The sequence below is a fragment of the Clupea harengus genome, chromosome 12, assembly GCF_900700415.2.
Source record: "Clupea harengus chromosome 12, Ch_v2.0.2, whole genome shotgun sequence".
In the NCBI taxonomy this organism is placed as follows: Eukaryota; Metazoa; Chordata; class Actinopteri; order Clupeiformes; family Clupeidae; genus Clupea; species Clupea harengus.
In genome coordinates, this window is record NC_045163.1 from 26,800,143 (window position 1) to 26,872,231 (window position 72,089).

A 72,089-nucleotide genomic window follows, 5' to 3' on the forward strand; every position below is an offset into this window, starting at 1 on the left:
CTAAGATAATCACTAATGTAGGCATTAGCAACAGATTATTCTCCAGTTATTTGGTCCTGCCCCATTAGATTTCTTAACGACTAAACAAGCAGCAGTGCTTTGAAGTCAATTCTGTGACTTACTGGGAGCCAGTGTAAGGACTTAAGTATGGGAGGAATATGGCTACTTCTTCTGGTTTTCGTAAGAACTCTTAGCAGCTGCATTTTTGTACAAGCTGGAGCCAGGGGGCGTCCACCAGCTCTGACGTTAGTCTCTCTTCCCCTGCCTAGGGCCCTGCTGTGAGCTGCCGTGCCGTGGATGAGTACAGTCTTTTCGTCGACTCTAAATTTAGACAGCGTTTAGAGCCTTCCCAGAATCAGACCTCTGTTTTGCTCTCCGCTGCAGCCCATGAAGTGACAATTGTAGCTTATAAAAATGAAAGCATGCTGCTGAATGAGTCAGCGCTGATTCATCACGTGGCTGACGGTAAGTCTGTAGGGTTTTCAGTTCTTAGTTTTCAGTTTCAGTTTCAGATTTGATTTTGAAAATGATCGTTGTAAATCAACTGTGGGTAGCCATTCGTGTATAGATATATCATGTCGGATGTGCGTTAATAATAATTGTAAATCAAATGTAGGTAGCCATTTGTGTATACACGTAGATATCATATAGGATGTGCAGTGAAAGCTTTCGTCTTGTGTTTAGATATCATATAGGATGTGCACTGAAAGCTTTCGTCTTGTGTTAGATATGTGTTAGAAAGCTTACGTCTTGTGTTAGATATCAAATAGGATGTGCAGTGATGGCTTCCTGCTTCATTTTGTCCTATTCTGATTGGTTGGAGCAGGGACAGGTTGTCCTCCGGTCGAGTCGGCCCAGGCGACCGGCGTTGATGGGCGAGTCTTGGTGTCGTGGTCTGCCCCTCTCTGTCCCGTCGCCAGCTACATGGTCGTGTGGCACACGGAGGAAAACGTTTACGCGTGGAAGCAGACTCAGGAGACAAACATCTCTTTTCTCGGTGAGCCAGGTTCCAGTCTCACTGGAAATTCCCAGTTTCCTGATGGGGTCTGTGGGCTCTGGTCCAAGACAGACAGCCAAGATGCCAAGAAGCACCAGACTGAACACATGGAGATCACTGCTGTTGGTTACATGTGACTATAATCAGATGTATAATAGTGGATTGATTCAGGGAAGTTCATATGTTTGTTTTGTATTGTTAAAACCACAAGGCAAATGCAGCAAGACAAAGTTCCTGACGTTTTTCTGTAGAATGTGAAGACATCATTACAGTTAAGTTTGTTTCTTTCTGTGGTGAAGGTTGAGTTGTGTAGGGTTGTGGTAAGCCATTTCAATGCTGATGCTCTCATCTGTCGAGTTGTGGTAAGCCATATTAACGCTGATGCTTATTTTGGCAGGTAGGCCACGTGCACTTTACACTGTCACTGTTACTCCACTTAACGGCACCGTCCCAGGAAACGACAGAATCCTCCATGTTTATGCAGAGGAGGGGGGTAAGTGTTTCCAGGAGCGGACTGAGATGTCAAGGGATTAGGGTGTAACATGTACCATTATGGTGTAACATTTCCTGTTACTTAAATCCGGAATAGAACCGCTTCTCTTCTTCTCTCTGTGGCTCTGCCTGTGCCCATGCTTGCATGTATGTGACTCATGAAATCACATGATTACACAACGTCTTACAGAATCAGATGACACAGATGTCTACAGATGTCAATTCCAGGAAAGCCATTCTAACCATTTTTAGCACTATAAACCTTACGACGCTAAACAATAACCAACATCTAGCTCTGCTGTCTTGTGTTTACTTTTGCGTAAAACACTTGTTTGGCTGCTACAGTATATACTCAACGTCTGAACATCTGATTGTAATCCTCTGTAATCCTCTGGATGATTTTACCATAGAGCCTGCAAAGGTCACTCAAGTAGAGGTGACTAATGTAGATGATACATCGGCGAGGGTAGAGTGGGATGCTGTGCGTCTAGACCAGTGCTGTGGCTTCGTACTCAACTACACCGTGTTCTATGTGGCCGGACAGCAGCCAGAGTTTAGTAAGTCCGATTGGAAGGTGTTTCACACATTACTCACACAGTCTATATGTGAAAGCTATTCCAAAAAGTGTGTTTTAGTTTGGGGTAAGAGAACACAAAAGCAACGTCCAATGATTTAAAAAATATATATTTGTACATAGAAATGCTTTTATGTCAATATAGCAGCTTTGGGGGGAAAAACTATTTACAATAAATGTTCTGATCTTATGGTCTTCCTCCAGATGTAACCGTGCCGATCAGAAAAGGCCAGCCTGGTGAGAGATACGCTGTCCAACTGGTCGGCCTCCAGCCCAGCACGTCATACAGTGTGCACGTGATGACATCCTCCATCTCTGGATCCAGTACAAGCATTGCCAATTCCTTCAAAACAAATCAATTTGGTAAAACTCTTTCACAGTATTTAAAAAAAAACATTTTAAACAAGGTGTTTTTAACCATGTGGTCTTTCACACTAGTGCCAGGTATTTAATCTAGCTGGACAGTGGAAAGGGAGCTTAAGTGTAGCCGTAGCATTTCACGCTAAATACAAATGCCGCCTTGTGTGCCAAAAAGTATAATGTTCTGCAATAAAATGTGGGTGACTTGGCCCATACCAACATTTACAAAAGATCTCAACCTGGCAAATAGGTAATGAAGTGAAGTAGTAAATTCATCAAGAAAACAAACCATGTATCATTTTATCTACATGTATCATTTGTCTCGTGAAATCATGGGGGTACATGGACCTTGGGGATACTAATGCATTCTAAAGTGGGCATTCACAGGAAGTATTACATAGTTTGTTGTGCATTGGAATACCTTTGATGTTAATATAGTTGATGTGTCTTATTTTATGAATCCTTACAAGTATGAATCCTTACACATCGCAGCAAGGCTAACGTTTTGAATGTCTTCTCTGCTAGTGCAGCCTTGAGGAAATAATGATTGATAATAATCAGTAGTCCAATGAATCTCATGTTCGTTGGTATTTTGCATCTATATACTGTTGTATGTCTTAATTAGACTTAGGTTGGACTGTAAAGGCCTTTGGTTAAGTGTCCCCCTGCCGTCTGGAATACTGTGGCCTAGGGATAGCAGGAGGTGTGATTGAATGGGTGTCTTTTTCACAACCTCTTATCTAAGGTCATGTCAGAGTGTCATTCATGTATTCTTTAAACCCCCACCCCTGTGAGAAACATCTGCATCATAACCAGCATCTTAACATTTTCTCACGGCTGGACCCGGGTGGCTGGATCAACAACCTTCCCATGCGAACCAACATGATGGCAGTTCCTCGTTCAGAGTAGCTGCCTGCCATGACATATTCATGTAGGGTTAGAGCTCTTGGTGGACACCCCCTTCTTCTGTTTAGGACACTTAGGGCTGAAACACACCAAACGCGTTTTTAAAACGGCAGACGCTTTAAAAACGCCTTGGCAAAGTGCGGCGGGCAAAACATTCGGCCTGGGCCGAGTGTGACATTGATGAGCGGTGCGCCTCCGCACCTTGCGCTGGAAAGTTGAGAATAGTTCAACTTTTAAGCGCACCTAAAAAACGCTAGAAAGACGCAACGCGTGGCGGAGAAAAGGCGCACACGCAAGGCGCGCCGTACCATAGGAAACAATGCATTTGCCAGCGTCCCGTTTTTAAAAACGTGTTTGGTGTGTTTTGGCCCTTAGACTGTTTCATTGTCTAATCCGAGATGTGGGTGTGTCCTCACGTGAAACCACACTCTCTCCCTTTGGTGCGAACCATCGTAAAGAATAAACCTGAATACCATCTTCTTGAGTCTCCATGGACTATCTGTGGTATTAGAAAATGACCATCACTCTATGGCCACTCAGAAAGTAATAAAAAAGAAAAATATATGATGTATAACATAATAATAATAATAATAATAATACATTACATTTATATAGCGCTTTTCACAGTTCTAGAAGACGCTTAAACATATACATTTATGTCTTTTCATCTGTCCTGCACAGGGCGTGGCTTTATCATGGTGCTGGTACTGACTGCAATTGGAGCTTTGTTGCTGCTGACCATCGTATTGTCTGTCTTCATGCTGTAAGACGTGACGTTTTCTCATGTGCGCTCTTAGACACTTAGAACTGTGTGTGAACCTGGCATACAGCTAAACATTTCTTTGTGTGTGTGTAGGGGGTGGGGGGGGGGGGTATATATACACATGAGCACACATGGATTTCTGTTACTGTGTTTGTGATTTCAGTTCTTTGTAGTAGTACTAGTAAACATACTGTGTGGTTGATGTACCATGTGTGCCCATGTGTGATGAACCATGTATGCCCATGTGTGATGTACCATGTGTGCCCACGTGTGATGAACCATGTGTGCCCATGTCTGCCCATGTGTGATGTACCATGTGTGCCCATGTGTGATGAACCATGTGTGATGAACCATGTGTGCCCATGTCTGATGAACCATGTGTGCCCATGTCTGATGAACCATGTGTGCCCATGTCTGATGAACCATGTGTGCCCATGTCTGATGAACCATGTGTGCCCATGTGTGCCCATGTGTGCCCATGTCTGATGAACCATGTGTGCCCATGTGTGCCCATGTCTGATGAACCATGTGTGCCCATGTGTGCCCATGTGTGCCCATGTGTGCCCACGTGTGATGAACCATGTGTGCCCACGTGTGATGAACCATGTATGCCCATGTGTGCCCATGTGTGCCCATGTGTGCCCATGTGTGCCCATGTCTGATGAACCATGTGTGCCCATGTGTGATGAACCATGTGTGCCCATGTGTGCCCATGTGTGCCCATGTGTGCCCATGTGTGCCCATGTGTGCCCGTGTCTGATGAACCATGTGTGCCCATGTCCTCTCCACATGTGCTGTCCTGGTCAGACTGAGGAAGATCAGCGTTCAGAAGATGCCAAACCCCGGACTGAGCTCCGTGGGGAAGTGGGCCCAGGAGAAGTCCAAAACGGTGCAGAACTCACTCACTGTTTTCCCCTTATTAACACACTTCCTTGCAGAACTCACTCATTGTTTTCCCCTTATTAACACACTTCCTTTCAGAACTCACTCATTGTTTTCCCCTTATTAACACACTTCCTTTCAGAACTCACTCATTGTTTTCCCCTTATTAACACACTTCCTTTCAGAACTCACTCATTGTTTTCCCCTTATTAACACACTTCCTTTCAGCTTGTCTGTGCCAACCTTGTGTTGCACGCGGACACAAGCTTGATGGCAATGTCCTGCTGCACCGTGGTGTTGTATAGAAGTATAGTCAGTCAAACAGTGGTAATCTCTCTGCAAAATAATTCATCCGAAATTCCTGGAAAGTAACTAAACAGCTCAAAGTAGCTCTAACCCCCCACCACAATCAAAATCCAAGTTGTTAATCTGTAGTGTTATCTGCCTTTCTGTTTTAGTCTTTCATTCTCTGGGGAATCAGTGATCCTGGAGATCAGACCATGGTGTCCATCGTGGAGATCTCACCTGGCCCTTTTGACTCCGGAGAAACACACCTGTCCGACCTCCCGGCGTGCACTGACTGGACAGGTGACTACGAGAGGGTCACACCCACTTTCAGCAGCAGGGCAACCAACTCATGGAATCCTACCGCCACTCCCACCAATGGAGACCAGACCCATGATGAACTCAAGGACGAGTCTGTGTCAGTGTTAGGAAGCCTTTCTAATGAGCCCTGTCTGGAACAGGATCCAGCTTATATCTCTGTGGAGACGGGCCAGATGTTGGCCTGTACTGCAGGGAGCCACGGTTCCTCATTTAAGAACAAAACTGCGGAACTGGAACCTGGGGAGCAAAGCGCTTTGATCTCTGTTCTGAGCTACATCTCAGTGGACCAGTGCAGACCCAGTAGGATGGACTTGTGAAAAACAAATACTATTAAATAAATATTATATATATAAAAAATACTTCAAATATTATATTTAATATATATTATCATGAGAAAATATATTTAAAAAAATGTGTATACAGTGGTTAGCAAAAGTTTTCAAGCCCCCTGAAAATCACCACCATTTTCACAAATACGAAAGATACTTTCCCAATCAGTATTTTTAACGTCTAGTGATTTGTCTGGGAAGGTTAAAAATAAATGAATTAAAAACGTACACTACTTGCATGATTATTGAAACTCCAGCGCGTTTAAGTTTCAGATTAAGGCAGATGATAAATACTTCACTAATGATGGAGGTACCACCTATTTGGCCAGTATTGATCATATTTAGGAGCCATCTATGAGTGATTAAAGCAGAGATCTCCAGTACTGATCATACTTAGGAGCCATCTATGAGTGATTAAAGAAGAGATCTCTAGTACTGATCACAGTAAGAGAGGGAATGAATACCTAAAGAGATGAGGGGATTCAAATGCAATTCAAAAGTGAGGAAAAGACTCCAAGAAAGCATCCAAGTGTTTTGATATTTAAATGAGCTCCCTTGGATCCATATGGATACTGTAGAAGTTCCCTCACACCACCCAGACGTTTTATAGAAAAGCCTGTTTGAGGATATTAACTGGTGGCAGAGGTCTCCTCTGTCCACAAATCACCCCCAAACTGTGGCTGAAATGTGGATGCTGGTGTAGGAGTCCACAACCTTTAGAGCTATTCATAAAACTGGACTCTATTGGAGGGTGGCAAAAAAAAAAAAAACATTATTTCAGAAGATCGACAATTCATAGTTTACAGTCACGTGACTACAATAGGTAGCTGGCGGGCAAAGAACAGCGAAACAGCGAAAATGGCGTTAAACAGTGGACAACTTCGAGCAGTGCCGCCTGTCGCTACACGATGGTAGTCCTTTGGGGGATAGTAGTCCCTCACATTGCGCATGCTCAGACACAAACGGTTTATGGCATAAGGCTCAACATAATCGCGCATGCTCAGACAACAAAACGGTTTACAGCATAAGGCTCAACATCAACATATCTGGCTTGTCTTAACGCATAATGTAGGTTTATTTAACGTAATATTTAATAATGTTGTAAACGGTTTAAACGTCAACATATGGGGCTTGTCTTAACGCATAATGTGGGCATATTTAATGTTATATTTAATTATGTTGTAAACGGCTAACAGCATAAGGCTCTACATCAACATATGAAACGAAACTGGGGAGAGACTTTTTGATCCTCCACCTCATCTGTTTTGTCCACTGTGACAACATCTTCTTTGTTTTTAAATAAATGGTCATTGGTCATGTTTTCAAAAAACTGGCTTTCGTCGCTTTTCTCTATGATTGAAAACGGATCTGTCGTTGTGACGCATGCGCGGCTTCGCTGTCGACAGCAGTCGACAGTGTCGCAAAATGACGCATGCGCATTGTGAGGGACTACTATCCGCCAAAGGACTACTATCGTGTAGCGACACCGCCTACTCAACTACAATCGCCATCAACCACAGACCATACCACTATAGCCAGACAGAGATATTTACACATTTTTTTTTTTATTTCTTTAACCTAGCGAGCTACCTGCTGTTAGCTAGCAGCCTTTAGCCTACCCAACGCTGTTCTTTATCATTTGACACAATTTCCTGGTTTAAACAAGTACGAACACCTGGTCTGGCGAATGACAACTTAAATTATCTTCCCATATATTTTCTACTGGCATTGTAGTATTACCAGTTGGATGACAAAATACACTAGCCTAGCCTACTTGCTTAGGTACTTGTCGCAATCTCAGAGCAGAAACCGGGTAATCCAATTTTTTTTACTTGATCTATTCCCGTTTTAGGTAGTTATTCTGATAAATGAGGTGACCAGAACAGGGTGACTGCTTTTATTGCCAGCTCCAAAAGTAAGGCTACTTTACTGTGTGTCCGAGAAAAGTTGACCCAGAAGACGTCTACATTCAGCTGGCAGCAACGTGGGCGGGTTTTAAATGCGATAAAAACAAAATCCGGGCTTGTCTCCTTGCCGATTTGAACAGCCAACCGAGCAACAACTGTCTAGCATTTTACTACCTAAGTCAGACAATGAGTGGGCGTGTTGTAGCGTGTGGAAATAGCATTTTCAAAATGTCAGAGACGACACCAAACAATCTGATTGGCCGCTGCCGGGAAAAATCGCTCCTCATTTGCATAGGATTCAACCTTTTCCAACTTTTATCGGTCGCGTCGCCCAAAACGGTGGTCTACGTCACAATGGATTGGCTCCCGTTGAAATGCATGGATTTAGAATATCGCGTCGCTCGTAACGGTGTCATGGGTTTGCACCGTTAGCCTCTGGAATCATGAGCTGATCATTCCAAATGACAATACTTGCCCTGTTTTATTAGTCAACCAATTAACATTTAAACACGAAGTTATTGATTAAAAAATGTTTATTTCGCCATTGTTTCTCCGCAACAAAAAAATAGTTCCATTGTCAACGTCTTTTGGAATTATAAGAACTTTGAATTAACGGTTATCGCTTAATTGTGATTTATTATTAGCTGTGAAAAGTCCGAGTTGGGATGTCCTGGGATATTCCAACTCATGGGAACGTCTCTTGTCCAATCAGAAACAGCTAAATAATTCAATAGAACCCAATTGTTTTATAAGTTCTAATAAGTTATGTTCTGTTCTGCGACCTTACAAGTGGAAGGGTACTCAAGCAACCCAAATGAGGTCCATGAAAATAAGCAACAGAGCATCAAGATCTGCAGGAGGAAGAAGCCTTCTTCATAACCAATGAGAGGCCTCTTTGCTACAAGCTCTTCCTCATAACCAATGAGAGGCCTCTTTGCTACAAGCTCTTCCTCATAACCAATGAGAGGCCTCTTTGCTACAAGCTCTTCTTCATAACCAATGAGAGGCCTCTTTGCTACAAGCTCTTCCTCATAACCAATGAGAGGCCTCTTTGCTACAAGCGCTTCTTCATAACCAATGAGAGGCCTCTTTGCTACAAGCTCTTCTAGGCTCCTCCTTGACCGTCACAGGAACTCAGAGTCGTGTTTGTGTGTATTTTGTATTTTTATTTCAGCTGAGCACTGTGAGTGTTTATAATGGATGCCCTGTCAGACGGACACATGGTCCAAGGCCATGCAGAGGGAGAGCAGTGTCTGCTTTCAGTAACTCCATGTTACATGTAGTGTATGATGAAGAAGAAGATGAAGAAGAAGAAGAAGAAAAAAACAGGCACATGTTTGACAACAAACCACAAAAACAAAGGTCACAGTAGAAAAACAGACTTACCTCGCAACAGAGTTGGGAATTGTCCTAAATAGTAACATTCAGGTAATCTGAACAGTTCTGTCCCATAAACAGCACAGTGTTGGCTGGTACACCATCTTTGGTTAGTGAGATCTCTCCTACTGCATACGTATATCACCATTATTCACTTTTGAAGTATAATTCAACAGAAGGTTTTGACCTCTTGTGACTATGTAGGATAAAATAAATGTGCAAACTAAAGCATCGAATTGAACAAATGACCATAATAAGCTGGCTAAAAATGCACTCAAAAAGTTAGGCTAATAAAAAGGCAAAGACAATAAGATACACTTGAAAAATACATCAGAATTAATATGTCAGACCCATTTCACCTCTCAGTTTACATCAAGTGAACTTTGGGCAAAAATACATCATCCTTAATATGTCAGACCCATTTGCGTTGGCATGGTGCCCGCTGGCATGATGCCCGCTGGCACGATGCCCATGATGTGATGTGTTAGTTTCATTCAGCCTAGACATCTGGTATTGTTCATAATATTAGAAAACGCCTCGAAAATAGTGTGCAAAATAAAATGTAAATGCACTCCTTGTGTCAAGTCTCATGCTTTTCTTAGAAATTTCACAAAAGTAAATCCTTTACTTCACCTTTCTACAGTTCCTGGGGGGAAATCTTCACTGAAATCCTAATGAATACTGGTCTACTTTCTCTATCACTGCTGGACAATCACTTGGCTAGGCTCAAGGCATACATATACAACTATACAAGTATACAAGACAAAGACACAACACAACACGTGAATCGTCAGGACATAAGCGCCGACACCGTGGAAAACACTGGAAGACCGCTGCTCTCTCTTGCCCCTTTCTGTTTTGATATGGGGGGGGGGGGGGGACAGGACGTGAGGCCCAGTAACAGAGAGTGAGTTCGGGGGGGGGGTGAAGGAGAGGACCAGGAAATGTCATTTGACTCAGGATAGTCTGTCAGCCCCTAAAAGCTTACACGCTGCTTTCTATTGAAGTGCAAAAATGCAGCTGTCAATGATTGGGTATGAATTACAAACAAATTAAAACGATGGATGTCAGTTCATGGCTGTTGCTGTTGCACTTGCAAAAAAGTCTCTTTGTGGCTGTCAGTAAAACAAAGGCACGTGCATGGGGAATGACGGAGGGGACGGGTCTGATGGGTGGGGGTCAGGTTGGGGTCAGGTTGGGGTCACTGGGGTCTGTAGCCGCTCTGTTGGGGCATATACGACGGGCGGGGGAGGTGGGTGTCGGCCTGCTGTGGCTGCGGCTGCGGCTGCTCGACCGGACAGAACTCCAGGGAGTCCTGCTCGTCCTGCTCCGACGGGTGCAGCTGCGTCGGACTACCGCTGCCGTCGGCATCACCGAATCCGTGGGGCCTCCTGAATAAGGAGCCGCCCCTGCCTGCCCCGCTCTGCCCACTGCCTTCCTGCTGCTCCTCGCAGTCCAGCAGGGGCTGGGTGGACTCCGAGCGGGCAAAGGTGTGCGCCGGGGCTGGGGTGGCGGCGGCGGTAGAGGAGGAGGAGGAGGAGGAGGAGGAGGAGGATGATGAGGAAGAGGAGGCAGCGGTGGAGGAGGAGGCGGCTCCCCCAGGCGTCTGGCCCTTGTAGCCCACCACGGAGGAGTACTGCACGGTGCTGGCCGTGGTCTGGCCCGAGTCGGCCTCGTCGCTGTCGGAGACGCTCTGGCGCGGCGAGGACATGCACGACGAGCCGCCGATGCCGCTGCTGTGCTCCTCCGACAGGTACTTGTCTTTCTTGAGCGCGGGCAGCGACGTCTTGTCCTCGTCACACAGGGACTTCTGGTCGAACACGTCCACCTCCACCACGCTCAGGTCACCCAGCGTCGTCTCTTTGGGCGTACCGGCCTGCCAAGCCACAAACACACAAACAAACAAACAAACAAATAAATAAATAAATAAATAAATAAATAAATAAATAAATAAATAAAACACCAGTGCAGTGTTACTGGTAGACTCTCCATGGTACACGGCGAGCCAGCTAACAAGTAACAGCTCTACTAAGCACTTTTTACACACACACACACACACACACACAAGTATGTGGATACGTCTTTTGGTGACTGTAAACATGGTATGGCCATAGGGTGCCACCTTTAACACCCGTCAGTCATCTGAAGGTTTATTTCTGTTTTTTGCACTTATTTCTGTTAGCATTTTTCATCTATTCTTGCCAGGCCTTCTCGTCCAACATCAGTGCATGACCTCATAAATGCACTTTTGCTGAATGGGCACACACACACACAGAAACACACAGACACACAGACAGACACAGACACAGACACAGACACACCAAAATCTCCAAACTCGTGTGTGAAGCCTTCCAGCAGAGTGGAGGTGCTTACAGCTACAAAAGGGGGCAACTCCATAATAATGCCAATGGTTTTGGAGAGTGTGTGTGTGTGTGTGTGTGTGTGTGTGTGTGTGTGTGTGTGTGTGTGTGTGTACCCCCCACACCCCAGCCAGCTTACCCTGGCTGATAGGTCCGGAGACCATTTAGCCACAGTGCTGTTATAGGGATCAGGAACCTGGGGCCAGAACTTCTTCTTGAGCCTGAAGACACAGTAAACAAAAGACACAGTAAACAAAAGACACAGTAAACAGTAAACAGAAGACACAGAAGACACAGTAAACAGAAGACACAGTAAACCACCTTCTCAGGGCATTAGGGCATTTATGACTCTCTGTGGAATTGCATCTATCCATTCTATCTAATTCCATCTTCAATGCAGAGTCTGCTATATGAAGTCCACATGTGAGATCTGAAGCTGCCCTGATCAGGCCCATATGGTGAATAGTGATATGGCTGAAGTAGGTTGCATGTTTATTTGGTAGCGTAAAGAATGGCCAGCCTGAAGCAGCCATCAGCCTGAAGCAGCCATCAGGCTATTTTAGGCGAGAGGATTGAGAATCTACGGTGTCACCAACACAGAACCAGATGCCATTAAACACAGAAGTGGGAGGACAGAACCCAGTGAGAAGGAGACAATATGCTAAGGTGGTGTGGTGTGGTGTGGTGTGGTGTGCTGTGCTCAGGGAGGTGTGGTGTGGTGTGGTGTGGTGTGCTGTGCTGTGCTGTGCTCAGGGAGGTGTGGTGTGGTGTGGTGTGGTGTTCTCAGGGAGGTGTGGTGTGGTGTGCTCAGGGAGGTGTGGTGTGGTGTGCTCAGGGAGGTGTGGTGTGGTGTGCTCAGGGAGGTGTGGTGTGGGATGTGTGGTGTGGTGTGCTCAGGGAGGTGTGGTGTGGTGTGGTGTGGTGTTCTCAGGGAGGTGTGGTGTGGTGTGGTGTTCTCAGGGAGGTGTGGTTTGGTGTGGTGTGGTGTGGTGTGTTCAGGGAGGTGTGGTGTGGTGTGGTGTGGTGTGCTGTGTTCAGGGAGGTGTGGTGTGGTGTGGTGTGGTGTGCTCAGGGACATGTGAGAGGTGTGGTGAGGGAGGTGTGGTGTGCTCAGGGAGGTGTGGTGTGGTGTGGTGTGGTGAGGTGTGGTGTGCTCAGGGAGGTGTGGTGTGGTCAGGGAGGTGTGGTGTGGTGTGCTCAGGGAGGTGTGGTGTGGTGTGTTTGGTGTGGTGTGGTCAGGGAGGTGTGGTGTGGTCAGGGAGGTGTGGTGTGGTGAGGTGAGGTGTGCTCAGGGAGGTGTGGTGAGGTGAGGTGTGGTGTGGTCAGGGAGGTGTGGTGTGGTGTGCTCAGGGAGGTGTGGTGTGGTGTGCTCAGGGAGGTGTGGTGGTGTGGTGTGGTGTGCTCAGGGAGGTGTGGTGTGGTGTGGTGTGCTCAGGGAGGTGTGGTGTGGTGTGGTGTGGTGTGGTGTGGTGTGGTGTGCTCAGGGAGGTGTGGTGTGGTGTGGTGTGCTCAGGGAGGTGTGGTGTGGTGTGCTCAGGGAGGTGTGGTGTGGTGTGGTGTGCTCAGGGAGGTGTGGTGTGGTGTGGTGTGGGATGTGTGGTGTGGTCAGGGAGGTGTGGTGTGGTGTGGTGTTCTCAGGGAGGTGTGGTGTGGTGTGGTGTTCTCAGGGAGGTGTGGTGTGGTGTGGTCAGGGAGGTGTGGTGTGGTCAGGGAGGTGTGGTGTGGTGTGGTGAGGTGTGCTCAGGGAGGTGTGGTGAGGTGTGGTGTGCTCAGGGAGGTGTGGTGTGGTCAGGGAGGTGTGGTGTGGTGAGGTGTGCTCAGGGAGGTGTGGTGTGGTCAGGGAGGTGTGGTGTGGTGTGGTGTGCTCAGGGAGGTGTGGTGTGGGATGTGTGGTGTGGTGTGGTGTGGTGAGGGAGGTGTGGTGTGGTGTTCTCAGGGAGGTGTGGTGTGGTGTTCTCAGGGAGGTGTGGTTTGGTGTGGTGTGGTGTGGTGTGTTCAGGGAGGTGTGGTGTGGTGTGGTGTGCTCAGGGAGGTGTGGTGTGGTGTGGTGTGGTCAGGGAGGTGTGGTGTGGTGAGGTGTGGTGTGGTGTGGTCAGGGAGGTGTGGTGTAGTGTGGTGTGGTGTGCTCAGGGAGGTGTGGTGTGGTGTGGTGTGGTGTGGTCAGGGAGGTGTGGTGAGGTGTGGTGTGGTGTGGTGTGGTCAGGGAGGTGTGCTCTGTGGTGTGGTGTGGTGTGGTGTGATCAGGGAGGTGTGGTGTGGTGTGGTGTGGTCAGGGAGGTGTGGTGTGGTGTGGTCAGGGAGGTGTGGTGTGGTATGGTGTGGTGTGGTCAGGGAGGTGTGGTGAGGTGTGGTGTGGTGTGGTGTGGTCAGGGAGGTGTGGTGTGCTCAGGGAGGTGTGGTGTGGTGTGGTGTGGTGAGGTGTGGTGTGGTGAGGTGTGGTGTGGTGTGGTGTAGTGTGGTCAGGGAGGTGTGGTGTGGTGTGTTCAGGGAGGTGTGGTGTGGTGTGTTCAGGGAGGTGTGGTGTGCTCAGGGAGGTGTGGTGTGGTGTGGTGTGCTCAGGGAGGTGTGGTGTGGTCAGGGAGGTGTGGTGTGGTGTGGTGTGGTGTGGTCAGGGAGGTGTGGTGTGGTGTGCTCAGGGAGGTGTGGTGTGGTGTGCTCAGGGAGGTGTGGTGTGGTGTGCTCAGGGAGGTGTGGTGTGGTGTGGTGTGCTCAGGGAGGTGTGGTGTGGTGTGGTGTGGTGTGGTCAGGGAGGTGTGGTGTGGTGTGGTCAGGGAGGTTTGGTGTGCTCAGGGAGGTGTGGTGTGGTGTGGTGCTTCAGGGAGGTGTGGTGTGGTGTGGTGTTCTCAGGGAGGTGTGGTGTGGTGTGGTCAGGGAGGTGTGGTGTGGTGTGGTCAGGGAGGTGTGGTGTGGTGTGGTGCTTCAGGGAGGTGTGGTGTGGTGTGGTGTGGTGTGGTGAGGTGTGGTGTGGTGTGGTGTGCTCAGGGAGGTGTGGTGTGGTGTGGTGTGCTCAGGGAGGTGTGGTGTGGTCAGGGAGGTGTGGTGTGGGAGGTGTGGTGTGGTGTGGTGTGCTCAGGGAGGTGTGGTGTGCTCAGAGAGGGGACTCACGTCTCTTTGTTCTTGAAGCAAAGCCTTATGGTCAGTATGGTGAGGAAGAGGAAGCCAAAGCAGACGCACACCACAATCATCTCAATCTCCCCTGGATCTGGGGGGGAAAGATGAGAGGAGTTTAGAATCATGTCACTTCACCTGGTCCAACCTCACTGGAACCCTCAAAGACACATCATCCCCTATCCCATTCATTTTAGCACAACCTCATTTCGTTTCGTCTTCAGCTGAGCCAAACAACAACTAAGATTTCTGAAAGTCTCAATTTGGAGCTCGCTTGCAGGGCGACTCGATGAAGTTCTGACATGAGGCACGGCGTCTTCCTTCAGACGGACAGGGGAGGCGGTTTACTCACCGTACTTTGGGGTGACCATGTGGAAGAAGTCACTCATCCTTGAGCCGGCCTGTGTCCAGGCCACGATGTGAAGCTTGTAGTTTGTCTCCTTGGTCAAGTTCTTCAGTATGAGGGAGTGCACGTATGGAGCCACGGGTTCCGCTGGGAACACAATAGAACAATTCAGGACAGAGAAGAGATGAGAAGAGACGAGACGAGAGGAGAAGAGAAGAGAAGAGAAGAGAAAAGAAGAAAAGAGAAAGTTGTAAATGATGAGATGATAGTAAACAGACGTACAAGAGCCCATTCCCAACATGACGCCTCTACCATCGGCTGCAGATTCATGCAAACACATTCATTCTAATGAGTGCTGCCAACACCACTGCGATCAGATGGGATCTTCTGCTGATCAAAAATAAATGCATTTTTTTTTTTTTTTTAAACACTCACAGACTGCCACGCCTTTGCTCTCATAGATAATGGTGTAGTGGGTGATGAACCCCCGCTGCTTCTCCAGAGGGATCTCCTTCCAGACCAGCTCTGCGCTGTTCTTCCACGTCCTCGACACAACTGCTGTTGGAGCCTCGTCCGGCACTAGAACAGCCACACATCTGGTTTTAAAGACCGGTTTTGCCATTTGATACCTAACCTAGTGACACTGATGTGTGCGGTGTGCTGTGGCCCATTTGATACCTAACCTAGTGACCCTGATACCTTAACCTAGTGACCCTGATACCTTAACCTAGTGACCCTGACACCTTAACCTAGTGACCCTGACACCTAGTGACCCTGACACCTAGTGACCCTGATACCTTAACCTAGTGACCCTGACACCTTAACCTAGTGACCCTGACACCTAGTGACCCTGATACCTTAACCTAGATACCTTAACCTAGTGACACTGACACCTTAACCTAGATACCTTAACCTAGTGACCCTGATACCTAGTGACCCTGATACCTTAACCTAGTGACCCTGATACCTTAACCTAGTGACCCTGATACCTAGTGACCCTGATACCTTAACCTAGTGACCCTGATACCTAGTGACCCTGATACCTTAACCTAGTGACCCTGATACCTTAACCTAGTGACCCTGACACCTAGTGACACTGATACCTTAACCTAGTGACCCTGATACCTAGTGACCCTGAGACCTTAACCTAGTGACCCTGATACCTTAACCTAGTGACCCTGATACCTTAACCTAGTGACCCTGACACCTTAACCTAGTGACCCTGACACCTAGTGACCCTGACACCTTAACCTAGTGACCCTGATACCTTAACCTAGTGACCCTGACACCTTAACCTAGTGACCCTGATACCTTAACCTAGTGACCCTGACACCTTAACCTAGTGACCCTGACACCTTAACCTAGTGACCCTGACACCTTAACCTAGTGACCCTGACACCTTAACCTAGTGACCCTGATACCTTAACCTAGTGACCCTGATGTGTGCTTGGCCTGAGGGTGCTGGTCTCTGAAACATCAGGGGGTTTTGTCTGCAGCAAATGTGGCTTTTTGCACAGGTTTACAGATTAAATGGACGGGTCCAAATGTTCTCAGTCAAAAAGTCAAAAGTCCACCAACTGATGGATTTACACAGCTTTGACTTTGTAACTGAAAATGTCCAGTGACCAGACAATTATTTAAAACAGGAAATGCTTGCTTTTTTTCATTTTTGGCTCCGCAAAAGGTTGTTGATATTTGAACTCGACAATCGTCAATCAAATTATACCCCTTCCTTCCGTTCACCTGAAGCACTGTGTTGATTGGCTGGGATGCTTTATGGCTGGGTTCTGAGCAAATCAATTTGACCTTTGACCTTTGTACAAACAACTCAGTTTTTTTCTGAGTGCACTGAAAGGACAGCTAGAGGACCATCAGGAGCAATTAGCTGAATTTGACAAAAAAGTGTATGGGACTAGAATCGCAGAAGAGCAATATCCCTATGCTCACCCCCTTCCTTCAGATACGTGGCGACTGTTTCCGGTTTCCCAGGCAGTCTGAGGTGCATCTCTCTGAACCGCCGATGGTAGATGGGGACCACCGTCACGTTGTATGGTACGAAGGGCTGCAGGTTGCCTGGACACACAAGAGGTCAGGGGGTCACACTAGGATCGGAAGACGTCTCGGTACCCCTCAAGCTGGCTGTAGCACAGAAGTCAGCACAGAGCTTTCCAACACACTTCAGTGCACACCGTGAATGGGGAGAATTACGTGGAGCTTTGACCTAGGCGCCAACACCACTCACGTCACTCTCTCTCACCTTTGACCTAGGCGCCAACACCTCTCTCTCTCTCTCTCTCTCTCTCTCTCTGAGTCGCTCACCTTTGACGTAAGCCTTGGTGGCGTTGCGTGGCTCCTTCTGCCAGTCCCACTCCCCGTCCAGCAGAGACACCCACTGCAGCACGTACTCCACCGGCGGACCCTCTACCGCAGGGCCGCTCCACTCCACCCACAGCACACCGTCCTGGGCGAACGTAACCAAGCGGGACACAGGAGGAAGCTCTGCGCACACACACACACACACACACACACACACACACACACACACACACACACACACACACACACACACACACACACGGCCACGGAGAAATGCATAAGGACAGAGACTTAAAGCCACGAACATCTGCGGAATTTGCGTCTGATGCCATTATGAATTGAAACAGGTGCCGTTAGGAATTGCACAGCCTCTGGCTGATAAAGACATGAAACGGTAATAATACTGAAACAGTAATACATTTATTTTTACTTTGAAAGTTAAATCTTAGGTACCTTGAGCCATCCACGGAACAGCTAAATCTGCTTTGGGTGAGTCCCCTACGGAGTTGCTTGCAGTGACTTCAACGTGAGCGACCGACTGCCTTTGCATGGTGAACTCAAACACTTGGAAAGGCTTTTCCCCCTCAAAGGGAAGCAGAGACACTCTGGTTTCACCACCCTCAAAGATCTTTATCTTATATTTACGGATCTTCCCATTTGACATTACAGGTTTCTGGGGGGGAGGGGGGGGGGATAAACATGGAAAGATGGAAAAATGTCAATATTTAAGTAGATCAAAAGCAAAAGCCTAGGTTGTATTGCAACCTACAAACATGTCAAATACTCAAATAAATACACACAAAGAAAAAAACGTGCATACAATCGAATTTCTGAAAGACTGAAAGAGATTATAACATCCCACGTGAAGAGCGCACAAGTACACTACTCCGAAGGAATCAAGGCTACGACGCTCATACTCCTGACCGTAAGAGTGGTGGAATGTCACTGGGCTTTACCTTTAACAAGAGCTGAACGGTCCTCTGCTCACCATCGACAGTGGTGTTCATCCATACGTCAGGCTTACTAGAAGGCCCTGGACACACACACACACACACACACACACACACACACACACACACACACACACACACACACACACACACACACACACACACACACACACACACACACACACACACACACAGTCAGATCATGCCGTATCACCACGAGAATAACGTTTACAAAAGCAGAACTTAACCACTTCTGGACCACTAGCTGTTTCCATGGTTGCGTAATTAATATATTCAAATCAACTGTTCAATCAATTGTCAATTAACAAAAGTCACACAATTTTGTATTATAGTCAAAACTATACGTTTACCTCTCATGAATTTAACAAAACACACTACATCTACACATTTCATTTATCCAAGTTTTTTTTTTTGTTTTGCTTCATATATGTTTATAGCTGTGCATTGCCAAAGCACCTCACCACCAAACAATGGCCCACTAAAGATGCTGGTCTAAGCGCAGGTGTTTAATGCGGCTGGTCTAAGAGCAGGTGTTGTATGCTGGTCTAAGAGCAGGTGATGTATGCTGGTCTAAGAGCAGGTGTTTTATGCGGCTGGTCTAAGAGCAGGTGTTGTATGCTGGTCTAAGGGCAGGTGTTGTATGCTGGTCTAAGGGCAGGTGTTGTATGCTGGTCTAAGAGCAGGTGTTTCATGCGGCTGGTCTAAGAGCAAGTGTTTCATGCGGCGGGTCTAAAAGCAGGTGTTTAATGCGGCTGGTCTAAGAGCAGGTGTTTATGCTGGTCTAAGAGCAGGTGTTTCATGCGGCTGGTCCAAAAGCAGGTGTTTCATGCGGCTGGTCTAAGAGCAGGTGTTTCATGCGGCTGGTCTCAGAGCAGGTGTTGTATGCTGTTGGTCTAAGAGCAGGTGTTTATGCTGGTCTAATAGCAGGTGTTTCATGCGGCTGGTCTAATAGCAGGTGTTTCATGCGGCTGGTCTAAGAGCAGGTGTTTCATGCGGCTGGTCTCAGAGCAGGTGTTGTATGCTGGTCTAAGGGCAGGTGTTGTATGCTGGTCTAAGAGCAGGTGTTGTATGCGGCTGGTCTAAGAGCAGGTGTTGTATGCTGGTCCAAAAGCAGGTGTTTCATGCGGCGGGTCTCAGAGCAGGTGTTTGATGCTCTCAGGCTTTGCTACTTACGGTCCTCCGCCGTGCGGGCCGTGGCATTGCGGCTCCAGTCACTCCAGTAACCCAGATCCTTCTGGTTCTTACAGCGCACCTGCACCCTGTACTCCGTGTATGGCTGCAGGGCTTGGAGCCGAAAGGAGTCCTGGTAGTCCTTCGTTTCCTCCGGAGGCACCTGGAGCATTCGGGAGGACAAATCAAATTTGAAATTTTGAAATTTGAACTGTATTGTTTGGAGGATAACCCCCTTGAGATGCAGCATCTCGTTTTCGAGGGGGTCCTCAAGACACAAGACAAAGACAAATACATGCACACACACACAGACACACACACACACCTCAAGACACAAGACAAAGACAAATACATGCACATTCAAACTCGCTCAAGTTCCCCCTCTCCCAGACCTCACCCACCCCACCGACTCCCTATTGAATACATATCGCATTATTGAGAGGCATATATACACATATACATACATACACATACATACATACATATATATGCATATATATATATAAATGATCAAAGAAACAAACACACTCCCCTTTTCACACATGCAAATCCCTAGATGATGTTAGCAGCATAAATGTTCAATAGAACAATACAAATACTGATTGGATAAATATCTGTAAGTATCCTTTCATTTCCAGTAAATGGTGATGACTTTCAATTGGGTTGAATACTTTTGCAAGGCACCGTAGTTAGTGCTGACATAATAACAATACAAGCCAGTCTAATGACTCAATCAAATGTAAGCGAAAAACATTGTTATGGAGCACAACTGAACAACAAATCTTGTTTATTTGTTTATTAGCATTCTGTTAATTAGACACGTACCTCAGACCAGGTGTGAGAGTCTTTCTCACAAAACCTGATGTTGTACTTCAGCAACACATAGGTTCGGTCAATGGAGTGTCTCCATTGGATGAGAAGAGACTTTGGGAACGCTTGCTCCGAAGTAATATTCACATTGGCTGGCGGATTCGTTTTGACTGCAAGAACAGACATGTATTAAAACAACAATCCGACCTCTTTTGGTCATTTACTGTTTATTTTGTTTTTCGCTCTGGGAATTGTCGGTCAGTCACTCACTCAAACTGTCTGCCACCTGCATCAGGACATCGGAGGTGGCCTTCCCCAATCGATTCTCAACCTCCACCCAAATCTTCACGTCCATATGGTGTGGAAAGATCTTCAGCACCACTGTCCCGGAGCTGTTGGACACACTGCTGTGGTACACATCCCCTGCACTATACAGACATACACGCCAAAGTTAGGGGGAAAATGTTACCATTCAGCATGGATTAGCTTGTACAAAAAACAGGATTCTGTCACTGTTTTGTTTCTTTGACTTACTCTTCTATATATAGCGTGTAGTTGGTATGCATTACAGGGTCTCTTGTTCCCGGGTTCCAGCGACACGAGACATCATTGGACATCTTGGAGCCCACTTGGACCGTCTGGCAGCGCACGTCAGTGGGCTTTTCTGGAGGATCTGTGAGATTGGAACAGTTGAACTTCATTAGGGGCTTCTGGGTAACTGTCTCCCCGCTGCAGACTGAGCCCCGAGCTCAAAAGCACGAGGCCTACGCTTGCATGCAAGGCAAACGTGATCTGGCCACCTAAAGTATACACACACATTCAAATGGCCTAGCTACCACTAAGTACCTGTGAGACATCAATGAAACACACACCAGCAGTACACAGGCGAACACTGTAAGGTCAGTGAGAATGCTAACTTACATCCTTTATCTAGCAAAATTCCATAGCGGCAGCCGCTTTGCATGATGGTATCATGGTTGTCAACAGTGCATGTGAAGAAACTCCTCATATCTTGCGTCACGTTGACTGTGATGCTGCCCGCGGAATCATTGATCTTCCTGTAGAGCTGTCTTGGGAGGGGGATCACTGTATGTCCATTGCTATAGGCCCACACTATGTTGTCAGCTCTGAGGTCCTTCTGGCGGAGAAGGCAAGTGGCTGTGAATTCCTTCCCGAGCTCCACAGCATGGCCTGATCCATGATCTGGATCTGGATCTGGGGAGATGTCTACACACCTTGAGGCTGCAAGAGAAGACAAACACAACACTCTAGTCAACTTAAAAAAAAAAAAAAAAAACAACAACAACAACACCGAAACCGAGCCAGACTAACCCATTAGCTTAGAGCGGTAGGGGATGTTTCTGCAGCCTGAGAGATCAGATGCTGCTCAAAGAAAGCATCAAAGAAGATTATGGGACGTACCATGTACACTGGGCAGCAACAACACAGCCAGAAGCAGGGGAAACACTGCCATGATGCCAAAGATCCTGCAGGAGACAATAACAGTTAAATACTTATTTCGTTTTTTAATGACTGAAATGAGGCAGAACATCATCTGATGTGAAGCTTACCAAAGGAAACGGCCATAACTATCATACCGTGATGACGTTGTACATCTGATGTGAAGCTTACCAAAGGAAACAGCCATAACTATCCTACCGTGATGATGACAATGTACATCTGGGGATACCCAATATATGACAGCCCAGTAGTGTGGGTGAAAATAATTCATGTCTTTACATGAAATTCTGAACAAAACCAGCGCCATATCAAAGCAGTTCTAAATTGAAACCGAAAACATCACTGGAGAATGGCATTTTAATGAAGTTGTGGTTGGGTTTTCATAAAGAAAGCTAGACTTGTTTGTGGTGGATTCCAGTGTGACCAAACAAACACCAAAATGTCAACAGGTTTGTGTCCAGACATGTGCTTTAGTGTCTGAGAAACATGCCTGTCCCCAGAAGACTAACTGTGGCCTACAGTGGTGAAGAGGTTTGGTGAAGACCATAACAGCTGCTTAAAAAGCCTACAAAACACTGCACATCTACATTTGGTTATAGCTTCACATAATCCTGGTGAACTTCACACATTACCCAACTATTCAAGCCTGAAAAACTCATATTGCATTTCTCAGACAAACAGTTAATTGTATATGTTTTATCTTTCTGGACACATATAATTAGACTCTTCGCACTGGTCTGGGCTAAGGAAGAAGTTGAGTTTGCATTAACCGCATGTGTGACTAGTGACTACTTTTGTCTCTCTTCTTATGCCACAGCTGTAGGGTTATTTGCTACTAAATGCATAGTCAATGAATTTATTGCACAACATTTGGCAATGGATGAAGAAACATGTCTGGGAAATATGTCAGGTTGACCCTCTTATCAAAGCTTTAAATCTCTGTGGTGATTTCTGTGTCAAACTAAATATTTACTTCATTTAAAAAGGAACTCTTCCACTTAGGAAAAAAAACCCAGCACAGCTGTTAGTCTCATTTTGTAAATCCAAGAATACATTCTTCCTCCACACTGCAAGTGAACTTTTAATATACTCCTTTATAAAACTGGAAAAAGAATGGCAACCAACGTTTAATGGTTCATTTAAAAGGGGATGACTGTTGTTCTGTAATATCCGGAGGTAATCGATTCGTCCCCAATTGTCTTACAGGTTAAAGTAACACTATGCAACAATTTGACACTTTATAAGGTATGGTTTTATAGGCAACTAGTTTTAGTACCATCCTCAAATTAATTTTGATAGCATATGGTCATGTGAAGGACAGAGAAACACCTTTGTCTTTCCCACTAGCCATCCAAGATATGCCCTATGTAGTTCTGTGTAACGGGCTGGAACCCCTTGCAAAAATGGAAGAAAAGCTTTCACACGCAAGACATTGCCAGCTATAAGGCCAAAAGACACCAGTTAGTGTGTTGGCAAGCTTCTATCAGTGTCAGCTGGGCTGTTGGTGGTGTTTGCAAGGTTTTTGCATGCCTTTTAGGTAGTTAGCTTACTAGTTTTGGAACAGAACTCCGTATTGCTGCTTTAATATACTCCTTTATAAAACTGGAAAAAGAATGACAACCAACGTTTAAGGGTTCATTCAAAAGGGGATGACTGTTGTTCTGTAATATCCGGAAGTAATCGATTCGTCCCTAATTGTCTTACAGGTTAAAGTAACACTATGCACCAATTTGACACTTTTTGAGATATGGCTTTATAGGCAACTAGTTTTGGTACCATCCTCAAATTCATTTTGATAGCATATGGTCATGTGAAGGACAGATAAACACCCGTGTCTTCCCCACTAGCCATCCAGGATATGCCCTATGTAGTTATGTGTAACGGGCTGGTACACCCTGCAAAAATGGAAGAAAAGCTTTCACACGAATGACATTGCCAGCTAAACTGCCAAAAGACACCAGTTAAAGGCCCTTAGTGTGTTGGCAAGCTTCTATCAGTGTCAGCTGGGCTGTTTGCAAGGTTTTTGCATGCCTTTAAGGTAGTTAGCTTACTAGTTTGGGAACAGAACTCCGTATTGCTGCTTTAAAGGCACGGTTATAATACGCAAGGCTACACCTTCTTCGCTCTGAATTGAGAGATACACCGAGGTTCTTCTTGGCTATTGTTATGCCTTCTCGTTCAAATGGTCGACCCTTTTTTTTAAAGAAATAATCAGTTTATACATGTGTTTGAGGTAGACTATGTTCGTAATGCTATAAGGCACAGGGACGTTGTTTGGTACACCTTGAGGAGGTACCGTAATATATGGCTGGTTAACATAGTATCGGTGGTTATGACACGTTTGCTGAGGGATTTTATAGTTGATCCTTCTTGGTGAACTATCACACTAGATAATTAAACTAAGATAACTAACTATGCAGCACATTTTGGGGGCTATGGGCAGGGGACGTTGGCCAATGCAATGTGCGCAGGCTGTCAAGTTACAAGGCTAGCCTGCTGTGCTACCTAGCACCACTTTCAGTAGATAACATGAACGACCACCATTTGTTACCCATTCGTCACTAAACGTTAAGTTTCGTTATGAGAAGTCGTATCATGAGAAATAAGTAACAATTTACTATGTTTTCTGTAGACTTTCTGAGATTAAAGTTAATCCAGTAAAAGTCGGTCAGAACATTGAAGGCAGTTCGGCTGCAGCGAGCCAGCTACCTATTGCTAGGTAAAATAGCTCACGTTAGCCTAATTTACAGTAGGCTACGTCGAGGGTCTTACTTTCCTGATTCCATAACAGCAGTGTCAAACGATAAATTCAACAACACAGTTTACATTTAAAGAACAGGATACTTTATATAATATACATTACCTTAGAAGTCACTATATATCCTTATTATCCCACTGATTCCATGTCTGGACCAAGAACAAATATATTATCTAGCACTTCAGAGGCACTACTGTGTCTGCGCACAGAGAAATATACGGCATGGAATATATATACGGAATGCATGTGGACGAGGCAGAGGTCCGTCGAAAGGCAACACACATGATTTACAAATCTGCGAATTCAACGCACGACAACTTGTTCACGTCAGTCCACATATCCGCTCATATTTCCCGTTAGTCTCCACCCCCTTACCCGAAAGTCATATATTATGTTAACCAGTTATTGTAGGGCTTGGATGGGCACAGTATGTCTATTATTTGTTTTGAGTCTAAAATCCTGAAATTACCAGAATTTTAGAGAAAAGAGGCGTTATATTTTCTGATTACATACAGGCCTGTACATTTCCCACATAGTAGTTTTGTGGAAGACAGAAAACTGATGTGACCCCTAATTGCAAAGAAATGACTCACAGTCTTCCAAACACAAGCTGACATCCTTCAGGCATTTTCCAAGTTACCCGAGTCATTCCACTGCAGAGACAAGTTCAACACAGCGGAATCCTGGAACTTGCTGTGACTTAAATGGCCTAACAGGAAAAGTTGGAGAACAATACTCCCATCTGTGGCCCCCAGGGCATTTACTGGTAAACCAACCCAGGCCTGTTGTCCTTCAGGAACTGCGGTGGTGAATCTGGAGTACCAGGACTGTACAGGCCGTGCTCTTTCTATTGTTTCTTAGTAACTACACAATCATTCACTTACAAGAAAACATTAAGAACAGCCAAGTCGTTATGGTATGACAGACATTCCTCTCTCTTGCCAACAACATGATTTCTTGTTAACCAGACCAGGCCTTTAACCAGACCAGGCCTTTAACCACAGCGTGAGAGTACTAAACACACTGTAATACCATATGTATTATTGACATGACAAAGTAATTTGTATAATGATGGTACAAATGTGAAGACATTATGAATGACTTATGCTGGGTTGCAAAATCCCTCATTTAATACATAAAATAGCAAAGCAATTTCATTTTAAGAAGTATGGAGTTGTTACTGTTGTAGGCTACATACTTGTATGTATTTAGACTACATACAGATTATAAACCCAGTAAATCCTGATTATTATTTGCTTCAGAAAATTCTAATCGAAATTTTTGTTTTGAAAAATGTGGTCTACACTAGAGTAAGGAAAGGGTGATGTATTGCCCGAATACCTGAATTTGACTTTCAATGGAACTCCCTCTGGTCATTTCAAGAGTGGTTAAGCTGCAATACATGTTGCCCTCTAATGCATGTTGTTTATTGGAGGTCAACCCTAACCATCAACTAAAATGTCTTCGGCGTTTGGAGCATCAGTGGTGTAATGAACTCAAGACATGCTGCATTGTGGCTCAGTTGAGTTATTGATTTTATAATTAAATTCCTTTATTACAAAACAGTCAGATAAGAACTTCAATACGTCACTTGAATGCTTCAAACACATACATTAAAGAATAATTAAACACAGTGCATGCCTTTAGATAAAGTATTTTGATGAATAAAAATATGTAAAAATAAGAAAGTATCTCTTTAATAAACGTTATCAAATACTTAAACCATTCTATAAATCCTCTCATTTACTTCTTGTCTGAGCATATCTTGTACAGAGCAACTAAGACATTTTGACTTTCATATACTGAAAACTGAATGTTCTGTTACTACCTAAACCTGATGGTCAAAGATTTCCAGTTTACAAGTCAACCCAGTCTTCTGTGAATTAATTGTGTCATGTCTTGACTTGAACTTTAATGATATCTCGATAAGACTTCTTGGCATAGTCTTGTTCGTTCACACAAGACTAAAAACCTCAAAACCTGCTGCGTGTCACCGCCGAACGTCAGTGTGAGGCGTTACAGTGGGTTCAGAAGGTCGAAGGTCAGCGTGAGGCGTTCCAGTGGGTTCAGGAGGCGAAGGACTACGTCTCCTCAGAGGTGGAATCGCAGGAAGAACTTGCATGTTCCGCAACGGTTCTCCAACCACCGCGGGCGGCAGGGAGCAGAGGGACTGGCTCTGGGAGAGTCCAGATTTGTGGTGCTTGGGGGCGTTTGGAGGAGGGAGGCTGGCCAGGCCCCGCCCGAGCCCGAGGCCGAGGCCGAGGCCGAGGCCGAGGGAGCCGAGAGAGCCGAAGGGCAGAGATTTGGACTTTTTCACTCCCTGAGAGACCTGGTCAGGTGGAAGGGAAACTGAACCAGAGAACAAATATTATTATTGATTATTATTGATTATTTTATCAAGCGGCTATTTGTATGAGATATGAGTCTTTAAAAGCTGTTTTAATATACATGCAATATCAGCTGTGGATGCTGACATCACGTGATTGCTGACAGCTTTATAGTTATATAGAGTTTTATAACCTCACACAGAACTCATGACCCCAGCTGTCACACACACGTGATCTAATTACCATCTAGAAGTTTGGACTGGACAGAAGGAGTATTATAATGAATAATCTATCTCTCATGTTATCTCAATAATGTCTTTAATCTCACATCATCAAATAAAAATGAACTCAGAGACTCTTACATCAGTGACTGTAATAATGTTAATGGCCAATGTGTGCTATGAATTCTGCAATGCTTTCAGAATATGTACATTCCTATTTTTAGTCTGCTGAGGGGCATGGCATATTTACATTTTTTGGGGTGAAATTAAGGAGAATGTACATTCGTATGGATGGATTTGTAATTTATCTCGCATTGTCAGTGACCCCCTTTATCCTTCTTCAAACTGAGCAAAAGTACAAAAGTACAGTACTTACATCGGTGAGTACAGTGGTCACGAATAGGTGCCAAGCTGTTGCGTGCGAGGCCAGACTCCCTCATCCTCAGGCCGTTTGGAGGTAGCAGGTGTGTGTTTGGAGCTGTGAACAACATCAGGGGAGAGGGGAGAGACGGCTGACAAAGAGTGAGAACATGACCTTGTATTTGTCATCAGGTCATCTTCTAAAGGACCTCCACTATTGTTACTGCATTTCCAACATTCTGCTATTTTTGTCTTCATTCTCTTTTCGCAAAGAGAAGTGAAAATGTTCGCTTTATCACAGGATGTGGTTTTGGTGTATACACAGCTCTGGGTTTGAGTTTGAAACAAGACAGGGTGACTGAGCTGTGGATTAAATGAATTAAATGAATTCAGTCCCCCCTGATAATCAAAGTCAACTGCACTAAGTGCAAATCACAAGTGTTTGTACACAATATACATTCTGGTTTCAACAAGTAAAGGAATATGTTTAAGAGTACTCCTTCTGTCCTACAGGCCCTTGTCTGTCTTGGTAGGAGAGCTGCTGACGGATCTGTTTGGAAGCCTGTGTGTTTTAATCAGAATATAAAATAATCTTCAATCCTAAAGTCACCAAATGGAAATCTGAGGTTAAGTTCACACGATGCTAGCTATGTGGTTCTATTAATGTTAAGATGCAGTGAGGTCTTCTGATCGTTCTGTTGGATGGAATGTTTGTTGATGCATATGTGACAACCACAACAGTTTTGACACTTAGTATGCACATTCGCAGTAGGAGGTGCAAACAATCAACCACTAGTCGTATTACCAAAACTGCATACCAAACATGCATAACTGCTGCTTCCTCTTGTGCTGTTGTTCGTCAACAAACTCAAAAGGCAACCTTGCTCAAATACAGAGTGACTATTTGAATGTGGAGTAAGCATTTAAGTTAATTAAACATATGAATGCCATCAAAAATATAAATAACCTCGTAAATATTGAGACATAAAATGACGTGAAATGTGTTCTATTAAAACTAATCACGTTCACTTCAAGCATTCATATTTACAATCAGATATATTCCAGCACAAGTACCTTTGTCATTTTTTGGAATGTATGGGGTATGTTTGGGACAGAGCACATCTAAGGGGCCTGATGTCTCGTGGTGAGGTCGATCAAGCAGTCTCTCAGAGGGTGATGATATCCAAGCCTTGTGGGACAGTACTTGGTTGGACTCTGTCTTCCAGGTCTGACCCACCAGCTTCTGGCTCTTGGCTATGCTGTCAAACAGGTCATGCTCACTCTTGCTCTTCTGAGACCGGTGGGCCAGGCGGCTGATCATCTGCCTTTGGCCCATAAACTGGTTGGCCAACAGTGAGTTTCCCAGGGTGATAGGTGGAAGACTCTGTGTGCGGATGGGCGGAAGCCCCTTGAGTTCCTTTGAGGCGTGGTCCTCCAGGATGTTCAGCTTCTGTGGCTCGCAGGACTTCTTCCTCAAGGCCAGTCCGTCTTCTCGCGAGTCCTTCCCGGATGCGTCCGACAGGCAGTCAAACATAGTGATGATGTCGTCCACCTCGGACGTCTCCTCTGACTGATTTCCATCGTGGTTTGGTACTTTCTGTAGTGCTGTGTGAAGCTCCTTCTTCTTCTTGCAGGAGAAGATGTTGTTGAGCATGCGAAATTTGCCCTCCTTCTTGTTGGCCAGGTCATTGTTCTGGGAACGGAGCTGTCGAGTCGACTCTAACCTGTAAAGATTCGTATTTTAGTTAAGGTATGTTTGTGCTTCTTTATCTTTTAGGGCAAATATGTAATACATTTACTGTATAAAATCATTAAATGAACATGATATGTCATCATTGTGCTATAGTCTGTGTGATTCAGGCCTTTGCCCATTTCTCCAGTACCATTAAGACACCCTGGGTGTCACAGCGTGTGACCGCCATGGAAGTAAGCAAACAAATTGGACCAACAGAGATAATGTTTGATTCTACCCGACCAAAGGAGCCTCTGCATCCCTCTAAAAATGACCAGAGATGTAGTAAAATGCAGTTAAATATTTGAGATGCATATGAAAGATGGAAACAGCTAAGATCCCAGAAGAATTTTAAGAAGGATGCCGAGTTGACTAATTTTCTCCTGAACAGGTAAGCATTGAGCTTCAGTTAAGGTTAGCTAATGAGAGTGAGAGACTGCCATGTTCACATTGTGCAGATCACTATGTCTGGGTAGCAGTTTTAGGCTACTTCAGTGAAGTTTCAATATTCAGCATTACTGAACAACTTCTCTCGAGGCAAACCAGACCTGATTACGAAATGCCTTGCAAGTGTAACAATATGCTTGCGTGTGTTGTGTTTTGTGTGTATGTGTGGGCGGTGGGGATGGCTGACGGATTTTCAATTACTATCAAGTTAACTTGACAGGTGTGCAGGACCTGCACTCTCTCTTCTCTCTGTTGCTCTTCCTCTAAATCCTCTTCCTCTTGTAGCACTAGGACCTGCACTCTCTTCTCCTCCTCCTCCTCTCTCTAGCTCATCCTCTCAAAGTTTAATGTTGAGCTCCTTGCGCTCCTGTCCTCAACCTGGCAACCCGCATGCGTTTCCAGTCTGGGGGAGACAACTCGCTTGGTGTCCAGACTACAGAGAGCTCCTTTAACTAGCAGTATGGCGCATGGCGCATGGCGCATGGCGCATGGCGCATGGCGCATGGCAGCGGGTGTACAGATAGCGTACTGCATCCATTGCCCAAAAAAAGAAAAATAAGACAAGATGGTTTCAACTGATGCTTCAGTCATTTCAATCATTTGTGAATGGGTCACTGTGTAGCATTTATGGTTACACTATGTGGGGACTTATTTTTCATATTGCCACTTTAGTCAAAGAAGAATGTAACTGCATGCTGTTATGTGAATACTTCTATACATAGGAATACAAAATGAGATTAAGGTTGAATTATTTAAAAAAGGTTGGATATACAGTGGCAACATCAGTCATTTTATATGAAGTGTGCAACAGGAACATCTTTCCATTGCAGTAGTTACAATGCTGCAGCAGATCTCTGTTTAGACAGAGGAAGTGAAACGTTATTGTGTAAGAATAAACCCAAGAATAAAACCAAGAGGGACTTTAATCCCTGGGGGCAGGGAAGAAGGCAGAATTAAATAACAAGCCTTTTTATATGAAGTGTGCAAACGGAACATCTTTCCATTGCAGTAGTTACAATGCTGCAGCAGATCTCTGTTTAGACAGAGGAAGTGAAACGTTATTGTGTAAGAATAAACCCAAGAATAAGACCAAGAGGGACTTTAATCCCAGGGGGCAGGGAAGAAGGCAGAATTAAATAACAAGCCTTTAATAGTTTCTGAGGGGGAGGGAATGTCACAGAAGAGTGATACTTTAGTTGAAGCGAAACTGGACGATGAGTTTGATCAAGTTTAATGCAAATGACAGGAGTTATTTCCAAACTCCAAATGGTAAACCAATGCAATAAATGCAGACCCTGACCAAAGCACACGAACAGAGGACAGTTTTCCAAAGTACGATATGAGTAAGAAACGCAGTATTACCCTATCAAACAGGAATGAATGGATTCAACGACAGGACATTACATTGAAATATGTCTCCCCTTTAGGTGTGATGGGGCTTCCTGCCTCACATGTTGTGGCACCGCACGGAGCCCAGTGAAGGCAAAACGAACAGATCAATAAGCAGATAAACAAACAAACAAACAAACAAACAATAACAAATGAAGGAGTGTCCCACCCACCTGTTGTCTGAAGAGAGGAGCTTGATGCATGGCGTGTGGCCACAGTACATGGCGTAGGTGAGCGGGGTGTTCTCGTTGATGTCTCGGGGCTCGGGGTCCACGCCCAGCTGCAGCAGGGCCTGCACACACTCCTCTTTGCCCGCCGCAGAGGCCCAGTGCAGAGGCGTGCTGGAGGGGAAAACAACACCACGCACAGAAAATCACTTTCTATTATAGAGACAACACATCTTCGGTTGACTCTGCATGTTTTTTTGTTTTTATTATAGATCTTTTTCTTTTTTGTCGTTATGCCAAATTACACGGTTTCGTTTTTTTCCCCACTGAATTGTTGTCATGTTTCTTTTCCCATATTTGGTGCGACACATTTGCACATAGACACACACACACACACACACACACACACACACACACACACACACAAACACACACACACCATTAACACATCTGCTTGTTCGACACGTTTGCACATTGACCAGGAGTGTCTGTGGCTGATTCCTGATGCACGGAAATGAAAGTGAAACACACCATTATTTATTTCCATGTAGTTTCTCCACACTTTTCAGTTGACACTTGATAGGGTGTGAAGATTTTGTCTGACACTTTTCACCACAGTACGTGCTAACATGCTTGCACCACATACTGGGATGGGCAGTGTTTGTGATGCATGCATTTAAAAGATGTGTTTTAAATTGATGTCTCGGGGCTCGGGGTCCACGCCCAGCTGCAGCAGGGCCTGCACACACTCCTCTTTGCCCGCCGCAGAGGCCCAGTGATAATAGTATTTTGCCATTTGTATGTCTGATGGGAAATATACAGTATTTTTGTATTTGCAAAATGCAAACATGTCATGGTTGCTGTATTTTGCCCATCCCTGACCACAAGTACCTGTGGGAATAGAGATAGTCACAAAGTCTATAACTGTCTCTGCAGCACCATGGGAAGTTCCTGTTTGTGAAAAGCACAATACTGAAACAAACCTTATGCCTTGCAGGCCCTATTTGATGATGTAAATGAGTGAGTGCATCCACCTCCCGTAGTATCACCCGACCCTGCTGATTTAGTCTTTGTCAAACAGCTTCTGACTGACTGTACATTTACATTTACATTTAGCAGACGCTTTTATCCAAAGCGACTTACAAGGATGTATACACATTTTACATTTACACTGATGGCACACTGCACATCAGGAGCAATTGGGGGTTCAGTGTCTTGCTCAAGGACGCTTCGACAGGGAATCGAACTAGCAACCTTCTGATTACCTTCTGATTACTAATCGACTTCTCTACCTCCTGTACCACTGTAATGTTTCGGATACGCGGTGTCCAAGTGAGGTTGTGCTTTTGATCAAAAGCAGAGGAATGGACGTTTCACAAGCCTCCCCTGATCTGATATATATGTGCGCTCTGCAGTCAGATAGGGATCTGATTTCATTCCAGATGCTCTCAGGTGCACAGCAGCGGCAGCACGTACCGTTCATCCACGTCCAGAGCCTGTAGGTTGGTCTCAGGCACGCGTGCCAGCTCATAGATGATGTCGCTGAAACCAGCCGCCGCCGCGATGTGCACACAGGTCTTTCCGTTCTCATCGTCGTAGTTGATCACAGACGGACCAAGATGGTGGTCAAGGATTAGAGAACACATACATCTGCTGCCGCTCTGTCAGAGAAAACAAAGGCACAGGTTGTGGTCTCTGGCTGCAACATTTCTCCACGCGCAAAACCACTGCGTTGACAGGCTTTTCCTGTGTCAACTTTTTGCAATCTTTTTTGCAACTCAGAGTTTGCACCACCTTTGGTCTGCCAGTTGACTTTAAAGGAAAACATAGTGTTGAAATAGAGTACATTTGACTCTTAAGGTAAACAATAAACATAGTGTTGATATAGAGTATATTTGACTCTAAAGGTAAACATAGTGTTGATATAGAGTATATTTGACTCTAAAGGTAAACATAGTGTTGATATGGAGTATAGTTGACTCTAAAGGTAAACATAGTGTTGATAAAGAGTATATTTGAACGACTTCCAGTGAAGTGCAACTCATCCCTTTTTACACAGCGACCTTACAACCAAATACGCAGTTTGCTTCCAGATAGAAAACAGAAGTTCAACGAGTAGTGTAGGTTCATTTTTGTGTTTTACACTTCAAGGTGCTTAGTTGAGATAAGGTTTCTTTTACTGTCTGTAAGTTTGAAAGATATGCTCCTCCTTTCTGCCCCTGAGGTCTTATGAATGCAATATGCATTTTGGTGCACACACAAATTCCTTGTTCTAAAGAGTAACACGAGGAACATATTATCAGGACTATGGGGACTTAGACTGACATGAGCCACAGTGTAACATACATGGCCTAAACAGTGGCAGGAAAGGCTGATGACATGCATAATTGACACCGTGGGATGGTGCATGCGATGACAATAACAGGAAGACTGAAGGGTGCATATAGTGTATTGTGAATGTGTTGTTTACTATCCACATGAAGGCAAATACAACAGCATCAGTCATCTGTTGGCTCAGAGTGTCTCTTCATAGGGGAGATGTCTCTCAGAGTGTCTCTCTTCATAGGGGATGTCTCTGAGAGTGTCTCTCTTCATAGGGGAGATGTCTCTCAGAGTGTCTCTTCATAGGGGAGATGTCTCTCTTCATAGGGGAGATGTCTCTCTTCATAGGGGAGATGTCTCTCAGAGTGTCTCTCTTCATAGGGGAGATGTCTCTCAGAGTGTCTCTCTTCATAAGGGAATACTCTGAGAGTGTGTCTCTTCATAGGGGAATACTCTGAGTGTGTCTCTTCATAGGGGAGATGTCTCTGAGAGTGTCTCTTCATAGGGGAGATGTCTCTCAGAGTGTCTCTTCATAGAGGAGATGTCTCTCAGAGTGTCTCTTCATAGGGGAGATGTCTCTGAGAGTGTCTCTTCATAGAGGAGATGTTTCTCTTCATAAGGGAAGACTCTGAGTGTCTCTCTTCATAAGGGAAGACTCTGAGAGTGTCTCTCTTCATAGGGGAGATGTCTCTGAGAGTGTCTCTTCATAGAGGAGATGTCTCTGAGTGTCTCTCTTCATAGGGGAGATGTCTCTGAGAGTGTCTCTTCATAGGGGAGATGTCTCTCTTCATAGGGGAAGACTCTGACAGAGCTGTGACCGGAAGGAGCAAGTGTAACTTTTACAAAAACTCCCCACCCTCATAAAGTGACTCAGACCACCCCCCAAAATATACAGTTTTGATGTAAAGGGACACCCCCTCTCCTACCCCATAAAGCATCTTTTCAGCTTTTGGGCAGTACATTGATACTCATTTAATACTTTCACAAACCAGCCTCTTTTTTCAAAGACCAGCAATATTATGTCACTATCAACTTGAATGAATAGTGCCTCTGCACCGTGAAACTCACAGTAACCCCTGAAATGACAGCATGTGAATGACTGACTATGGCTGAAATGCTTTGGAAATTTGCCATGGGTCTGAGGACGAGAGTGCAATGAGCATGTTACAGCGTCAGGTCCATGTGCCCTGGAGCCCCTGCCCTGGTGAATAAGCTGTAATGACCCAGAGACGCAGACAGGTGGCGTACCTGCACTGCCCAGTGGAGGGCTGTCTTGAAGTCTTTGTCCACCAGTGTGGGATCGGCCCCTTTCTGCAGCAGGGCTTGCACGTGGTCCGGACGGTTATGGAAGGAGGCCCAGTGAAGAGTGGTCATTCCCTATGCAGTGGGGCGACAGTGGTACAGGAGGTAAAGAAGTCGTTTAGTAATCAGAAGGTTGCTAGTTCGATTCCCTGTCGAAGTGTCCTTGAGCAAGACACTGAACCCCTAATTGCTCCTGATGTGCAGTGTGCCATCAGTGTAAATGTAAAATGTGTATACATTGTAAGTCGCACATATGTAAGTCGCTTTGGATAAAAGCGTCTGCTAAATGACTAAATGTAAATGTAAATGCAGTGACCCAACAAGGACACATGAAAGCGATGCACAAGGTATCACGGCGACCTAAGATGATGCAGTACCCACTGGGCACCAGATATAATTTGAGGTCCTTTCCACTGGCATCTTGTAAAACCATGTACGACTAGTTTTATTTTAGTGATAGATATTGGTCAGTAACATGTATCACGGTGTGATCAATAATTGTTTCCAAATAAAGTGGCCATCAGTATTGGCCACAGTGCTCTCCAGAGTACCTTTGGCATTAGTTTTCAATTTGAAATACACAAAACAAAACATAGGATCAAGATCGGTATTCATGGAACTATCTATCCCAACAAAACATTTCACTCCACCATTTCCATTGAACAAGATGCTGTCTGTTAAACCAGCTCTTCCCCCTCTCTTTATGGAACCTTTACCTCATTGTCTTGGTGGTTGATTTCACACAGTGTGGACTGCTGCAACAGCACAGCCATAAGTCTGTAAAAGAACGATCAGATAGCTAGTATGTTACAGAGATTATAGTTATAGAGGAAGCCATATAGCATAAACATGCTTTATCTGAAAAAAGATGTCCAAAAACTCCGTCGCGTGGGCGGGTTCCCGCGACGAAGTGTCCTCTTTTTCACAATCTCAAATCTGGGCACCCTAGATATGGCTTTACGCGAAGAACATTTAGTTAAATAACCATACCCATAGATGCCCGTACAGCCTCCTATCGTTTCACTGATAAAAATTCTAGTGGTTTTAGTTTTATCAAAACAAATACTGGACTTGTGATGAGGGATATAGACCTGTAGTTAATAATAAACCAGGTTATAGTGAGTTATAATATCATCAGCTACAGCAGGACTAGTAGTAATGAATTTGGTCACTTAGGCATTTCCCTTCATGGAATTCCCTCCCCTAACCAAGTGTATCAAGCACAATGTGCTTATTTGCAGAATGCCAGAGAAGCGCTACAATGCGATTTAGCAATCACAGTGCTTCCTTTTCAGCCCCGATTTGTCGTTCTGTGTAGGCTAGTTGAGTTGTTTCAGTCATACTTATATATTTTTTTGACCAGATATGTGGTCAATGGTGGCATAAGTAGGTCTATATCCACAGGAAATAGCTGCTGAACTGAGATACTGGCGTGCACATGTGTTTTTTAAACATTTCCGTTGCGGCTCAGACATCACATGATCATGATCTATTTTTAAAATGTGGGTATGCATATTAAAATGTGAAAGCCTACCACAGCACATATTCACAGGTGCATCTGTCATGTGACTTAGTTGAATATTAACCACACATGTACTTGGAGAGTCCCTCTGAGTAAATGCGTCTGAGTTTATTGACATTTCTTGAGCACACGTCGCTCTGTCAAATTTTCGACTCGTGTCTCCCCTTCCAATTAGCGCGAAAGAGAGAGAGATTGGGACATAACAACTGGTGCTGATCAAAGGTCTTTGGTCACCATGGAGACCATAAATGCATCCCTGGCGATGGAAAACTCTCCGGGAGCAACCGAACTTGGCGCCCTTGCGGTGCAGAGCGAAGTGCTCATTAATAGACACAACATCTGCGTCTGCGGCTGATTCAGTGCTGACACAGCAGATTCACCACAGCTCTCTCTCAGCCAAATGTTTGTTGTGTTTGAGAGCCATTATTGTACTTGTATGCTCTCTTAAATGTATGCTCGCTCCTGAAACCGTTCTTAGCCTTTGTAGGCCTACATAGTCACTGAATTATTAAAATATAATTCATGGAACAATTATAGCTATAGTTATTCATTTTGGTGATCAAATAATGTTTGATGTATATGGGGTGCAGTTTGTAAAATGTTGCAAATGCTGTAATCCTGCTCAGTTTGTCAAATGAAAAAGAAAGCATGCAAAATTCATGCAATAACTTTTCCAAGAGTAATGTTTTGCAGTAAGGCAAATTTGTAAAAAAAAAATATCAATGTTAAATCTAAATTTGAAATGTTAAATCTAAATGTTAAATTAAGGCTACAAGTTAAATCTGAATGTTGAATGCGTTACTACAAAACATAACACTTGGAAAAGTTATTGCATGAATGTAAATTAATTTCTTTCTAGATGTTTGAAAAACAAACAGCTGAATATTGTAGTGCTTTTTCTTCATTTGTCATAGCTAAATGTACCAAAACTGAATAGGATTACAGAACATGCAACATTATGTTCTTGGCTCTTTAGTGCTATCATACCTGAAGTCGATTTCTGCTGTAGCTGCATGAAGTGGCAAACGTCCATTTTTATCTGGAATGTTCTGTTTGGCTCCGTTACGAAGAAGGCAAACACAGCCTTCAAGCCAGCCCTTGAGGAAAGAGAGGTTTAAACACGACACTCTGTGAATCTTTAAAAAAAATACCTTAACATATTGCGTTGTTGATAAAAACCGTCCAGTCACAGAGACACATCTTTGGGGGGTACTTTTAAGGGAGGTGAATGAATTTGAAAGGCACGTTATGGAAAAGAAACCATAAACATTCAATTCAAAAGAATTTGTTGTATAGTCATCAATACATTTGTTCAGCACACTTTGAAATGAGATATCACTGCCTATACCAGATACCCTCTCTCTCTTTCTCCCTCTCTCTCATTCTTCTCTCTCTCTTTCTCCCTCTCTCTCTTTCTCTTTCTCTCATTCTGCTCCACTATATACAGAGAGGCATAGAGATATCAGTGCATTAACCAGATACCTTCTCTCTCTCTCTCATTCCTCTCTCTCTCTTTCTCCCTCTCTCTCATTCCTCTCTCTCTCTTTCTCTCTCACTCATTCCTCTCTTTCTCTCTCTCTCTCATTCTCTCTCTCTCTTTCTCCCTCTCTTTCATTCCTCTCTCTCTCTCTCATTCTTCTCTCTCTCTTTCTCTCTCACTCATTCCTCTCCACTATGTATATATAGAGAGAGAGATAGAGATATCAGTGCCTTTACCAGATATGTAGCCAAGGACAGGGAGGTCCTGCCACAGGCGTCCTGAGTGTTAATGGAGGCTCCCATCTTCAGAAGCAGCTTCACCGTGTCCACCTGCCGTCCTGACACCGCGTGCATCAGTGGGGTCGAGCCTGCGTGGCGGACATGACAAACAACGCAGCATAAGTGTGTAGGGTTCGTTACCATGACGCCTAGATAGACCATAGTTTAGAATGGACCTATTTCCATGTGGAGGAGTGTTATCACCCTGAGGCCTAGATGCACTTCATTGTATACCAGTGTTGCTCTTATGAACACGAACAAAAGTGTTAACGTTTTTATTTAAAGTATATCAGTTTTGCTGTAATGAACACGTACAAACGTGTCAAAGCACATATGTTTTTATTTAAAGTATATCAGTGTTGCTCTAATGAACACGTACTAAAGTGTTAAAGCACATATGTTTTTATTTAAAGTATATCAGTGTTGCTCTTATGAACGCGTACAAACGTGTCAAAGCACATATGTTTTTATTTAAAGTATATCAGTGTTGCTCTAATGAACACGTACTAAAGTGTTAAAGCACATAGGTTATAACTGACTCAATGGAACACATGTGCAATGTGCTCTGAAATCAGGGCCTTTGTGCAAACAATTCCTAATGAAAAGGTGGATGAGTAAACTGCCGTATTTGCCACTGCCAGAGTAAAGGATATCTGGACCATTTACCGGATGGAATGGTGTCATCTTATGGCGGACATGTTTATGTCACGAGTAAAACTTGAATCCACTGTCCGAACATATTCCACCCCATGTTTTTTTTTCCTTCTCACATTTGATATCATGTGTATTAATAGTTGGTATTTTCAACTCTGGAAGCGAAGGGCTTCAAAGAAGAAAATACCAACTGCATTTTATTATTAGGAATGGCAATGGGTGGAGTTGAATCAACACATGTGCTTCTAACTGTTATCTCATCCAGCAGAAAGTGCTTTCTGTGCTGCCAGGCCCTATGCCCCATGCTCCCACATCCTCTCATAGATTGCTAGTGGTTGACTATCTGCACTTTCGAAACTTAAGAGGCCACTGGGACCCTTTTCTCGGGAAACCAGCAGTAACTTCACTTCAATTTCCTGTAGACTTGTGATTAGGGCTGAACGATTAATTGCATTTGCGATTTAATCGCGATATGATAGAACGCGATTTTCTAACCGCAACGTTCGCGATTAAAAAACGTGGTCACAAAAAAAAAAAAAAAAATACATTTTTTTAAATTTTTTTATAATATGGTACATTTTGCACACAGTGTTTAAAAAGTGCATGCCTAGTGTTTATACTTAAAATTACTTTTTTTAAATTACTTAAATGCACAGTGGCAAAGCAACCGTTGTTGTTCTTGTTTCTGTAATGAGCAGTTAAATAAAAATGTAAAATGTGGGAAAGAATATTTTACACTAAATGTATCTAATATTGAGTTGGTCATATTTAAATCATTCATTACGTTTTGTTCGGAAAAAAAGAGGATAAAAAAAAAAAAAAATCGCATATCGAATCGCAATCGCAATATTTTGGTAAAAAATCGCAATTAGATTATTTTCACAAATCGTTCAGCCCTACTTGTGATGGGAGCCAACTGCTGATGTAGATGTACTGCAACACTCCTTTCCCACCTGACAGCAGTTATGGGCTTGGTGGATCAAATGAGGCAAGGAATTGATTTAGCAACATAACAACTTCTACAAATGTGACACATCTGGCCTCAGTGCCACTCAGTTGTAATCACAGTCACTGTCTTATAAGTCACCTGTTATGACTCCATCAAATGCTACCTATACTATAAATGTTGGCTAGCCCTAATGTATAGTACCTTCTCCATCGCAACACTCCAGGATTGAAGGATCTTCTCGTATTGTTGCTGTGAGGGTGTTGACGTCTCCACTGGCGGCTGCTTGGAACACTACACTGAGGTCAATTTCATCAGTGGAATCTGAAAAAAAAAAAATACAAACGTTATAGTGTTGACATAGCAAAAACTCTCTGTAGTGACTCTCACTTCCTGGACATGTCTGACCCGCCATCCACTTCCTCATAGCTGTTCCCTGAATAAGCCACAAGACCACACTCACGCCCTCCTTTTCAATCACAGGAGGATGGGCCTCCCTGCTGAAGTGGCTTCCCGCAAAGATTCGTTTCTCTTTTCTCTGAATGGATTACCAGTTACTCAGTGTGTCCCCAGAGGAACTGTAGAACAACCACTCTGAGTCAATGACTGTTTGGCCGCAGCACTGTTGTGCCTGTGAGCCCTCCTGAAATGGCAGTACTGTACCCATGGCTCCTCCACCTCCTCCAGTGATGACTGCGGAACCATAATTGGATTCCAGTCGTGTCATTTTTCCCTGCACAGCTGTCATTACACGTGTGCTCTCCGCCGTGGCTGCAGATGCACCTGTGGTGATATCCATGGCACTCTCAGCAGACAGATCATTTATTCAAACAAGGGCCGAAGCCTGAGTGAATCCTCACAACTAAGACCTGCTCCTAACACATTGCAGCCTCTCAGATAATGTCGCCAGTAATCCTCCACTTTGTCACCAGGTGATGGTATATTCTGAAGACAAGTGTGATGAGCTGAAGATTTCCATGGCAACAATGGCAGCTACTACCACCCTCCCACCTCCTCCCCGACAGACACACACACACACACACACACACACGAACACACACACAAACTCACATACACGTATACACTCCAAGCATAAACACATTTCCTGTTAAGCATTTACTCTTTAAATTCCTTTATGACAGCATCTGCTCCCTGCTTACCTTTCTGCTGGTCAAACACGGATGAGGAGGTGAATTCCATGGTTGATCAGCACATCGCTCGCTGCTCACAGCAGCTCACAGCAGCACTCAGCGCGCAGGCAGAGGGAGTGGGAGAGAGGGAGATGCGTGAGATCGCCTCAGTGGAGGCACCAAAGGACCCCTGATGAAGACATGGTTCACGTCCCCCCCCCCCCCCCCTCCCCCCTATCCAAGCTTAAGAGCGTTACACACCAGGAAAATCCACAGGCATTCTCACTGTCAGAACCAAGGACTGGGAGAGCAAGGAGAGAGAACCTGACCCAGCTGCCCGATGACAGAAAGGCAGCAATAAAAAAAGAAGAGACAGGTTTAGGGCTCAGTCTTCAATAAATAAAAAAGAGAAAGGTTTATGGCTCATTCTTCTTCCGCGCTGGCTTCTGGCTTTTCAGCTCTGTGGACGTAGTGAGAGAGAAAAAATAAAGGTGAAGATTCCCAGCCTTTTCTTTTCACAGTGAAGCAGGTACAGAACCGCGAGCATCCATTTGCGGAAGCAGGGAGTGGACTGCCAGAAGATGAGAGGAGGAGAGGAGGAGAGGAGGAGAGGAGAGGAGGAGGAAGCAGCGGAGGAGGAGGCTGTTGCTGACTGTGTGTGCCGGGGCGATGGATGAATGGAGCCCAGGCTGGGTTGTCACAGGGCATGTGCTGCACCAATCAGCATGCAGCCTGCGGTGGCTGCACCAATCAGGATGCAGCCTGCGGTGGCTGCACCAATCAGCATGCAGCCTGCGGAGGCTGCGCAGAGCAGAGCAGAGCAGAGCAGAGCACGGTTTGTTTTCATTGAGATGGGTAGCAGTCAGGGGTTGGTGGGGGGGGATGGGGGGATTGGGGGTTGAGAGCAGGGAGGGAGATTAGGGGAGGGGAGGGGAGGGAAAGGAGGGAATGGGACTGGCGTTCATTAATATGCATCCCCTTTGCTTCTGGTGAAGAGGCTATTTTTAAACCTGACATTCATTGCCAGAGTGTGTGTTGTTAATCAAACTCAGTTTTTTTTCTCTTTTTGCTTCCAACCCCTTCTTTGCCTCTGCAGATTGAGAATGAGTGGAGAGGCTGAACGTGTCCATTGATAAATGTCTGTCTTTGTGTTTGGTTTGAGTCTTTCTGGCTGGCAGATTGTCTGATTCTAATTTGACACATGCCTTGTGACAGACGAATCACACGCACACACACACGCACACGCACCTCCCTGCTGATACTCTGTGTGGTTTGTCACGTAAGAAATAATGGCATCATTCTGGAAATCCACTGTTGTCTGATAGAGACAGTACAGGTGCATGTTAGATGTGCACTCGTTTGCAGGGCTGATCATGTTCATGCTTGGAGCTCTGGAGCCAATGCTGAAGAGAACGCCTCAAGAGGAAGGGATTTAAAGATGCAGCCTGTGCTTCGGTTTTGTGAAAGGTTTCTGATATTTGAGCTCCTCAATCAATCAAATTACACGACTTCTCCCTTCCGTGCTGTTGAAGCACTGTGTCCATTGGCTGGGGTTATTACTATGTTCGTTTTCCCATTGACAGAGCCGGGGGCTGTGTGCAAACACCAGCGTTCTTCGAGAGCAAACACTGAACCACCGAAACCCAGAGGACTGTGAGTTTGCAATTAGCTGAATTTGACCAAACATGAATGGGATGAGAATCTCAGACTGCACCTTTAAAAAGCGGGGAGACCTTTTTCTAAGACCCTATATGAGTTGATTCCATTCATATTTATTGCTCAGCCCGTCTCCATGGGAACCCGTGGAAGACAGCAGCTGGTGGTCACTCTTGCCTTGCAGTCAGAGAGTCAGTATGTGCATTGCAGTGCAAACTCCACAGTCTACTAGCGTTGGATAAATTATGATTATTATTACGATGATCGTTATGTTATGCGCTGTTTACTGCGTCGTGTTTGCACAAGTGCACATGAAAAAAGAACCAATCATTTAGATCATTACAGAGAGTGACCAGTCTACAGTCGAGGTCAATACCAGGGTCAAAGGTCGACAGTCGAGGTCAATACCAGGTCAGAGGTCGACAGTCGAAGTCAATACCAGGTCAGAGGTCGACATCCCAGTGTGACACTGAAGGACAATGTGTCCTTTAATTAGAATAATGGAACAGAAAGCTATGTCGATGTTGGCAATTCTTTACATTTTAGGTAAATGCCAGCACATAATATGTGGTAGAATAAGTGCATGACAGTGTGGCGGGGGTGGGTAAGTGTAGGCTGAGGGTTTCTGCGAGTAGATCAGGTGGAGAGACTTGAGCAGCTGATTTTGACAATTTTGCATAGATGAAAAAATGATGTCTTTGAGATCTGTTTTATGTGTGAAGTTGGAAATGTTTAAGTCTCTGTAGCAAAATATGATGATCTATAGTGTCAAACTCTAACACTAAGGTCTAGGAGAACCAGTAGTGAAACGCACCCATGATAAAGCCGTTTCAGTGCTGATGAGCTCCAAAGCCAGATTGAGGTCTTCTTGGATATTGTTTTTATGTAGAAAGGAAGTAAGTCGTTTTACTATTAAGTATTAAGTATTTCGGACAACAAAGGGAGGTTTGATATAGGCCTATAGTTAGCCAGATTATCAGGATCAAGGTTAGGTTTTTTGAGAGATGGTTTGATCACAGCTATTTTAAATGATTGTGGAACATATCCTGAAATGAAAGTGAATTGTTCATTACTTCAAGTGGTGTCTCGTTTAGTAAGGGTAGTGCATGTTTAAGTAGTTTTGTGGGGATAGGGTCTAGTAGGCACGTTGGTGATTTAGATGAGAAGATCAGGGAATTGAGCTCAGGGAGGTCAATGGGTGTAAAGGCTTCTAGGAGTGCGCCAGGCTGTGGGGGTGTGACAGAGGTAGTCATGGTGCATCGTGGAAGGGCTATAGGGTAATGGACAGGGAGAAGACTGTGAATATTTTCTCTTATTTGTTCAAATTGTGAAAAAGGTCATGAACTTGTTACTGCTACAGGTTATATAAACAGAATGTTTGATTGTATTGTGTTTTTTTGTAAGTCTAGAAATGTTTTTTTTTTTATTTGTTCCAAACAATGAAGAATAATAAGCTGATTTTGCATCATAAAGTGCTCTTTTATAGCTTGCAAGGCTAGCCAGGTGAAGCCTATTCCGTGCCAGGTGAAATACCTCAAGTCTGGTGGAGTACCATTTTTTTCTAGTTTCCGAGCGATTTGTGTAAGTGCACGAGTCTGGGTCAGTGTACCATGGGGAGAGTCTTTTTCTGTTTTCTCGTTCTCTTTTTCAGTGGTGCAACAGTGTCAAGGGTTTAGCAAAGCACACTTGTGACGTGTTAGTAGGTCGGTACGAGGCGGGGGTGTGCTTGCGCCACCTTCAGTGCCTTCTCTTGACTAAGAGATGAGGCAAGTGCGGCTGGTAGTTTTGACATGAATTCTGTTGTAGTCTTGTCAGATAAACAACAGCTGTAGAAATGGGTTGCTTCTGATGTTGCGCAGAGTTCAAACTGCATGTTGAATGTAATTAGGTGATGATCTGAAAGGACAGTATTTTGAGGTAGAACTATAGGGCGGTCAATTTCTAAGCCATATCAAGGTCAATGATGTGGTTGTGATAATGAGTTGGCGTGTTTACATGTTGGGAAAACCCAATAGAGTCTATTAGTGATCGGAATGCGATTGTAAGGCTATTATTTCCATTGTCCATGTGGATATTAAAATCTCCCTAACAAAAACACTTTCATTGTTACAGGTAATTTATATACTAATAAAAACATAATTATGAAATACTATACTCTATTTCGACAAATAGATACTGCTAAAAACTACACACTGTGCCATTTAATTAAGAAAAAAAGAAGAAATTTCAGGTAGCTTCTGGCTGTAGTAGCCATTTTTAAGCAGTAGGTGGCGCTGCTGCTATATAAATTGTTACTCAGTCAAGTAGTAGTTCAACACCTTCAGTCCATTTTCTTTTTAAAATGTAGAACTTGGACAGGATCAGATGATCATGTATCCATCAAACTGATTATCTGTGCATTATCCAAATATTGGAATCAGTATAATAACAGATTTATTGCCATTGAAATACCAATAACTCTGTATTAGATCATCCCAAAGTTGCATATTTAACACATGTATTAACACCATCAAAAAACGGAACAAGGAATATAATCCTGGAGCACTGCAGCGCTTTCCTCTTATCTTAAAGTAGTTCCTGTGCAGGTTCACAGAGCTGAACTGTCTAGACAGGGAGCAATTTGGTGTGATTATGGAACAACACGCATGCTCTAGGCAAACAAACTGAGCTGCATCCACAAACAGGAAATGACCACTGACCAACTCGCCATTCCGGTTTACAAACTACAATTTGCTACTGACTACAAAAAAAGTAAAACTAGATAAGATAAAAGTGAGGTAAATAGCATTTAAATAGTAAATGCATTTATATTTTTATAAACCCCACTCACACACAACGTTCTACACCTTTGTCTGGATGGGTCTGAAAAGGACAGGCCATGCTCAAGAATAACCCAAATTCAATTCAATTCAATTCAATTCAATTTTTATTCTATAGCGGCAGAACAATAAATGGAAGCAAATCAAGCCTATCGCTAAGACTTTATAGGGCTTTTTTGAAGATTTACCGCTAACTTCAGGGACTACGTGGCACATATCTGAGATTCTGTGGAAAGTGCAAGGTCAACAGAATATGGGGTGAGATTGGGATTGCTTTTCGGCTTGACATGGTTGCTCAGTTTACTTTTCAGAGCGGGAAGTCACGAGAAACCTCAGGAAATGTTTGCCTGTAGTTACAAATTGACAGACCTTTTTGATTTTGACATCAAGTTCCAAGTTCACGGAAACATGCTAGACTGATCTGATTATCCTTTTAAACCCAGCCGTTTCATCTGTCAGGCTTTTTCTTCGGGATTTTTGTTCTCGTAGAGATGGGGGAAAGGTAGAATTTGACGGAAGGAGAAGAATTTATATCACCAAAAATGTACAGCGGGTTAAAATAAAGGGTTTTAAAAAAGTCAAAGTCTCTCTCTCTCTCTCCCTCTCTCCCTCTCTCTCTCTCTCTCTCTCTCTTCTAACAGTGCGTGGCTCTCTGCCAAGGGCCCTGTCCAGCCCAGTGCTGTAGACTGGTTGTTTGTCTCAGCAGCCCCGTGGGCCGTGTCTTTTGTTGCTTGGAATCTGAAATGAGAGAGAGATCAGTGGAGCTGTGTGTGTGTGTGTGCATGTGTGTGTGCATGTGTGCGTGTGCGTGAGTGTGTGTGTGTGTGTGTGTGTGTGTGTGTGCTGTGTGTGGGAGGGGGGCTGCACCACTCCAGGACGGGGAAGGGGTGTGTGTGTATGTCTGTGAGGGTGAATCTATCGTAGGCAGCCACTTACGCACCTCTCTACCTTTGTCTGGTATTCCACGAGAAACAACACCAATCATTCTAATGTGTGTGTGCACTTACCATGTGCCACTTACCATGTGCACTTACCATGTGCACTTACCATGTGCACTTACCATGTGTATTTTTAAAGTGAGAAATTGTTGTTATTCTGCAACTACCATACCATACCATTAGGGGTGGGAATCTCTTGGCACCTCACGATTCGATTCGATTCCGATTCAGAGGTCAACGATTCGATTCTAAAACCGATTCTCGATTCTAAACCGATTCTCGGATTCTAAACCGATTATCGATTATCAATTCTAAACCATTAAACCGATGTATCGATGCATCTCAATTTTAAAACATTTGAATTTGCTACTTAGAGGTCATCAAATCACTTCCTACTTTGTGTTTGATAAATCAAACAGATCTATTTTTTTATTAGAGAAAAAGTTTTTCCTTGTCACAATTATGACTTTCTATGAACAATGCAATAATCGATTCAGCTTGCATTTCAACACAAAATGAATATGTAAAAAAATAAATAAATAAATAAATAAATATTAAATTTTTTTTTTTTATTAAAAAATCGATTATGAACTTTTCTGAATCGAGACAGAATAGTTCTAAAGAGAATCGAGAGAAATCGAAAAATCGATTTTTCCCCCACCCCTACATACCATACCATACCATACCATACCATGCCATACCATACCATACCATAGGTAGAAGTCTAAATTACATCCCAAAGGTCAAAATTCAGTTATGTGTTATGATTGTGATCACAAGTTATGACAGTTAACGGCACCCAATCTAGCAAGCAGACATTCAAGCAGTGGCAATGGCGAATCCCTATTGTTGTTTTTACAAGAGGTTAAAGGTCAGAATCCATGCTCCAGTACCCCTCTGCCAGTTCTTGGCACCGGCGGCGACGGGTGAAACTGCCCATGACAGTGGGCAACAACAAGTTTTTAAAAAAAAAGAGGGAGGGAGAGAAACAGTAGTACATTTCCACGACCTTGAAACTGGCATGGCCGCTTTAGCAGAAAAAACACATTTGAGATGTGCCGTCAAAAATCTCCCTGAAAAGCGGCTGGCGCTGCCAGCATCAGCAGGAGAGGTTTTTGGACGGGCATCACAGGCGGCGGCTGGCCTGTGACCGCTCCGCTGCCAAGTCAAATCAGGAAAATGGTTTGAAAAGGAAGTCCCTGCTTGGATGCACCCTGGCCAATAGGGTTGCCTGCTTCCTGTCCCCCTGACCTCCAAAGACCTAGCTATTTCACAGCTTTATGCCCCAGTGTCAATCATTTGATCTAAATGCCCCCCCCCATTTATAGATAGTTACCCCTCTTCCCACCATCCCCCCCCCCCCCCCCACAGCCTACACGCCCACACATGTCACTGCTGACACCTCTACAGGATATCTCCACACTGTTTGCTTGTTTGACGCCAACCGCTTTCTTTGCCACCAAAGACCTTTATGATTATTCATGTTTCAGCCGTTTTTTTGTGTTTACAGACTTCCCAATTTCCATCTCGTCAGAAGGGTGGGTAGTCTTCCATGAGTGTTTTGATGCTTGCAGAGCAGTCACCACACAATCAAAAAATAGAAATGGCAAGCAACAGACGCTCAAAACATCGAAGCAAGATCTTTACACCGTGGGAATTTAACACACACCTACACATATGCGTTAAAGAAGGTTAGAAAATGTGATGCATTGATCATTTCATTAATTATGGAGAATTGAATGTATGGCGGGTGGATTGAGAGGTGCTATGAGATGGAGTAAATATAATATAATATAGTCACTGGCGGAGCTTATTGAGTAAATGTGTGTGTTGAGATGGTTGAGATTGTTTTGCTTTGTATCTGTGAAATATAAAAAAATCAGAAGAGAATGAAACGCTGGCAGGGATGTGTGTTTTGGTGGGTGGGTCTTTTTCTCGGAGGCGAACTGGTGCGTTGACCCAGCCTCTCTCAAGTGTCTGCCCGCTCTCTCTCTCCGGCAGCCTCTCGTGCTTCCTCCACTTCTGCTCATTCACTCGGAGACACGCTGGGGTTCAACTTAATGGAATTAGGGAGGATTTGGACAAACCCACTTGCTCCACTTGGCGAGCAAATCAAGGCAGAGTTCCTTATTTTCTTTTGTGCCCCTGTTTCCACCCCTAAAGCCCCTGGGACCCCCCTCCCCCCCTCCCCCCTTGCCCCCCCCCCAGCCCCAGGCAACCGGTTCACCTGTGTCCTTGTTCCTTGTTAGTGGGTGTGACTGATGGAGCCAGGCATTTATCTGAAGATGTGTCTTTGTTCAGCGTTTCCACCCACCTCACCGTTTCTAGTGAAGTTAATTGGCTCGTTGTTTCTTAGGCTGGGTGACGCTGAGGTGAAAGCTTTACATTTTCACATTTTCCACATTTTCCAAATGTTTGTAATATTTCATTACGAGGTACTCATACTCAGCCTTCCAGGAGTTGGCGATACATGTTTAGCTCGAATACTCTCTGTCTTGTTCAAGGGTAATAATGTGGATATGTTTATCAGAAAAGAGTCTGCTGTGTCTGTAATGGATGTTAATGTAACTATAACTCTTTTCTTTTGATTGTCTCGTGCTGACTGTCTTGGATCAATAAACAATAAGTAAAAAAAAAAGAAAGAAGAAATTAGACCTATTCATATCCCTGTTCGTAAGTTTCAGGACTGACATTCTCTCGGTTCATTTTTAGCATATTGTTTTTTGAACTTTTGGTGGGAACGAACGAATAACTACTACTTGTGAGAAACATGCCCCAGGGTTATACAAATATTGCTTGATTTCTGATCTTATGATTCAATTCAATATGTTGTTAGGGCTAAATGTCATATTATCAGAGCCCATATCTTTGAATGATTAGTCTGTAGATAAAACTATGGGAAAGTCTCGATAAAGTAGTTAAAAAAGAGCACCAATGCACCATGCTTGGCTGTTGGCCATTCCTCTCTCCAGTGTATTACACGTGGTGGCCACAAGGGACTCATACATACACACATTCACCAACTCCACTAAACTTGAATGCAATTATAAAATAAAAATAACTACATGTCGTCCGGAGGAAAAACACATGTTGCATTCCTTTGCTCCTCATTATTGTCTCTCTCTCTCTGTCTTATTCTCTCTCTATCTTTTTCTCTCTTTCTTTTTCTCTTCTTCCTCCCTCTTCCTGTCCCTCCTCATTATCTCTCTCACACTCCGTGCTCTCCGCCTCCGTCTCTAGGTTTTCATACAAGACTGTGCCGTCCAACACCGTTCATAATTCACCTTGAAATATTTTGCAGTATATGGCGGTGCTAGCATCATGGCCTGCAACACTGACACATGCTAACGGTGCTAGCATCATGGCCTGCAACACTGACACATGCTAACGGTGCTAGCATCATGGCCTGCAACACTGACACATGCTAACGGTGCTAGCATCATGGCCTGCAACACTGACACATGCTAACGGTGCTAGCATCATGGCCTGCAACACTGACACATGCTAACGGTGCTAGCATCATGGCCTGCAACACTGACACATGCTAACGGTGCTAGCACCATGGCCTGCAACACTGACACATGCTAATGGTGCTAGCATCATGGCCTGCAACACTGACACATGCTAACGGTGCTAGCATCATGGCCTGCAACACTGACACATGCTAACGGTGCTAGCATCATGGCCTGCAACACTGACACATGCTAATGGTGCTAGTATCATGGCCTGCAACACTGACACATGCTAATGGTGCTAGTATCATGGCCTGCAACACTGACACATGCTAATGGTGCTAGCATCATGGCCTGCAACACTGACACATGCTAACGGTGGGTGGGATGTCTTACGCTGAAATAGTCATTTAATGCGTTTCATGAAACAGCTGCATGGTGACTTGAGGAGGCCACTACACACAGGGGCGACAGTGGTACAGGAGGTAGAGAAGTCGTTTAGTAAGCAGAAGGTTGCTATTTCGATTCCCTGTCGAAGCGTCCTTGAGCAAGACACTGAACCCCTAATTACTCCTGATGTGCAGTGTGCCATCAGTGTAAATGTAAAAAAAAAAAGTGTATACATCCTTGTAAGTCGCTGTGGATAAAAGCGTCTGCTAAATGCAATGTACACAGGGTGTCTGTCTTTTCAGTATTGGCATGTGCACGGTCAATATGAAGCCTATATGATGGTGATCCTTTGCATTGAAATGCATATTTTCATATAACTTTGAAAGCTCTTTTGAATTGGGAAGGATCATTATCGTTCATTGCAAGTGATCAAATCAAATACACTAAGAGTTGCTATGAGAGATGCACCAAATGCACCCCCGTGGGTACTTTGAAGAGGGTACTGATCACGCAAAGACAGCCTTTCATGTTCTCTGCCAAGACAATGAAGACTAGCAGTGCATTCTCATTTTACATGACTTGACCTGAGTTGCCATTTTTTGTATGATTTGTGTGCCAGAGAAAGCCAGAAGAAGAAAAATGAGAAAAAAAAGAAGAAAAAAAAGGATGAGAGGGAGGGAGGAAGAGAGGGAGAGAGAGGGAGGGAGGGAGGGAGGGATGGGTGTGGAGGAGAGAAGAAAAGAAAAAAAAAAACACAAAAGGGCGCTTTGAAAAGGGGCCCCTCTTTTCCCCCTGCAGTAAAGTTTGCCGGCCGAGAGATAATTTGCAGCCATCAGTGGACCGGACAAAGGAGAGAGAGAGAGAGAGAGAGAGGGAAAGAGGGAGAGGAAGAGAGAGAGAGAGGACTGTGGCCACGCTAGAAGCGGCTATCTCCCTCTTTCCCTCTCTATCTCCCTCTTTCCCTCCCCCTCTTTCCCTCTCTCTCTCCCTCTTTCTCTCGCTTCCTCTCCCTCTTTCCCTCTCTCTCTCTCTCTCTTCCTGTCCCTCTCTCTCTCTCTCTCCCTCTCCCTCTCTCTCTATCTCTCTCTCTCTATCTCCCTCTCTCTCTCTGCCTAAATGACCAGAGAGGAACAGTGGCAGTCAGCCTCCCAATGGCTGCATGTCATTTGAAGCGCCGTGACACATTCATTTGATGGTTTGAAATCTACCCTCCTGAAATCTGGAGGCTCTTTCAGAAGACTACAGGTCCCAACTCTGCTTGGTGACTGCTGTGTGTAGATGCATGTTGTGATGGAACGTGTTTGTGTGACATTAGGGTTTGCTATTATTGCTTTGAAACGGCTGTGCCAATTTGTAGATCAACTCGGCAGCATAAGATAATGAGTTAAAAGCCATAAAGGCATAATGTCTTTGTGTTCACCATTATCTGACATGGAAACTTTCTAATGATATTCTGCTGCTGATAAATAGCTATAAAGATAACAATTTGATTTGGTAAGTTGGTAAGGAATCCAAATGTATGTTATACTGTAGTTCCCAAGAATTGAAAACTATTCCTTATTCCTTGCTCTTGTTCAATATCTGAGGTGCTTGAAAGTCTTGAACTTGGCTTGAATGCTATTGTGGTTGCAAACAACACCTCTGCCCTATTTCTGTGTTTGTGAGGTCATAAATCAATTGTTGGGCTGTCCCAAATAAGACCGTCTGCTCTGGGGACGGCAGCCATCCTGAAATGACAAACTTGTTTTGAAATGGCAGCGCTAGAAAGGGAAGCACCTATAGCCAGGTATGTGTGTGGAGAATGTCTCTAGTGAAAGAAGACTGTTGAAAGAAAAATGAAAATGTCACCAGGGAAATAAACACGCACAAAATAAATGATGTTTTCCAACCTTGGGTTTACCAGATAAATTACTAGAAAACCAAAGTTAATTTTAAGCAATGAACTTAAAGTTTTGTATCTCATCTATAAACATAACCTATAGCTTGAGTAGGTTTATACCATAGCTCTGTAAATACTGTACTTTACCTATCTCTTGTCCTAGGTTCCTTTCAGTAGAGATAACCAGACATGGCCATGTGTGGTGACTTGAGTTCCTGAAAAGCCACTTCCAGGCTTCAATCTCTCCGCCCAGGCCTCTGTTGACCTACTTTTATTATGAAACCAGAATCCAAAAATATGAAACGTCCTGTCTTTTTTTCTTCTTCTTCTCCTGTCCTGTTCGTTACCCTTTCACCTCAGGTTCTAGTGTTTTTTCTTTCCCTAATATTCCTCTTTGGCAGCGGCCGACGGCACAGCTGGACCCATAAAAGCGGTTTTGTGTTCTGTGGGAAGCGGTTGCCTCTCCAGTTATTCATCAACTCCCCATAAAACGGGAGCAGGTGTTGTGTTACGGGGCCGAGGGGGCAAACGGCAGGCCTCCCGTTTGGGCCTTAAAGGCGGACGTTGGGTAAACATGTCAGTCTCACCAGAGTAATACCGCCGCTTATTACAGCAGAGCAAGAAAAAAATGACAAGGGAATGATGAGGTGATAACAGGCCTTTAAGGGTCCACTGAGCTTTTCTGTCAGTCGCTATATTAATGGACTCCGGCAGAGGATGGAGCAGACGGGCTGGACTGAATATTCTACACGCTGACGGGCTGGACTGATACGCCTCTGCTGCACATACAGGTGAAGGCCTCCAGAGGTGACAAAAGACTTGCTACACGCTAACACATTAAACTCCACTGTGCTGTCACATTGAACTACACTGTGCTGTCCTGGTACACGCTAACACATTGAACTACACTGTGCTGTCCTGGTACACGCTAACACATTGAACTACACTGTGCTTGTCTTGGTACACGCTAACACATTGAACTACACTGTGCTGTCCTGGTACACGCTAACACATTGAACTACACTGTGCTTGTCTTGGTACACGCTAACACATTGAACTACACTGTGCTTGTCTTGGTACACGTTAACACATTGAACTCCACTGTGCTTGTCTTGCTACACGTTAACACATTGAACTACACTGTGCTTGTCTTGGTACACGTTAACACATTGAACTCCACAGGGGCATGCACACCTGCAATGCTACGATATTAATATAACTAGTAGTCATGGTAATAGGAAGTAATAGTATGCAAAACAAATAAATAAATGTGTCTCGGAACATTATCGCCATTACCAGGCAGAAACACCTGCTCACAGTACTTACTCCTCAGGTTATCACGGGTACCTGAAGCGTACCTGAAGCGTCTGCTAAATGACTAAATGTAAATGTAAATGGCCTCCAAATTGGATTCTGCACGGGCAATTACACCACCAACCAGCATTGAGCTTTCACATTCCACTGCATGGAATTTCAGTGAATTAGGGACTTGAAAACAACCTCATCCAGACAAAGGAGTTTGCGTGCTCAGCCATAAATAGCCACTGTTGTGTCTGGGAGACGGTGAGGCTTCACTGCACACCGAAGGCCATCCCTGTAGAGCTCTCTGTTCTCATCGTCCTGCTGCAGGCCTCGGAGGGATTCTGTGTTTGGCTGTTTAGTCTTTGTCTTGGTTGGAGGCAGAGAGAGAGAGGCAGGGAGAGAGGCAGATAGAGAGGCAGAGAGAGAGGCAGGGTCTTGTCTCGATTGGAGACAAAGAGAGAGAGGCAGAGAGAGAGGCAGGGTCTTGTCTTGGTTGGAGGCAGAGAGAGAGGCAGGGTGAGAGGCAGGGAGAGATGCAGGGTCTTGTCTTGGTTGGAGACAGAGAGAGAGGCAGGGTCTTGTCTTGGTTGGAGGCAGAGAGAGAGGCAGGGTCTTGTCTTGGTTGGAGGCAGAGAGAGAGGCAGGGAGAGAGGCAGGGTCTTGTCTTGGTTGGAGGCAGAGAGAGAGGCAGGGTCTTGTTTCGATTGGAGACAGAGAGAGAGGCAGAGAGAGAGGCAGGGTCTTGTCTTGGTTGGAGGCAGAGAGAGAGGCAGAGAGAGGCAGGGAGAGAGGCAGAGAGAGAGGCAGGGTCTTGTCTTGGTTGGAGGCAGAGAGAGAGGCAGGGAGAGAGGCAGGGTCTTGTCTTGGTTGGAGGCAGAGAGAGAGGCAGAGAGAGGCAGGGAGAGAGGCAGAGAGAGAGGCAGGGTCTTGTCTTGGTTGGAGGCAGAGAGAGAGGCAGAGAGAGAGGCAGGGTCTTGTCTTGGTTGGAGGCAGAGAGAGAGGCAGGGAGAGAGGCAGGGTCTTGTCTTGGTTGGAGGCAGAGAGAGAGGCAGGGAGAGAGGCAGGGAGAGAGGCAGGGTCTTGTCTCGGTTGGAGGCAGAGAGAGAGGCAGAGAGAGAGGCAGGGAGAGAGGCAGGGTCTTGTCTTGGTTGGAGGCAGAGAGAGAGGCAGGGTCTTGTCTTGGTTGGAGGCAGAGAGAGAGGCAGGGTGAGAGGCAGAGAGAGAGGCAGGGAGAGAGGCAGGGTCTTGTCTTGGTTGGAGGCAGAGAGAGAGGCAGGGAGAGAGGCAGGGAGAGAGGCAGGGTCTTGTCTTGGTTGGAGGCAGAGAGAGAGGCAGGGTCTCATGCACTGAGAACAGAGACCAGCTGAAGTGCTGAGGCGGATGTGCGGAGGCTTGCCCACTCTGCCCGGACGCATCTTGGGACCGTCTGAATCTGGGCGCCTCCTTCTGCTCGGGCACCACGGGTCACTTCCTGTGGGACCAGAGGGACGGGCTGGCGGAGATGCCTCTGTCTTTATCTGCAAAAACAAAAAAAACTCAACACAGACCAGACACAAACACACATATGAATACTCACATCAATACACAAATACACGTACCCACACTCACACACACAAAGGCTGTGTGTAATGGTTGTCTTTGTGAATGTATCTGTACTCCCTCAACATCATGTAATCTACTAAGACATCACAAGATGTCAGGAGTACAAAATGTTTTACGTTTGAGGAAAAGTGTAACTTACTTGGAAAAAGTATCAAAACTTAAAACGTTATCAGAATATAAAATGTGTGATACGAAACGACTGCCAGATCCTTTACAGATCTCAAACATGTACAACAATTAACAAATGCAGCATTTACAACAAAGGAGAGAATAAAATCCCCTGAGGTATCAACATTCCTGGGGCGTTTCTCAGCAGTGCTGTGTGTATGGGGCGCGTATGACACTATTCTGAAGGCAATAAAGTCTATTTAAAAGAAGTCTGCACTTCAGCGTCACAATGAAGGGTGACCTTCTGGTTTTGTTTGTGACTATAATCACCACGGGTTGCGCTTTGTTACTGTGAATACTTAAGAATGTGCGCTACAACATACAGTATGACACTGCTGGCTACGCACACACACACACACACACACACACACACACACACACACACTCCCCCAGCGAGTGTTTTCCGAATCACACACAGAAGAAGGCCAACTTCAAAAGACAGGAAACAATGGAGTTGTTGTGTAGAATGTGGGAAGGCACACACACACACACACACACACACACACACACACACACACACACACACACACACACACAGGGAACACGTCCAGTCCCAAACACTAAAAGGAGCTCCGGTTCCCTTGTATACAGTATGTATGTTTGACACCACCATCTGTGACTGACAGGTTTTGAGGCTTTAACATTGAGGACCAGATGCCTTTCTTTGCTGTCTCAGCATAAGTGTGAAATATCACTGAAATGATTGAATTACACCAGCGGCGGCTCCCTACGTGTGAGGCAATCCCCTCTGGGCGGGGCTGATACAAAACACACACATTCACCCTTTACTGATACAAAACACACATGTAGTGTACCCAAACAACAAACCAGTAATCAAATTAAGTATGGCAGTGCTCTTACAGCACAGTACACTCTAACTAACCTATTTGGGGATGAGTTTATAGCCTACTCTGTGCTTATATAGCCTCTAACTAACCTATTTGGGGGATGAGTTTATAGCCTACTCTGTGCTTATATAGCCTCTAACTAACCTATTTGGGGGATGAGTTTATAGCGTACTCTGTGCTTACACACTATGGTCAGGGCCAAACCCAAGGCACACTATGATCAGGGCCTAACCCAAGGCACACTATGATCAGGGCCAAACCCAAGGCACACTATGGTCAGGGCCAAACCCAAGGCACACTATGGTCAGGGCCAAACCCAAGGCACACTATGGTCAGGGCCAAACCCAAGGCACACTATGATCAGGGCCAAACCCAAGGCACACTATGATCAGGGCCAAACCCAAGGCACACTATGGGCAATCAGGTCCTAACCCAAGGCCATGGGACTGGAGATGAAGACCTCGGGTGGAGACAGGGCAGACAGGCAGGCAGGGCCACACAGGAGGGGCGGGCCCAACTCAGAAACAGGAAACCAACACAGGGACAGACTCAGCAACTAGCGAGGCATCAGCCGACTTGGGAACAGAACCAGGAACAGACACAAGAAGAACCAACCCAGGAACACGAGAGGTGTCGGCTAGGGTGCTGGGCAGTAGAACCTCCATGGTGCTGGACAGCTGAGGGGCACGATGTCATCGTTTGCCACGCTTTCCTCCGGGGAACGTCTGCTAGCCAGACGAGTTCCCTAGAATGGTGACTACCAGAACCTTAGGGAGGCAGGATCAGGCTGGAAGCTGGCAATTTATGTGCTAGCTGACTGGATCACAGGGTGGATGCTAGCAAGCCTTAGACCAGCAGGTCGAAGGTCATCTGGCTGGCTGCTAGCGGACTGGGAGTTTGCCTGGGGATTAGCAGGCCGAGGGCTAGCGGACTGAAAAGCCGGCTCGAGGCCAAGCTGACCCTGAGGTCAGTAGCCTGTAAAGCCAATCCAGCCATGCCTGAAATCACCATCAGCCACGGTTTAGAGGCAGAAGCCCTCTCCATCAAAGCCCCAGTCCCAGTCTGGACAAGAGTACTGACAGTTTAGAGCTGTCTGTGTGAGTGTCTCAGTCTCAGTCTGGACAGGAGTACTGACAGTTAGAGCTGTGTCGGTCCCAGTGTCTCAGTCGTTCTGACTGTGGCAATGCCTATCATGCATTAACATTCCCTTCTAATGAGAATAAATCTTCTCAGCTCACCAGCCATGCAACTGAATCCCTGCACTAATCTGCCATCTATGGGCCAGATTAATCATTAGTGCCGCCTGCGCCTGGAGTCTGTTGGCTGGCTACGCCTCACACCGCTAGGTGCAAGAGAAACCGTCAGAGCTGAGTATCATTCCGCCGGGGGAGACGGTGGGTGTATCATTAACTTCAGGCATGATTCAGACAACCCTTGATCTGACAGGATGAGTACCTCTTGATGTCTCCGGTGACATATGCCTCCCCGTAGAGTCATAGTGATGTTTCATAAAGTTTGTACGTAATGAGTGCAAATGTATTCAAAAGCCTAAAACAGCGCAGTACAAAAAAGCCGCACATCATGCCGCAGTCCCTTATAATGACACCCCCCCCCCCCCACAAACACACACACACACACACATACAAAAGACATCAAATACCCATCGCTTGTGTCCACAAACACCGCTTTTGCATTTGCAGGTGTAATTTAAGTCACAGAACAATGTCGCCTTTTGTAAGTGGGGTTAGATTTTGTACCCTCCATTAAACATTCCAACAGCTGCGGATGCCAAGTCGGAGTTTACAGAACACACTTCTGATTTCCGCCGAGCTCGTGTTACTCCAAGACCAAACAGGGCCAGCAGCTGAGTCAGCACTGTGCGGACCGAGTCAGCTTAACGAGTGAACTAACACAAACACACGTAAACTGGGACAAAAAAGCCCACTTGTGCACTCTTGTGAGGACGAAAACTACAGCTGTTGATGTACTCTGAAATTATATTTGGCACCGTCTCACCGTAACCCTGTTTATCCATGTTTGTGTGTCGCTAACCACACACCTCTCATAAGCTCGACACACTAATTATTTCTCTGATGAGAGAGAAAAAAAAGAGAAAAAAGTGGCGCCACAGGCAGGTGCGTTCTGAGCCTCGTCGCCCTGAAAGGAGCCGTGGAGGGCACCAGGCTGAGAGGAGCCGTGGAGGGCACCAGGCTGAGAGGAGCTGTGGAGGGCACCAGGCTGGGAGGAGCCGTGGAGGGCACCAGGCTGAGAGGAGCTGTGGAGGGCACCAGGCTGAGAGGAGCTGTGGAGGGCACCAGGCTGAGCTGTGGAGGGCACCAGGCTGAGAGGAGCTGTGGAGGGCACCAGGCTGAGAGGAGCCGTGGAGGGCACCAGGCTGAGCTGTGGAGGGCACCAGGCTGAGAGGAGCTGTGGAGGGCACCAGGCTGAAAGCCAAGAAGCCCGTTGGCATTCCGGACTGGCAGTTTTCTGGGCAGGGCAGGGCAGGGCAGGCAGACCGGAGGAGTCGTTGCCCCTTCTTGCCCCCTCGTAACCACCAGACTCTGAGTGTGACTCCTGCTAGGTACGCAGACCTCTGGTTCACCTCCTCCACACGGACTGACGAGTAGAACACACTCTTGGACATTTTTGGCCAAGGCACAGAATAGTGTCGGACCATCAATGGCGACGTGGATTGGTGAAATTCAAAGTCACCTTCAAAATTAATTTCAGCAACAATGAAAAAAAAAGGTTGTTGTAGCACAGTTGAAATGTGTCGCATGTTGTGGTAAATTCAAACTGCAGTGCTACATTTTACACACAGACACGCCGTGGACATGAAATGGGGAAAGACAAAGGGAGAGAGAGAGAGAGAGAGAGAGAGAGAAAGAGAGAGCACACACCACAACTGATTAGATAAGATGCATTATATGGAGATGAATGCTTATGTTTTCCGTTGGGCCATAAAGTTCACATGCCAAATGACTGTCCCCCCCCCCCGACCCCCACCTCCTCCCCTTCCCCCTGTGCGCAGGAAGAAATTAAAGAGCTGCGTCACCGATTTCCTGCCCCCTAACTAAAGCATCAGTGTTGTTGTCTGGGGTCTGCATCCACCGGACATCTGGTAAGGCCAATCGGTCGCTTCAGTGCAGAGCTCCATGTGCACAACTTAAACATCCTGGCTTGTGAAGGCAGCCCTCATCAAGGGGAGAGGAAGTCTGACCGCCTGCCCGCCCGCCCGCCCGCCCGTCCGCCCGCCCGCCCGTCCGCCCGCCTGCCACCTCCCCTCATCATCTTCCTGGATCCTGCGGAAAGTTATGACTACACAATATACCATGTACATTTTATTACTTTAGTGGGACAGGATATATACGTACATTTCAGAACTGCAGTGATGAGAATGATATATGTCTCCAAACTGATTGTGTGAACCAGATAGCAACGGATGTGTGAGCATAGTGACTGGGGTTTGGGGTACGGCTGTCATGGTTAGCTTAGCCACAGCCTTTTCTTTCTGTGATATATACATGCAATAGATTTGCTTGAAGAATTCCTTGTTGTGATAATGTTGAATGCTGGATGCATCAAAGAATTTTGTGAATCAATTTCTTTCTTTGGTGTCTAATCTATATGTTATTATTTAATTAACATTACGTGTGAGCTTCCTTTTGAGACCCATCTCACTAATTTTCCTGCTTGGAAGTTTGCGCTGTTCTATTCAATTTTCTCTGAAGAAACGGGATGTTGTGATAACATTTTAAAAAGGCACTTTTAATTTGCTCTTACAGTCTGCTCTGAAATGCTATGATGTGGATATGTGGATTGAAAAACATTTACATTTACATTTAGTCATTTAGCAGACGCTTTTGTCCAAAGCGACGTACAAGGGAGAGAACAGTCAAGCTAAGAGCAATAAAAAAGCATGGTGTAACAATAAATACTACTTTACATGAGAATTAGAAAAACAACACCTAGAAAAGAGGAAAAAAAAGAAGTGCAGGAATGTAACTGCTGAAGTGCAAGTTAAGCGCTAGTCAGGTGCCAGTTAGGAGGGGAGGTGCTCTCTGAAGAGTTGGGTCTTCAAAAGCTTCTTGAAGGTAGAGAGGGACGCCCCTGCTCTGGTAGTACTAGGCAGTTCGTTCCACCAACGTGGAACGTGTGAAAAACATCACAATCAATGCTGAGATAACATCACAATAACAGTAGCAGTAACAGTGTCAATGCTGAAATAACATCACAATAACAGTGGCTGCAGTAACAGCATCAATGCTGAGATAACATCACAATAACAGTGGCTGCAGTAACAGCATCAATGCAGAAATAACAATAACAGTGGCTGCAGTAACAGCATCAATGCTGAAATAACATCACAATAACAGTGGCTGCAGTAACAGCGTCAATGCTGAGATAACAATAACAGTGGCTGCAGTAACAGCATCAATGCTGAAATAACATCACAATAACAGTGGCTGCAGTAACAGCATCAATGCTGAGATAACAATAACAGTGGCTGCAGTAACAGCGTCAATGCAGAAATAACAATAACAGTGGCAGTAACAGTGTCAATGCAGAAATTCCAGTCTTGCCGTACGTCTTGCCTGCGGCGTGAACCTTTGATCAACTCGCTGATCAACTTATTTGCAGGACCGCCGGAATCTGCTTGTCTCAGTCCTGCTGCTGGGTGAGGAAAACGACAGGAATGATAAAATGATATTTTATATCATACGGAGCATAAGCTCATGTGCTCACGCAGATCGCAGAGATTGGGTCAGCAGTCTTGTTTTCCTTCTGTCAGCCTTTAAGGAGCTTTGCTTACCTTGATTTTATTCATGTACTTCACACTTACGTATGAAAGTTCATTTTATTAATGAATAAAAATAATGTTTTATAAATAAATAGTAATTATTATTTAAAATACTATTAAAATTCATTCCAATGAGAGAAGGGAGATTGAAAAAAAAATGGGATATTTGCCTGCAGTGATCCACAATGTCTTTTCAGTTTGTGTGTCATTATGCTTTCTCTTTTCCCTCAAAAAACTTGGGATATTTTAGGCTACTATTACAATAGGAATACTATGATGAAACATTGGGAGATTTAATGGAAAGCTACTTTATCCCAAATTGCTAATAAAAAACACACAAATTGTGTCCTTGCTGGTGTTCTAACAGGACTTATCTGCATATGTTTGGATAGTTTCTTACAGGTATAAATCCAAAGGCAAAGACTGCTGTAGACATTTCTGCACAGGCATGGAGTAGTAAAGTGGGGGTGGGGTGGGGTGGGGTGGGGTGGGGTGGGGTGGGGTGGGGTGGGGTGTTTGCAGGCGGTATAGATTCTCCCCGTCTCTGTCAGGATGGCCCCGAGAATCGGATGAATTGGATGTTTGCGCCTCAGCAACTCAGATGGCGGAAAGTAGTCCCTCCTATTGAAAGTGCAGATAATGGATGGCGCTGATTGATGTCATCATAAAACTCAAATACCCTGAGAGCGGTAGGCTAGTAAAAAAAAGGAGAAAGAGGGGGGGGGGGGGGCGGGGGGGGGGGGGGGGGGCTTTTGGATGAGCTAGAGTGCTGTCCCTTTCTTGAAGTTCACTAAAGCATGCTTTGGCAGAAGCTCGGGTTTTAAGAAAATAAAAAACATTTCATCAGTTTGTAGCACACCACCCACCTACATGCAGCACGATCCAGCTGATATCACAAACACACACACACACACACACACACACACACACACACACACACACCCACACCCACACACACACACACACACACACACACACACATCACACACGAGCCAGGCCTCCTGAGAGGGGTCAGGGTCTCAGGTCGTCTTTTCTGGACACAGACAGACATCCTGTATTCCGTGTGCTCAGCACTGTTGTGGTTTGAACTTTCTCTGTGGAAAGAAAAGACTTTGTTCACAGAGGGCAGGATGTATTCCATTGTGGATACACACACACACACCTATACACACACACACACACACACACACACACATACATATGCACACACACACACACACACACACACACACATATACATATGCACACACACACACACACACATACATATACACACACACACACACACACACACACACACACATATACATATGCACACACACACACACACACACACATACATATGCACATATGTTATTCCTAATTTAAATTCCTAACTGCACAGAGGCTGGGCTCTATCTAACTGATGGTCTTCGAGGCCCTGCGTTTGGAATCTAACAAACTCTACAGAGTGTGTGTGTGTGTGTGTGTGTGTGTGTGTGTGTGTGTGTGTGTGTGTGTGTGTGTGTATAGGTGTGTGTGTGTGTGTGTGTGTGTGTGACTCTTATGAGCTGGGGTAAAACAACGACGACTGCAATGATAATGGACTCTTATGAGCTGTGGTGAAACAACAACGACTTCAATGATAATGGACTCTTATGAGCTGTGGTGAAACAACAACGACTTCAATGATAATGGACTCTTATGAGCTGTGGTGAAACAACGACGACTTCAATGATAATGGACTCTTATGAGCTGTAGTGAAACAACAACGACTGCAGCATGAAAGGATCAGATGTGAAGCAGAGGAGATGGAGGAGATGGAGGAGCATGAAGAGATGGAGGAGATGGAGGAGGTGATGGAGGTGATGGAGGAGATGGAGGAGATGGAGGAGCATGAGGAGATGGAGGAGCATGAAGAGCATGAGGAGATGGAGGAGAGAGAGGAGAGAGAAGAGAGAGAGGAGCATGAGGAGATGGAGGAGCAGGAGGAGATGGAGGAGCCTGAGGAGATGGAGGAGCATGAGGAGGTGGAGGAGATGGAGGAGATGGAGGAGCATGAGGAGATGGAGGAGCAGGAGGAGGTGGAGGAGATGGAGGAGATGGAGGAGCAGAAGTGATGGAGGAGCAGGAGGAGCATGAGGAGATGGAGGAGAGAGAGGAGATGGAGGAGGTGGAGGAGATGGAGGAGCAGGAGGAGATGGAGGAGCATGAAGAGATGGAGGAGCATGAGGAGATGGAGGAGGTGGAGGAGATGGAGGAGATGGAGGAGAATGAGGTGATGGAGGAGCAGGAGATGGAGGAGCAGAAGTGATGGAGGAGCAGGAGGAGCATGAGGAGATGGAGGAGGTGGAGGAGGTGATGGAGGAGATGTGAAGCAGAGGAGATGGAGGAGCATGAGGAGATGGAGGAGCATGAGGAGATGGAGGAGCATGAGGAGATGGAGGAGAGAGAGGAGATGGAGGAGAGAGAGGAGAGAGAAGAGAGAGAGGAGCATGAGGAGATGGAGGAGCATGAGGAGATGGAGGAGGTGGAGGAGATGGAGGAGATGGAGGAGAATGAGGAGATGGAGGAGCAGGAGGTGATGGAGGAGCAGGAGATGGAGGAGCAGGAGGAGCAGGAGGAGATGGAGGAGAGAGAGGAGATGTGAAGCAGGAGGAGATGGAGGAGCAGGAGATGGAGGAGAGAGAGGAGATGTGAAGCAGGAGGAGATGGCCAAATATAAGCTTAAGAGCCGTGGCCTTGGGAAAACTGGTAGCCGCCCACATTTCAGAGGTCATCAGAAACCAGGTCTTCCCACAGTCAGATAGGGTTCCGTGCATACTGGCGTGGATGGCGTAGGGAGAACTGAGGAGTTTTGACCACTGGCGCTCCTTAGAACTGCGCTCTTATTAAGGGTGACTGTCCTTATCCGTAGATTAGGAATTCACCTATTTCACACAACCAGTTTGTCACGTGTTATAGTTAACAATAACAACTTTAGGATGTTTTCCCATAGGAATGCAAGGTTGGTTTTAATGCTGCGCGTTATTACATGAAAGTGTATAACATCTCTAACCCTGGCTGATGAATTCATGGTCCTTTGAAAACTGCAGACATTGTAAAACAACTTCCTTTTTCAAAATTCTGTATAAATCTGATGTGGAGAGGCATTATGTTGGGTTAGGCACTGGAAGAGAACATGATTTCTCGGAACATTGCCTCAACATCACATAAATACACTTAATGGGTATTAAGTCATAATTCAACTGCAACACTCCAAAGCTTAAGCCAGATTTACAGCAGACAAGTCTCGTTGAGTCACCTTTGGCTCGCTGGAGCTGGGTCTTCGGCTAAAACATGGGGTTCCACAAAAGTAGCAGCTGATTTTTTTTCAAGTATTAGTTGCACAACAAGTGGGTTCCACTGTGCAAATAAATGATGTCACCCCTAAAAGGGCAACGAGTTTCAGCCCCCATCTACTTTGAGTTGGATGAGGATTTTGTTGAAAAAAAAAAAAAGTCACCAGCTGGATGAGATTTGTCTGGAGACTAATCATTTGAGCCAGAATAAGATGGTGTCTGTATTTGTGCATGGCCTGTGTCTTAGTAGCTTTGGACTGCTAAAGCTAATCCCCATTAATGATCATTTCAGGAACTGGCGCTAGTCCTGAAAATGCTAAAACTACGGAGTCATGACATTTTCAAGTAGCATTTTTCCACTGAGTATTGAACTTTCTAAATATGAACTTCTTCTTATCTTCTTGTCTCTAACAGAAGTTTGAGGTTTTTGCTTCCCCTCCACAGGCCTTGTGATTCTTGCCAAACAGTCCAGCATGTATGTTAGCATGTGCCGTGCCAGACGAGGTCATCTGAGTGTCTCACTACTGGACGCACCATCAAACACACACACACACACACATACACACACACACACACACACACACACACACACACAGACACACACACACACACAGACACACACACACACACACACACAGACACACACACACACACACACAGACACACACACACACATACACACACACACACACACACACACACACACACACACACACACACACACACACACACACACACACACACACACACACACACACACACACACACACACACACACAGGGTATTTCCACAGGCCGCACCACGAGTGCAATGGAAGCCTCTTTTTTTTTGCATTTCTTTTTTTTCCTCCTAACTAATCTCCATCCTGAGTTTTTTTTCAGTGTCAGCAGAAATAAATGATTTTTTCAGCGCAGATATGATCCTTAGAAGTCCTTGAGATAGCGGCCGGTTCTCATGGCCCCGTCGGCGGTTGTTTTGGCAAACGGGGCTCCCCCCGGAGTCAGGGCGTGCGGAGGCATCCCACGGGGGCCGCTGATTAGTCATTGTTGTTAGGCAGGGGAGGAGGGGAGGAGGGGGAGGAGAGGAGGAGGGGAACGCACCGTACCAGGCTCCGCGCCTCCCCACTGCCCAGGTGGGAGGAGACGCAGCTCAGACGTGCTCCTGACATCCACCCTCTCCCCAGACCTCCCCTCAGAAACAGCGACGGTAGACTGAGGTTCCGTGTGTGCAGCGGGAGGGGAGAGGGGCTGAACGCGTGGGTTGGGACTGTGGAGTGTTATCAGAGTTGCAACACGACGGTGGAATTTTTAGCGATAATAATGATAATAAGTCGTGCCTTCACTTTGTTTAGTTTAATTATTAAAACAGGAAGAGGGGTGCAAACCTCCACACCGCTGCTTATCAGTGGGCCTCCAGAAATAGATACACTGATTCGAATATTGTCCTGCTAATTGAACATTATTCTTCCTGGTTATTAGTTCTGTGGAAGGGAATCAAAGGGCCGACAGTTTTTCATCTGTTTGCTCCTTCATCAACTTAACAGGATGAGGGTGAACAGCTGTGGGTCCTCTCCTTCACCCCACCCCAGTGGGACGCCACTCCCCCCACCACCAAATATGCCCCCCCACCGGGGGTGTGGGTGGGGGTGGGGTGGGGGGGTCTGGCGTCCCACTCTAAGACTCTACACTCATCTTTCAGCGTGGCCTTATGTCAAAAGCCCGTGGAGCCTTGACGAAGTGTTCACTGCTGCCTGTGAAACTCAAAGCACAAGCTTTTATGGGTGCCGAGGCGAGGATATGTGATGGCACTGCAGAGACGTATGGCTATCTCCCTTGGGCCTGTGCTGCGCTTGTTAAACTTCAGATTAGACTTCAAGGGTGTCATTTCTCTGGTATGAAGTGAACCTGGTTAAGCTTCTAAAAGGCATTCAAAAGGCGAACCTATCGAGATGTTTCAGTGTTGTCCCATTTGTACTCTGTAGCGTATTGTATACGGTCTTCAGAACATGTGGTCGAGACTTTGAAGTTTTCTCCCGTGTTTACAGTTCACCAGGTGTTTGTAGTCCTTGACAATGACCCCAAACACACCTAACATGGCCAACAAAGAATGACCCCAAACACACCTCACACGGTTAAACAAAGAACTGCTGATTGAAGACAAAATCAATGTTTTGCCCTGGTCCTCTCTGTCGTCAGATCTCTGACACCTGGCTGATGTGTCCTACAGAACTAACTCAAGAACATCTAGGACCTCCCACAGACGGCGGGCGGACGCTCTGGTTCAGGATCCACCCGCATTCAGCTTTTGTATTCAACATCGCGTGGGTGTTGTTGTGGTGCAGGGGAGGAGACGTGCAACCTTAAAACAGAGGTGAAAGTAGTCCGATCTCAAGGTGACAAAACTTAAAATCACATCGAATGAAGTCAACAATCACACCAAAATTCAAAACTTTTTCGGGAATTCAATCATTTTTCTTTGAACTAGTAAATAGAACAGAATAATTCTGAAATGTCTCAACATACAGGCACAGTCACTCACAGCTTTCATTCTGCTTATCGGATTGGATGCTGCACCTTTTTGTTGACGGTGAAGAGCACAGGAACCTCTCTTTCATTGATGGCATTTATTGACGGAAAAAGTTCACACTGATGTGTAGTTCACCAGCCAGTCACCCTTCCCACACAGGGTACCCATGCCAATTAGGTGTCTTTGAAATCAAAATGCGACGGCGTCTTTCAACAATCTCAACGGCAATCTCATTGAATAGTCACCTCAATAGGGACTTAATACTGGGAGGTGCCACTGTTGCAGATGAAGGTATTTGAGCTCTCAAAAGGCGAGTTTGCTGTTGTTTGCAGGGAGGCACGTCTCCAGCTGAATATTTAGCAGCTGTGTCTTGTTTGCCATCTTGATAAGAAGCCCTGTCTTTGTTTTGAAACGCATGCCTCTCTCTCCCCTCCCTGCACCGTCAGGGTGCGCTGGGGGAAGAGAAGCCCCAGGCAAGCTGGAGCCTGCGCTGTGCTGCGCTGCCAACAAAGGGTGGCATTTAAACAGAGAGACTTCCCACCGCATGTGCACTTGATTTAACCAGAGAGACTTCCCACCGCATGTGCACTTGATTTAAACAGAGAGACTTCCCACCGCATGTGCACTTGATTTAAACAGAGAGACTTCCCACCGCATGTGCACTTGATTTAAACAGAGAGACTTCCCACCGCATGTGCACTTGATTTAAACAGAGAGACTTCCCACCGCATGTGCACTTGAGTCCATGGTGAAAATGTATGCCAAAGTCTAAAGACTATTCTGGTGTATATTAAAGAAGTGTAGTGATGTTATGGTATCAGGATATGGATTCTGTGTGAAGACAAACATTCATTAATGGCTAAAGAGGCAGCACTAAATCCTCTCCAGTCATATTATTTAATTAGACCTATATCTACATGCGATCCTAACGAACTTGGACACTGACATTGGACTGTTATGAGCAAGTGTGAGATTTTTGAGAAGCTTTGATGCACTACAGGATACATGTTCAGGTTCATGTCTGTCTGCATTTTCCCATAGAAATATGATTAAGATAGAAAACAGTCTATGTCTTTGAAGCGGCAATGGGGTCAATAGGTGATGATTTAAAAAGTACAAAATCTCCATCTTTGCGATTGTTCCACACTACTGGTTTGTTTGAAAATTAGATATGCAAAAAAGCTTTTGGAATTTGGCTTTTCAGAGTCCGATTTTCTTTATCTACGTCTAAAATCTGAGCGTGCTATTATCTGAGCGATTTTCTATAATCTGTCTATAATCTGAGCGTGCTCTAAGAATATCTGAGTCATTCTCTCCAGCTCACTGAGACTATAATTTGCCTCATGGCGTACTAAATAGGTACAATGCATTCTGTTCTGCTCTATCTGAAGCGGGCTGAGCCTGAGTGTCCATCAAACTGACCTGGAGTGTTTTCACAAGTTTGTTATTGCACTTTTTCTGCTGACGCGACACTTCTTGGCCGGAGCAATGAGCCGGCACCACTTGGCATGGGTGAGGAGGATATTGTTTGCAGAGAGAGAGACAGAGACAGAGACAGAGACAGAGAGAGAGAGAGCGAGAGAGAGAGAGAGAGAGAGAGAGAGAGAGAGAGAGAGAGAGAGAGACAGAGAGTGAGAAGCTCTTGGCTCTGTGGGCGATCAGTACAACCTCTGAACTCCAACACGGCCTAAACAGGAAGCAGCAGCCAAGAGAATGCTCCAGAGTGAAAGAGGGAAGCCACTGTGAATGTCAGCGTACACACACACACACACACACACACACACACACACACACACACACACAGAGACAGAGAGAGAGAGCGACATAAGACCCTCCGCTTCAGCGTATTGTCAACATACCCATATTATTGTAGAGTCTAGACATGCTTGCGTGTAGCTGTTGATTTGTTTGTGTTAGAGTCCTGGTTCTTCTGCACAAGCACAAATATGACAGATCGTTTGTCACGCAGACAGTCGTTGTGGGAAATGTGGGGATTTGAAGAGGCTTGCTGTAGAAGGAGGACGTCGTTGCTTTTTCATCACACCTTTTTTTGGACCTGTTTTTTTCATCACTTAAACCAAATATTGCCCTTGACAATATTCATTAATGCTAACTTTCCACACCAGCGATAGGAACAACTGACTATGCAACGATCAAACGAATGGAAATGTTTTTTTTTTTTTTTTCCTTCTTCCCTCACTCGCTTTCCATCCCTTCCGAAGGACAGAGCGTGTGGGAGGAGGGTGGAGATGGGGTCGTTTGGAGAGGGGGGGGGGGGGGGGGGGGGGGGGGGACTGGCATCTAGTGTTCTGGATGGAGGCAGGAAACAGCTTGGTGGGGAGATTTGATTGTTCTCCATCAATGAAAGGAAAAGTCTGCTGGAGGAGTGCTGTGATTTAATCTCTCGCTGGATTAAATGGCTGCCATTGTATGCCTGAAGGGCCACTGGAGGTGGATTCATGGCCCCTGACAGGCTCCCGATAGAGAAGGGGGGGCAGCGTTGTGCGCTGTGTGTGTGTGTGTGTGTGTGTGCGCGTGTGTGCGCGTGTGTGTGAGTGTGCGTGTGTGTGAGTGTGTGAGAGAGTGTGTGTGTGTGTGTGTGTGTGTGTGCGTGCGTGCGTGCGTGCGTGCGTGCGTGCGTGCGTGCGTGTGTGTGTGAGTGTGCGTGTGTGTGTGAGTGTGTGTGAGGGTGACGCAGGGGAGCTAGCGTTTCATCTGACAGTGCACTGGTGACGAGGCGAATTCAAGGGGCCAAACGATCCTGGCAAGTGATCAGACGTTTGCAACGCTCACATGCACGTATGCACGCCTTCATAATCCATATCGCTATGAGTGAGTGTTGGCCACCCATGGCCACAGCAATCATCCTCAAGTTTGAGCAATGCTACATTACACATATGATCAAATATATATTATATATGTTGATGTAATATGACTTACATAATATAAATGTAACCTCAGTATTTCAGATGCCTTGGTTCTGTATGGGAGGGAGGTGGTGGGGAGGAGGAGGAGTTTCATCAAAACATCACAGAACACAAACAACAACACAAACAACACAAACAACAACAGTCTCACAAAATGGGATGGGAGTTGCTAATGCAGAACCATATTTTTCATTGATTTAACATTGAGAATGATAATATTGCACTGAAATAATGACATCTGTCCAAAAAAACAGAATTCACATTCCCATGCTGTTGTTCACTCTGCTAGGTGTGTTTGGAGTCAAATGAGAATTTTTCAGTAGAATCTTTCTAGACGCTGTTGGCTTTGACTGCAATGTTATTTCCCCAAGACAATCCAACTGCTTTTTGAACACACAAAAAACTCCAGTGTTTCAGTTTCATCCAACGTGGTCGAGAGCTCAAGATTACTCCTCACATGGCATGGCCTTAACTAGCATTGCTTGCTGTGCACAATTTGTGAAACACGTTTGCAGAGTTGTCAGAAATGGAATTAGATTGACCAGAGAGTTGAAGTTTGTACAAACACTAATGTTTTTTTATTGTAGGTGTTGTCAATGAGGTGTGTCTAGGCATTGTAATACAATCTAAATGATTTATCTCAGCCTTTTTTTTGGAAATACTAGGTTCTGTTTGTAAATGCACGATTTATCTCGAATCTGCTCTTTCGGTGAACTCAGAGCTGTTAATATGTGCCCTGGTACCCCCCCCTCTCTCCCTCTCTCTCCCCTCTCTCTCTCTCTCTCTCTCTCTCTCTCTCTCTCTCTCCCTCTCTCTCTCTCTCCCCCTCTCTCCCTCTCCCTCTCTCTCTCCCTCTTTCTCTTTTCCTCTCTCTCCCTCTCTCTCTCCCTCTGTCTCTCTCTCTCCCTCTCTCCATCTCTCTCCCTCTGTCTCTCTCTCCTCTCTCTCTCCCTCTGTCTCTCTCTCTCCCTCTCTCCCTCTCTCTCCCTCTGTCTCTCTCTCTCTCTCCCTCCCTCTCCCTCCCTCTCTCTCTCCCTCTGTCTCTCGCTCTCTCTCTCTCTCTCCTCATTTAACTCTTTGGTGGTGGTGGTGGTGGGGGGGGGGGGGTTAAACGAGTCTGTCTGGAGGTTATAAATTTCCTCCTCTTCCTCTCTTTCACGACACTTTCTCTCCCTTCGCTCCGCCTCAATACAAATACTCTTACAATGGCGGACAGGAAAAGTATCTGGTGGGAAAGACCGAACCTTTCCCTAATTGTCCCAACCATTCAGACACACAGCCTCGAAATGATTCACATGGCTTATATATCATTATTTAAAGGGTGTCACATATTTGGGTTAAGTCAACAGGTCAGCACGATACATGTTTTGATGCGTTGTGATTCTCTCGAACTGTCACTTAAAATGTTTTCTAAATGCAAACATCATCATTTTGGAAAACTTTATGAAAAAATATTATTTTTTTTTTTAAAACGTTTGAAATTTGTATTAACATCCAAAACAAAACAAAGTTTGCTGACAACCACTGAGCTATACCTCCACACATGAGTGTCTTGGAGACGGCACACCCCACTGACACACACACACACCCCACTGACACACACACACACACACACACACCCCACTGACACACACCACACACCACACCACTGACACACACACCCACCCACACACACACACACACACACACACACACACACACACACACACACACACACACACACACACACCCCACTGACACACACACACACACACAACACACACACACACACACACACACACACACCCCACTGACACACACCACTGACACACACACACACACACACACACCAGGCTGAGAAGAAGTTGCCAGGTGTTAAAGGGAGGATAAAAAAGGAAGTTAGTCCAGATGCCTTTGACCTACAGAGACACGCTGGTGGAGGTGAAAATACCCATCAGTGTAACGTGATCCAGCATCTGAGCGTTTAGGGCACAGCTCCCCAAACTGGCAACGAGCAAAAGGAAACGCTCTTCAGACAGTCGGTTAAAATTGCATTGAGGGCGGCACAGCTAGGCACGTGTGAAACGGTAAAACCTTTTGACTTTTTCAGCTGTACAGCCTGACACCAACGCATGTGAGGAATGACTGTGACATTGAGATGTTCTGCTGCAGTGGTAAATTCCATAGGTGTGTAACTAACACCCCAGAGAAATGGTCCAGTATTGCGGAAAAATGCCCCCCCCCCCCCCCCCCCCACACACACACACACACACATTCACCCCCCCACCCCTGCCCCTTCCACTTAGTTGCTCCGAAAAAGGGACACTAACTTTTTTAAACACGACCACAATGTGGTCATCCATTTATACTTACAGAAGTCCACTCTTTGAGGAGAAATGACCCTCTCCCACCTGATGACTTGGTTACATCCCTGCTCCTATAGCCTACCTCAGTCACATGACTGGGTCACATGACTGGGTCACATGACTGGGTCAAAGAGGTGGAGACCCCCACCCGACCGGTGGAACCCGACCGGTTGAACCCGACCGCTGGAACCCGACCGGTGCTCCATGGATGTTTTCTGATGGCGCCAGTTCCTGAAGAGAACGCAAACCAACCCCACCACTCCCCCGTCAAATCCTACACCAGAAGCGGATCCGAGGTGTCGCGGCTGCCACCATTAACTATATTTAATTACCCCAGCCTAATACT

At 45.4% G+C, this 72,089-nt stretch overlaps 3 protein-coding genes across 3 annotated transcripts in view; 1 reads left to right on the forward strand and 2 right to left on the reverse strand.

Moving 5' to 3' along the window:
• Positions 1-5,897, forward strand: part of LOC105894606 (interleukin-31 receptor subunit alpha-like) — a 13,034-nt gene extending 7,137 nt beyond the window's left edge. Inside the window, exons 8-15 of the mRNA XM_042709459.1 lie at positions 270-465; positions 827-997; positions 1,395-1,490; positions 1,900-2,046; positions 2,268-2,426; positions 4,011-4,092; positions 4,900-4,981; positions 5,433-5,897. Of these exons, the coding sequence (XP_042565393.1) occupies positions 270-465; positions 827-997; positions 1,395-1,490; positions 1,900-2,046; positions 2,268-2,426; positions 4,011-4,092; positions 4,900-4,981; positions 5,433-5,897 (1,398 nt within the window). The remainder of the gene's footprint in view (positions 1-269; positions 466-826; positions 998-1,394; positions 1,491-1,899; positions 2,047-2,267; positions 2,427-4,010; positions 4,093-4,899; positions 4,982-5,432) is intronic.
• A 4,484-nt stretch (positions 5,898-10,381) lies between these two features.
• Positions 10,382-24,772, reverse strand: il6st (interleukin 6 cytokine family signal transduce). The gene is made up of 16 exons (XM_031578142.2): positions 24,599-24,772; positions 21,697-21,761; positions 21,196-21,516; positions 20,809-20,947; positions 20,545-20,702; positions 20,290-20,444; positions 19,468-19,627; positions 18,280-18,356; positions 17,777-17,996; positions 17,327-17,506; positions 16,955-17,080; positions 15,443-15,586; positions 15,014-15,154; positions 14,659-14,755; positions 11,693-11,774; positions 10,382-11,069 (listed from the first exon to the last, which is right to left on the reverse strand). The coding sequence occupies exons 2-16, from the start codon at positions 21,746-21,748 to the stop codon at positions 10,395-10,397; spliced, it is 2,727 nt and encodes a 908-aa protein (XP_031434002.1). The 5' UTR covers positions 21,749-21,761; positions 24,599-24,772; the 3' UTR covers positions 10,382-10,394.
• A 1,711-nt stretch (positions 24,773-26,483) lies between these two features.
• Positions 26,484-40,855, reverse strand: LOC105894608 (ankyrin repeat domain-containing protein 55). Its single transcript, XM_042709460.1, is given in 12 exon segments — positions 26,484-26,842; positions 27,418-27,519; positions 28,476-29,125; positions 31,143-31,310; positions 32,613-32,797; positions 34,707-34,835; positions 35,477-35,537; positions 37,270-37,379; positions 37,999-38,129; positions 39,845-39,964; positions 40,652-40,654; positions 40,801-40,855. Coding segments are annotated over 12 exon segments (2,073 nt in total).
• Between the last annotated feature and the right edge of the window lie 31,234 nt (positions 40,856-72,089).

Bases quoted from the DNA above. Each gene is read 5' to 3' on its own strand.
- il6st (XM_031578142.2), bottom strand. From the start codon at position 21,748: ATGGCAGTGTTTCCCCTGCTTCTGGCTGTGTTGTTGCTGCCCAGTGTA. The intron at 20,948-21,195 runs GTAAGTTAGCAT...CCAATCTCACAG, and splicing joins AATTTTGCTAGATAAAGGAT to ATCCTCCAGAAAAGCCCACT. The intron at 19,628-20,289 runs GTACGTGTCTAA...CGAATGCTCCAG, and splicing joins ACTCTCACACCTGGTCTGAG to GTGCCTCCGGAGGAAACGAA.